The sequence below is a fragment of the Orcinus orca genome, chromosome 12 (assembly GCF_937001465.1).
Source record: "Orcinus orca chromosome 12, mOrcOrc1.1, whole genome shotgun sequence".
Taxonomy (NCBI): domain Eukaryota; kingdom Metazoa; phylum Chordata; class Mammalia; order Artiodactyla; family Delphinidae; genus Orcinus; species Orcinus orca.
Window position 1 is genome coordinate 7,500,001 of NC_064570.1, and position 55,263 is coordinate 7,555,263.

The 55,263-nt window shown below is 47.7% G+C and overlaps 2 protein-coding genes across 5 annotated transcripts; one reads left to right on the forward strand and one right to left on the reverse strand.

Moving 5' to 3' along the window:
• Positions 1-16,212: 16,212 nt before the first annotated feature.
• LOC101278500 (solute carrier family 22 member 1) lies at positions 16,213-51,531 on the reverse strand. 4 transcript variants are annotated; one of them, XM_004278878.3, is made up of 11 exons: positions 50,640-51,531; positions 45,699-45,802; positions 40,044-40,198; positions 37,522-37,690; positions 36,231-36,345; positions 35,887-35,993; positions 32,111-32,325; positions 28,677-28,785; positions 20,227-20,339; positions 18,943-19,042; positions 16,213-16,410 (listed from the first exon to the last, which is right to left on the reverse strand). In XM_004278878.3, the coding sequence occupies exons 1-11, from the start codon at positions 51,048-51,050 to the stop codon at positions 16,302-16,304; spliced, it is 1,707 nt and encodes a 568-aa protein (XP_004278926.1). In that variant the 5' UTR covers positions 51,051-51,531; the 3' UTR covers positions 16,213-16,301. The 4 variants fall into 4 exon arrangements, with proteins under 4 accessions (XP_004278926.1, XP_033259898.1, XP_033259900.1 ...); XM_033404007.2 differs by lacking the exon at positions 18,943-19,042; XM_033404008.2 differs by lacking the exons at positions 16,213-16,410; positions 18,943-19,042 and adding an exon at positions 19,066-19,172.
• On the forward strand, positions 26,144-26,647 carry LOC101278748 (60S ribosomal protein L36a-like). Its single transcript, XM_012536399.3, has one exon. It carries the CDS (start codon positions 26,272-26,274, stop codon positions 26,590-26,592), a length of 321 nt encoding a protein of 106 aa, XP_012391853.3. The 5' UTR covers positions 26,144-26,271; the 3' UTR covers positions 26,593-26,647.
• Positions 51,532-55,263: the final 3,732 nt, after the last annotated feature.

The window sequence follows — 55,263 nt, forward strand, 5'->3', positions numbered from 1 at the left end:
GCAAATGACCAAAATGCCCCTCATACCAAGGAATACTCCTCAACAAGAAAAGCAACAAAGCAACAGTACACGGACAACTTGAATGGATATCAAGGGCATTATGCTGAGTGATAAAAGCCAATCTCAAAGAAAAACTATTGAGATGGAGAACAGATTAGTGGTTAATTACAGTAGTGGTTCCCTAAACCTACATGAGTGATAAAATGATGTAGATCCATATTCACATACTGCATCAATGTCAGTTTCCTGGTTTTGATATTATACTTTAATTATGTAAGATGTAACCATTGGGGCAAATTAGGTGAAGGGGACCCAGGACCTCTCTGTACTATCTTTGCAACTTCCTGTAAATCTATAGTTATTTCAAAATAAAATTTTTGAAAATAAATGATTAAAAGTACAATATTTTTAAAAATTAAATCCTATGGGGACCCAGAAGAGGCCATTTCTCTATAGCAATGTTTCTTAACGTTAGTGATCAAAATGTCTTTGAAATCCAAAGAAAACTACAGTTCCTCTGTCCAGAAAAATACATACCCCAAATCTGCATACACTTTCACAGGTTTTACCAATCCCTCACTCAGTTAAGAACTCTTACTGTAGACACAGGGTTCAGTCCATAAGCCAAATCCAAACCACTGCCTGTTTTTTAAATAAAGTTTTATTGGCACACAGCCACACCCATTCACTTCTATACCCTCTATGGCGGCTTTGCAGTGACAGCAGCAGAGTGAGTTGTTGCTACAAAGATTCTTTGACCCACAAACCTTAAAAGATTTACTATCTGGCCCTTTATGGAGAAAGTCTGCTGACCCCTAGGTAGAATTCCACCTCTTGTAAACTGAAAGAAACATTGGAATAAAAACATAATAAGAGCACAGAGAGGACAATACAATTAACGTTCTAAAATCTGCATTCCCTTTTCTGTGTGCCTGGAATGCAACAGCATGTTTTTGTAGGCAGGCAAACAGGCAAGAAGTCAGATGAAAAGTGGCAGTTTGGAAAGAAGAAGAGCTGACATTATGTCAGTGTGCTCGTGGACATGGCCCCCTGTGGATCCCTCCCTATGCCCTGAGGTGGGCTGGGCTGCAACCTCCAGGCTGGACCCAGCAGCCGCGGGGTGTGTTCTGGGGGTGGTGATCCCAAAAAGCCCCAACACCCTTGAGGAAAAGAAATGGGTTGGCTGTGTAAACTGGGAGAGGCAGCTTGTGAATGGAAGGGCAGGGGGCCACTCTATCTGTGTTGTAAGATGTGCTCAGCAGAATCCCCATTACCTAACATCCCAGTCATCAAACACTATTATTTTAATTTAACCTAAAACAAAAAGAACATATTTCTATTTCTTCAACGACAGATGAAGATCTTTTCTTTAAGTGTAGGCCTGCTGATAGGAGTTCTACGTGCTCTTTCTTGCATAAGCCTAATGCATTGTTTATGATTTGCAATTTGGGTCTCTTTAAACTAGAGCCAGAACTCAAAACACTTTGAAACAACCTGAATCCAAAATCCCAGATTCTTACTACACTTTTTCTAACATTTGACTTGCCCACATTTAGATGACATTTTTAGGCACTCATTTCCCTGAATATCAAGAAGACATTTAATTTACTTCAATCGAATTATAATAAAAATGCATTTTCACCTTCCTATTTCATCAGGTTACATGATGTTATCAAATTGGGTAATTACAATACCCAGTTCAATGAGAAAAAACAGATTTAGGAACAAATCTAACTGATCCTTCATCAGCCTGTAACTCAACTAGGAGATGCAGCTGGGTGGGCACATTAGAATGTGGCCACCTAGCCGGGCTGAGGAGTCATCGGCTGGTTTTGCTACCCAACACCAGTCGGCGTGCCCAACGCACAGTGAGGCCAAACAAACCGGAACGTCAGAGTTTGGAGCAGAGAAAGGTTTTATTGCAGGGCCAAGTAAGGAGAATGGGTGGCCCATGCCCCCCAACCCCCCCACCCAGCTCCCTGAAGGATTTCAGCAAAGCATTTTTAAAGACAAGATTGGGGGGGGGGGCAGTGGCAGGTTTGGTGATCAGCTCTTGCACAGTTCTCTGACTGGTTGATGTTGAGGGAACAGGGCAGTGTCACAGGGGTTAGCATTGACAGTCCTCAGGTGCCAGTAGGTCTGGGGGCTACGTGATCATCAAGTAGTTAATTTCTTCCATTTGGTGGTGGTTTTTAGCATCTGAAAAACTCAGGAAATACGCATGAGATACTATTATCTGGGTACTTCAGAGAAGAGCTACAGCAGAGGATATGGGGGAGGGTGTCTGTCCCAGAAAGGCCCCACAGGGTCCTGCTCAGTTACAGTTGCACAGAGAGGTGGTGTGCCGGTCAGGGTTCCCCAGAGAAAACAGAACCAGTGGAAGATATACACATACACGAAAGGAAACTTTGGCTTACACGATGGTGGAGTTTGAGAAATCCCACGATCTACTGTCAGCAAGCCAGACACCCAGGAAAGCCAGTGGTGCCACTGAGTCCCAGTCTGAAGGCCTGAGAACCAGGGGAGCCGATGCTGTAACTCCCAGGCCCAGTGCAGAAGACAGATGTCCCAGCTCAACAGCAGGCAGGAAGGGCGGATGGCAGGCAGGGGACAACCCTCCCTTCCCCTGCTTCTTTTTCTGCTCAGTCCCTCCATGGATTGGATGCTACCCACCCACACTGGGGAGAGCCGTCCACTTTACTGAGTCCACCGCTTCCAACACTAATCTCATCTGGAAACACCCTCACAGACTCACCCAGGTATCATGTTTAATCTGGTCACAAAATCATCACAGAGGGCTCATCCTGTAAACCGGTTTAGTAGAGGCTGGTTTCAAGAGCTTCTCCTAAGCCCAATGCTGGGAGTTTAAACAAAACATAGAATCTTCTTTGTTTCTCTCACGCAAGACTCGACGAATAGGACAATGTGTATAAAACACTACCACCTGAACTGCACCCAAAGAATAAAACTCTCTTCCCTCTTCCCTTTTGGCCACTTTTAGTACAAGATCCATAATTAACAAAGACTTTGAAGCTGTGAGCTGGACTGACCCCCGTTAAGTTCTGGAATCAAAGGTGACTTGGCAAAGACTTCTTTTCCAAACGAGTCTGACTCTACATTATGTCACCAGACAAATGGGTCTTGGGCTCAAGTTCACCTTCAGATATCTTTGGCAACAATTTGTTTAAGGCGGGAAGATGTGGAGTGAGAGGTGTACACATCCATCGCTCTCCAGCTGCTGTAATTTTCAGGTTTGTGTGATATCAATGCACCTTCGTTCTGTGTCTTCCCTGCCTGGAGTCCAGCACATCTTGCACCAGGAGTGCTTTTCTCCAAGCATAAATCTCACAAACATACCACCTCTATCACGACTGGTCCTGGCAAAGTTGAGGCATCCACGTTCCGGGTGCCCTTGTCCCTGGGCCGCCTCTCTTCCCTCCCCACACCCACTCTTCCTGGCCAATCCAGGGCCCTTTGACACCAAGCAATCTCCCCTCTGGTGCCTCATCGAAAGAGAGGCACTCTGTGACCCAGAATCTTAGGGCTCTCCTGGGGAGCGACCCGTGGGGGCAGAGGGCATTAATCCTGGAAACCAGCCTGGCTGTGCTGTAGAAACTAGTGGTCTCCATCCCAGTGCCATTGGTCCTTCAATCACTTCAGTGCTCTTGTGCCCAGAAACTCCTAAAAAGCAATGACCCCGAACACCAGGTGCTGGCTGGGATTTCCAAGTCATTGGCCCCAGCCCAGAACTCCCTTCCCAGCTCCAGATGTCCTGAGGGTTCCTTGTAGCCAGCATTTCTTTTTGAGATTTTGCTGCCAATGACAAAAATGTTTATCATCTTTAGATTTTGATAAGAAGAAGAATTCTGAAAAGGTCCATATTCATCTTTTGCTTGCACAATATATTGGCTTAGAAAATATTCATATTTTCTAAGCCAACTCTCATCCCCAGGAAAACTTGTGGAATGTTACAGGTATTTACCCCCAAACAGATGTTCAGTGATAATTTTCATGTCAGGCAGAGCTACAAGGGTCAGAAACCGTAGGAGGAGTGAGCCTACCCAGACGCTGAGCCCCGGAGGTCATAGCCCAGCAGGGGCCCAGTTCAAACACAACAAACAGGTACTGTAAGTAGGACCGTGCCTGGAATGTCCCTCATCACTAGAGGGCTAACCACGGACTACTAACCACAGTGCAGTCCGAGTGTGCAAGTCTTCTCTACTTGGGAGTTACGGGCTACTGAATAATAGCGACAGCCTGACGCCAGGCGTCGGGATGAGATGAACAAAATGGATGTGGGCTTTGACTTCATGGGCGATGGAGGAAGTGACCCGGTAATGACAGCACAGTGTGGAGAGTGTGCCTGGGGACAAACAGGAAGGAAATGCCTGCGCTCCCAAAGTCAGAGCTGGGCCTGCTTCCTGAGTGGGGACAGGTCTCCCTGGGGAGCTGACACTTAGCTACAGTTCCAGGAATCTGCAGACAAAGGAGAAAGTGTGTTCCATGTGGAGATGGCCGCAGGTTTGGGGAAAATACCCTGGGCGGTTGAGGTTCAGTGTGTGCAGGAAGTGGACAGGCAGGCAGAGTGGCCAGGGGTGTTGACCTTGACCTTGTGGGCAGACAGTCGGGCAGGGAGAGTTGGGCTGGGCAGCAGGAGGCATGTGGAGCCGCCAAGTGCTGGCCCGAGCAGGGGCTGAGAGAGGGAGGCCAATGAGAGAGAGATTTAGGGAGGAAAGCAAAAGGATGGCTATTAGATGTGGGGGCAGAGGCTAAAGAGGCATTTCAGAAGAGTCTAGCAGTGTGACTTATCCCGTAACAATCTAAGAAAACAGACACACTAGAAACTAACTGCACATGCTCGGCAGCCTGGGGACACTTCACAAAGGGGCAAATGTCCAGGAGCCGGTCTAGATGTCCTGAGACTGTCGGTAGCTTAGAGCACCACACAGTAATTTTTGTCCACAAAACAACCAGAAATCGTAAAAACAGTTTCAAGTATTTTCAAGTACTCTTTCAGAAAGCAAGAAAAAACAGAAAACATTTTAGAAACGCTTCGATCCAAAAATGGTTCAAAGAGAAATAGCGTTAAGATTGAGAGTAGGGGGCTTCCCTGGTGACGGAGTGGTTGAGAGTCCCCCTGCCGATGCAGGGGACACGGGTTCGTGTCCCGGTCCGGGAAGATCCCACATGCCGTGGAGTGGCTGGGCCCGTGAGCCATGGCCACTGAGCCTGCGCGTCTGGAGCCTGTGCTCCGCAACGGGAGAGGCCACAACAGTGAGAGGCCCGCGTACCGCAAAAACAAAAGAAAAAAAAAGATTGAGAGTAGGGATAATAATAAATTTTCTTCTTCATAATTTTGGCATTTCCTCGATTTTCTGTAATGCATGTGTTTTTTTAAAATATTTGTTAGGGACTTCCCTGGTGGCGCAGTGGTTAAGAATCCACCTGCCAATGCAGGGGACACAGGTTCAAGCCCTGCTCTGGGAAGATCCCACATGCCACGGAGCAACTAGGCCCATGTGCCACAACTACTGAGACTATGCTCTAGAGCCCACAAGCCACAGCTACTGAGCCCACGAGCCACAACTACTGAAGCCTGTGCCCCTAGAGTCCGTGCTCTGCAACAAGAGAAGCCACCGCAATGAGAAGCCTGCACACCGCAACGAAGAGTAGCCCCCACTCGCCGCAACTAGAAAAAGCACACACGCAGCAACAAAGACCCAACACAGCCTAAATAAATAAATAAATAAAGTTTAAAAATATATATATTTCTTAGTCAGTATTTGCTGCCTACAAAAGTACATATGTGACAGATGGGTCACTGATAAAAGTTTCCTTCCCGAATCCATTCCTGGTCCAGCGCCCATCACACCAAAGGTAACAACTGTTCCAGATTTTGTCTCTCTCATTTCCTTGCTTTTAATGTTTATCACACACACACATGCATACACACACACACACACTCACGTATGTATGCATCCTGTTAGAAAACAAAATTCCCCTGAGTAAATCTTAAAGATCTAATTGGCTTTATTGAACAATTCATACGTGAGGCTGTGTCCCATCCGTCATGTACAGGGTTGCTCCAAAGGGTGACAGGAAGGGAAACTTTCTAAAGGCAGGACAAGGAAGTCATAAACAGAAAATAGGATTATTTCAGATTAGGTCAACTTCCTTTGGTGAAAGAGGGGTCTTACTAGGTGGGCTACCTCACCTTCCTTTGGGGGATGGAGAGGGCCCATGTGACAGATTCCCTCACTGGTACTGACCAGAAAACCCCTGATTGACAGGTTAAGGCTGTATTTCTGGGGGAGTTTGAAGCTTCACTTAAGTTAGGTACTAAGCTCTGGTTTGGTGGCCTGACCTAGCATCAGTGACTCCATTTTGGGTCTGTGGTCTTCTTTTGTCAATCTCTACTTTATTTTTATTTTTATTTTTTTTTGTTTTTTGTTTTTTTGGCGGTACGCGGGCCTCACTACTGTGGCCTCCCCCGTTGTGGAGCACAGGCTCCGGACGTGCAGGCTCAGCGGCCATGGCTCACCGGCCCAGCCGCTCCGCGGCATGTGGGATCTTCCCGGACCGGGGCACGAACCCGTGTCCCCTGCATCGGCAGGCGGACTCTCAACCACTGCGCCACCAGGGAAGCCCTACTTTATTTTTTTTAATATATTTTTAACTGTATTGAAGCATAGTTGATTTCAATCTCTTTCTTTTCATCTCTGTTTTGTATTTCATTACTTTCTGCTTTTATCTTTATCTTCATTTTTCTTACTTTGGGTTTATTCTGTCGTTCTTTTTCTAATTCCCTATTCTGAATAACCATTTAGACTCTGAGCCTCAACCATCATGAATAACTAGGATATTGGCTGACTCTTGTCTGGGAGGCTGCTCCCACCTGGGAAGCGTTCGCCACATCCCCACATCCTGTGCCCCTGTCCCATGTTCCCTGGCTGGGACCCTCACACTCAGAACGTAACTGGGAGACAGTCCCAAAGCTCCATCCCCTCTCACAGGCTCTGTTAGGCCCCTTATCAACATGGGTTGGTACAAAATACACAAAAATATTTTCCCACAGCCAACAATGTGGGTTGCTTTTTTCTTTGAGCCGTGCTGAGTTGGGAGGCCAGGAAAACATCTGTTCCTGGGTCTTCAAAGGAGAGCAGCCACTGGTGCTTTCTGGGGACTCCTCCAAAGCCAAGCCCTGCTGTCTCTAATTTTCCTACGTGGGAATAGACTGCCCCGGGTGAGACACTGACACATCATCATCTCAGCTCAAACACGTAACGGTTTTCTCTCTTCTAGGGCCAAGAGAACGCTATTCAATGTGAAGTGCAGCGGGGATAGTAATTAATTTAATGAGAGGACAAAGGGAAACTCTAAAAAAGAGATTCCCCCTCCCTCCTTTTAAATTTGGCTCCAGAGAACGTGGCCAAGTTCAACTAGTGAGTGATTCTTTCTAAAGCATCCCAGAGAAGGGGGGATTGGTCAAGTGTCCCTAAGGAAAGGAAGTCCCATTCAACCGATTAAACAGGGTTCTCCAACAGATCAAACTAGGTAAGTCATTGCGATGGGGTGAAGAGACAGTAGAAGATAAAGAGGAAGACAGTGTCAGAGAGAAGTGAAGAAGGGCAGAGAGAGAGAGAGGCTTGACTTGTCTTTACTGCTGTTACTTTGTGTCTGCAACTGCAGTAAAGCTGAGGCAGTAGACAGGAGTGCTTAAGAGCTGGGATAGTGTAGAGATGAGAGTTTTCCATTTACTAGCTATGTGATGTACATTTAAAGACTTTTGCTGCATGTATCAAATTGTCCTTCAGAATGTGTTACAAAGTTAATTCCACCAACACTACCCGGGAGAGTGTGCTTTTCCGTGTCTGCATCCCCACACACGGTTTCTCTCTCGCTCACTCACTCTTTCTCTCTCACCCCCCCCCCACACACACACACACGCACACGCACACACACGCACCACTGACACACACAGTTTTGCCAAGTTGATCAGCAAAAGGTCACACCTCATGGCTGTTTACCCTGTGTTTCCTTGAGCAGTGAGGTTGAGCATGTTTTCATATTTCTTGGCAATTTTCTTTTTACTGTAACGTGACTATTTTTGTCCTTTGCCCATTTTCCCTTTGGGATCTTCCACTTTTCCTTATTAATAGGCAAGAGCCTCTTATATATTAAGAATATTAACACTTTGATTGGCATGGAATCCTCAATTTGTGTCTTGGAGTTGATCGTTGGCCTTTTAGTTTCTTATTTGGGATTTTTCACATATAGAAATGTTTTTAAAATTTCAGTGGACAAATCTATGTGTGGTTTCCTTTATGGTTTCTTGATTGGTATTATATGTAGAAGGTCTTGCCTAAACCAAAATTATATAAATGTTGGCCTATATCATCTTCTAGTATTTTAAATGGTTTTATTTTCCACTTTTAGATAATTCAACCGGAATGTACTTGATGTAAATTGGAGGGCATTGTTGGAATTTCCCACCTTCTAGGGGTGTTCAGGATTGTCTCTGTGCTTGTGGGGTAACTTTGGTGTGATTAGATTGGAAGGTCTTTTGTCTCGATCCAGTAATTCTGGATATCGCCATATCTCTGCCATCTGGAAGGGGCTCCCTGCCCCACTTCCTCTTCCCACACTGCCAGCTTCGCCCAGATTCCATTCCCCAGCAAAGCACTCCTCTGCTTTCTGTGGAACTCAGACGAAGCCCCAGGCTTAGGGGTAAAACAAAAGGAGACGTCATATCGAATATTCTACATCTGTGCATTGCATCGAGGGTTTCTGCTTTCCTTGACTTTTTTTTTTTAACATCTTTATTGGAGTATAATTGCTTTACAATGGTGTGTCAGTTTCTGCTTTATAACAAAGTGAAGCAGTTATACATATATATATGTCCCCATTTCTCTTCCCTCTTGCGTATCCCTCCCTCCCACCCTCCCTATCCCCCCCCCCCCCCCCGCTCTAGGTGGTCACAAAGCAACGAGCTGATCTCCCTGTGCTATGCGGCTGCTTCCCACTAGCTATCTATTTTACGTTTGGTAGTGTATATATGTCCACCCCACTCTCTCACTTCATCCCAGCTTACCCTTCCCCCTCCCCATATCCTCAAGTCCATTCTCTAGTAGGTCTGCATCTTTACTCCTGTCTTGCCCCTAGGTTCTTCTGACCATTTTCTTTTTATTTTTTTTTTTAGATTCCATATATATGTGTTAGCATGCGGTATTTGTTTTTCTCTTTCTGACTTACTTCACTCTATATGACAGACTCTAGGTCCATCCACCTCACTACAAGTAACTCAATTTCATTTCTTTTTATGGCTGAGTAATATTCCATTGTATGTATGTGCCACATCTTCTTTATCCATTCACCTGTTGATGGACACTTAGGTTGCTTCCATGTCCTGGCTATTGTAAATAGATCTGCAATGGACATTGTGGTACATGACTCTTTTTGAATTATGGTTTTCTCAAGGTATATGCCCAGTAGTGGGATTGCTGGGTCGTAGGGTAGTTCTATTTTTAGTTTTTTGAGGAACCTCCATACTGTTCTCCATAGTGGCTGTGTCAGTTTACATTCCCACCAACAGTGCAAAAGGGCTCCCTTGTCTCCACACCCTCTCCAGCATTTATTGTTTGTAGATTTTTTGATGATGGCCATTGTGACTGGTGTGAGATGATATCTCATTGTAGTTTTGATTTGCATTTCTCTAATGATTAGTGATGTTGAGCATTCTTTCATGTGTTTGTTGGCAATCTGTATATCTTCTATGGAGAAATGTCTATTTAGGTCTTCTGCCCATTTTTGGATTGGGTTGTTTGCTTTTTGATATTGAGCTGCATGAGTTGCTTGCTCACCATTGCCACACTTCTCCTCGTTCTAGCAGAATTTCTCAAGCTCATCTCCTAATTCACTAATTTGGTTTCCTGTAGTATTCAGTGTGCTCTTTGTTACCTCTGTTGGTGTTCCAGATTTTTTTCTTCTAAAAGTAATACAGTAAGTCCCCTACATACAAACAAGTTGGGTTCCGAGAGCGCGTTTGAAGTCCAATTTGTTCCTAAGTCCAACAAAGTTAGCCTAGGTACCCAACTAACACAATCGGCTACATAGTACTGTGCTGTAATGGGTATATAATACTTTTCACAAAAACATACATAAAAACAAACACAAAAAATAAAGAAAACATTTTTAATCTTACAGTACAGTACCTTGAAAGGTACAGTAGTACAGTACAACAGCGGGCATCCAGGGGCTGGCATCGAGTGAACAGCAAGAAGAGTTACTGAATGGAGGAGGGAAAGAAGGTGGGAGATGGTAGAGCTGAAGGATCGTCAGCAACAGGAGATGGAGGGCAAGCTGCAATGTCACGCTCACCTGACTTTGATGGAACCGACGTTCACCTCTTTGAAAGTTCGCAACTTGAAGGTTCATACGTAGAGGACTTACTGTATATCTATTAAAAATTTCTTTTCCCGGGCTTCCCTGGTGGCGCAGTGGTTGAGTCCACCTGCCGATGCAGGGGACACGGGTTCGTGCCCCGGTCCGGGAAGATCCCACATGCCGCGGAGCGGCTGGGCCCGTGAGCCATGGCCGCTGAGTCTGCGCGTCCGGAGCCTGTGCTCCACAACGGGAGAGGCCACAACAGTGAGAGGCCCGCGTACCACCAAAAAAAAAAAAAAAAAATTTCTTTTCCCTCTTCATGACTTCATAATCTTCTAGAAACTGGGAGAGGACATGAATTAGGGATTTTCTTGAATTTTCTCCTTTTTGTGGGGGGAACTCTTTTAAAAGGAAACATTCCCTGATAGCTCACTTTTTGTGTTTGTCACTTTGGCTTGAACTCCTAAATCTTTCTAATATTTGGTTACGTTTTCTCTGCTCATTTCTTTTTTGAATATGAAATCTCCTTTTTTTCCCCCTAGAATTAATAACTAAGGTAGTTTCCTGGATTGTGTTTCTTGTTATTAAATGGAAATGTCACCACCACATTCACACAAGCAGAATGTGTGGGTCACTCTTCAAAGTTTGGGGGTACAGACAAGTGGATATTAGAACAGTTTAAATTCACTGCAAAATGGGTTTGCCCCCCATCTCCAGCCAGACTGCACTTTGATTCTCTGGCTCACAATGAGATGGAAATGTCCTGGCATCAAGAGTCTGATGTTGGGGCTTTCCCTGGTGGCGCAGTGGTTAAGAATCTGCCTGCCAAAGCAGGGGACACGGGTTCGAACCCTGGTCTGGAAAGATCCCACATGTCGCAGAGCAACCAAGCCCATGCGCCACAACTACTGAGCCCCTGGGCCTAGAGCCCGTGCTCCGCAACAAAAGAAGCCACCGCAACGAGAAGCCCGCGCCCCACAACAAAGAGCAGCCCCTGCTCGCCGCAACTGGAGAAAGCCTGTGCGCAGCAATGAAGACCCAACACAGCCAAAAATAAGTAAATAAATAAATTTATTTTTTTTTAAAGTCTGATGTTGGTTAAAGGATTCCACCCACCCATTTTTTCTGATTAAATGTGACACCTAAACAGTATCTCAATATTACTTGAGTTGCTTTCAGCCTTCTGCATGGGAATTGGAAAATTACAAGAGTAGATGGGAGGCCCTGCTCCCAAAATTACAGCAGCAGTGGGAGCTGCTGTTCCCACTAGAAGCAGACAAATAAAATAGTGTGTCCACTGCCTAGAGCTGAAACTTGGGAACTGGGGGCCATCCCACTCCAGCAGTTGAAAGTTAAGAAGGCAGAATTTGTAGCTTCATAAAGAAATTCACTCACAGCCTCCCAGAGTTTTAATGTCAACAAATCTTACTGGACAAGAACAGTAAACTAAGACACAATTCTCTGTCTAAATAGATTTAGGAAGGGGTGTTACAACCAGGGGGCAGAAAAGAACATCAAATAAAACGATTTACATGTATTTTTAATCCTTCCTCAGAAGAGAGAAGGGATATACACTTTTTAGGAACCAAGGTATAAATGTATACATATTCTCTATCTGAGAAAAGAGGAAAACATTTTTTACAGAATTACTTAAACTAAATTAGCTCGGGGGGTGGGGAGGTTACATTCAAGTCTTTCTGCATCCGGTTGTCCTGTGTGACTTCACTTCCTTTGAAAATTACTTAAATCATTTGTTTATTGGTTTAGTTTGTCTCCCCCAACTAGCACTTAAGTTCTATAAGAGCAAGAGATTTTGTTTCTTCTTCTCTAACTGGATTCCCAGTACCTAAACTGTCTGGCACATAATAGATGGTTTGTTAATGACTGCTAAGTGAATTAATGGTTGGATTGATGGATTGATGAATTGATGGAAGCAGTTAAGACACTTCTTGAGGCATAGCATGCCTTGATCTTGGCCTTTATTTATCCAAGACAAAATAAAAGTCTGGGGATATGGGTGAGAGAAGCCCATTTGTGCAGCCTGACAATAATGATTATCGGATAATGACCCAATTCCTAGGTAAGAGCATTTTTACCTAGGGTCATTAATTCATTCACTGTATTTCTTTGGTGTTGATTTTTTTTGTCTTTACCAAGTATGTCATTTTTCTTTAACTTACAATTAATTAGCATCTCTGCATCCTTCTGTGCAGTGGCTCTCACACATGCATTGCCAGAAACTATGCTACTTTGACTGAATTAACCAGGATTCCTGCACCAAATGTTAGAATTACCCAGCCTTTTCCCACAGATAGTGGTGGTCCAACATCGCACAACTGTCCTTTAGAGCAAAGCCAGCACAGAACAAGATTTCAAGGGCCACTTGTATGTCTTCCATGAGCCTTTGGGATGAGATGGAAATCCATCTTTCTTGTTAGAGGACAGCCTTTGGTTTAGGACCTGGAACTCCAGTGGTCAGATGCAGTGGGTTGTGTCTCCAGCTTTTAACAATCACAACCATGTCAGGAGCAGCTGGTCCACAGGGACCGTACTGGAAAAAGAAAAATCTTCAAGAGTCTCCCAATTTCAAATGACAGTGGGTCATCAGTTTTATTTCCCAAATCCCTGGACAATATTTTTCCATGCCCTTGAATTGGGTCATAGGTTTTTCTTTTTTTCTGTGTTTAATTTTTATTGGAGTAGAGTTGATTTACAATGTTGTATTAGTTTCAGGTGTACAGCAGAGCGAATCAGTTATACATGTACATATGTCCACTCTTTTTTAGATTCTCTTCCCGTATAGGTCATTACAGAGTACTGAGTAGAGGTCCCTGTGCTCTACAGCAGGTCCTTATTAGTCATCTATTTTAGTCTTGGGTTTTTCACCTTATTCTGCCCCTCCCCTATTAGCCTTCCGGCTAATTGTTAGTGGATTATCATCAAGTGAGTCCCTCATATTTTCTGGAAAAAAGGAGAAGAATACATATTGTTTTAAGTGCACATGTCTGATTGTTCTCTTCCAATTCAATCATCAAGGCAACAGTTTGGACTTGCTCCTCCATGGGGTGCGACGCAATCCCGTGAAGGTGGGCTTCACCAGGTCTCGCTGGGCCATGGCCCCTTCACTCTCCCTGATCATGTCCACAAGAGCAGGAGGAAGTGGGGAGAGCCCATGTCTGCAAAAATTTCAGAATTTTTCAGGGTGCTGGCCTGGGATTTATAGTGCCACTTGAAGGTTTGACTCTAATTACTATTAGAGTGTGATAGATAAGGTAGGAAGGAACAGTCTCGTAATTTCCATCTTTTCAGGATGAATTAAGAATTTGTATCACTTTGAAATATTATTATTTTTTTAATCTTTGAAGGTGATAATTCCATGACTGTTTCTGCCCAACACACAACTGGCTTGTTGGGCAGCCGGGCCCACATCAGCAGCTACCTGTTGGCATCGTGAGTCATGGTTGGGGTAATGCCCATGGACCTCTGTAGCCCCTCTCCATCTGCCAGCCCTCCATCCTGCTCGGGTCATCTTTTCCCATGTGGACCAAGCAAGTCTACATGCTCTATTCCTAACCTATCGTTCTCAACTTGGAATGAGTCCCTGAAAGATTTGACCTTGGTTTCCAGGTCAGTTTAATTCTGGATGGCCCACATATTTTAATTTAAAATGATAAAACCATAGATGTTATATATTTTTAGCATGTTTTCTTTCCTCCTACATCTGTTTCTGATTGTTAACCTTGGCATTAATCTAACCGCGAGTAGCAAATTCATATTAGTTGTGTTGAACAATTAATACAATGCCTTATAAACTTTATTGGAAACTCATGTGTGCTTTTTCCTTGGCTCAATTCCTATAATTTGCTCCTTTTAAGTATTATCACGGATTGTGACTCTTTTTATAGTCTCAGCTTGTTCCAATAGACTCTAATTACTGTTTTCATGATGTTGAAATTGTCCCTGCTTGGCCATTACGAGCCCTCCATATGTAGGCATCTTTGTCTTTTTAGCGTGACCTTAGTCATCCCTGACAGTCTTTGCTCTTTGGCAAAAACGTTCCCCCCATTTTGAATTTTTCTTGTCCCTATAGGCCTAGCCACAGCAACTCTTTGTTTTGTTTTTTTTTCTCGGTACTTTTTTTTTTTTTTTCGGTACGTGGGCCTCTCACTCACAGCAACTCTTTCTAGATCTTAATTTCTTTCAAGCAAGTGTGTACGGGAGACTAAAATATGGGCGCCTGGAGTGCATATGAGATGGTCCCACTGACTCTGTCAGCAGGCAGGGCAGAGGCAGCCTCAACCACGAGCAAAATTACAAGTATTTCCAAGACACTTGGCCACAAGTTCAAATTTGGACTGAAACTAAGATTAGGCCACAAAAGCTGGCCGTATGCAGGTCAACGACCAAATGTTTAAAGGGTACTTCTTTTAATGAAGAGCTATTCTAGATTTTATTACTAATATTAATGTCTGGGGCGATGATAGCAGAGCAGATTAAAAACCAAACATTCTTTGGACAGTTAGAGACGTATGGACCTTTGGACTGGACGGCAAACTGTAGAGGGTAGATTATGAGCGCCAGTGTTTGGAGTCAGAGAGGATGTCAGCACATGGAGAAGTCAGAGAGCTGGAGGATGAAGGGCCTGACATCTAGGCCTGGAAAGGGGAGGAACTTTTTTTTTTTTTTTTTTGGCGGTACGCGGTCCTCTCACTGTTGTGGCCTCTCCCGTTGCGGAGCACAGGCTCCGGACGCGCAGGCCCAGCGGCCATGGCTCATGGGTCCAGCCGCTCCGTGGCACGTGGGATCCTCCCGGACTGGGGCACGTACCCGCGTCCCCTGCATCGGCAGGCGGACTCTCAACCACCGCGCCACCAGGGAAGCCCGACCACAGGTCTTTGATCATGCCACCAATTCACATTAGAATCTCTTTTCCCCCAATGTACTCCGAAGGGTGCCCAGTATGTTGTCTTTGTGGTTTGTCTCACACTTAAAGAAATTTAAGTAAAGTTTTTGTGTACTCCAGGAATGAAATCACTTCTTGAACCAGACCTTGAACCAGTTACTACTAACTCACAGTAAACTGAACTCCTCTCTTTGCTATATTTATTGTGATATTCCATAGTTGGCATGAGTTCACCTTCTAGTATCTCCAACAAGAACTAAAAGCAAGAGTGAAATAGAATAAAGTATTCTTAGAATGTAAGTGGCAGAAACGTCTTCCCTAAAATAAAGCACACAGTACCTCTGGTCTCTGGAGGAGGAGCATGTTTTATGCGTAAGCGGGACTCGGGGAGAGTTTGCTGGAGGAACCACCATGTTTAAAAACCAAGTGCTGGGCTTCCCTGGTGGCGCAGTGGTTGAGAGTCCGCCTGCCGATGCAGGGGACACGGGTTCGTGTCCCGGTCCGGGAAGATCGCACATGCCGCGGAGTGGCTGGGCCCGTGAGCCATGGCCGCTGAGCCTGCGCGTCCGGAGCCTGTGCTCCGCAACGGGAGGGGCCACAACAGTAAGAGGCCCACGTACCTCAAAAAAAAAAAAAGTGCCCTCCAAGAAATCTACATGTTGAAATACTTTTGCCAACACAGGCACTTACAAATACAAAGACATTTTCTTTCAGAGAGTGAATAAAACAATACTTATTCTAGGAAACCAGTTACGGAGGTCTCTTTTATAACAGTATTTAAATTCTATTGGACCTTCCAAATAATTTAGATAATTAAGTACCTGGTAACCACCAACAGCTTTCACTGGAAAGGATAAGTAGATAAAAGACAGCCAGGGCTTTGAGAGACTTAAAACAAAGAAAATAAAACAAAACAAAGCACAGTGTTCTTTAGAACTGATATTGACTTAGGGGCAGGCAAGTAGGAGGAAAAGCTTAGGGCTTCTGAGCGATTCTTCAGATGATAACTCTGTCCTCATCTCTGCCACCCGGTCCCCAGCGGAGCATCTCTCTCGGGTGCCTGCGAGTTGAATTCTGATGTTTGGACCTGAAGGTAAATCTTGTTTCCTTTGGGCTTTGCTTTCCTGTAGCAATCAAAAATTTAAAATCTAAGTTAAAACACAAAATGGGGGGCTTTCTTGGTGGCGCAGTGGTTAAGAACTCGCCTGCCAGTGCAGGGGACACGGGTTTGAGCCCTGGTCTGGGAAGATTCCACATGCCGCGGAGCAACAAAGCCCGTGCGCCACAGCTACTGAGCCCACGTACCACAACTACTGAGCCCACGTGCCACAACTACTGAAGCCCGTGCGCCTAGAGCCCGTGCTCCACAGCAAGAGAAGCCACCGCAATGAGAAGCCCACGCACCACAACGAAGAGTAGCCCCCGTTCACCGCGACTAGAGAAAGCCTGCGCCCAGCAACAAAGACCTAGTGCAGCCAAAAATAAATAAATAAATTAATTAATTAATCAAAATTAATTAATTCAATAAAATACATAATGGCTTGACTAAGAAACTGTTGCAAAGTTGTACCCAGGAATAAGTCTCAAAAGAAGAGGTGAGAACAAGAACAGCAGGTGACAAAGAAGACAAGGGTCAGCAGAGACCGCCAGTGACCAGTTCTGGTTCTCTGCCTGTTTTGCTATGGCCTGTGTGCTAAGAACAGTTTCTTACATTTTTAAATAGTTTTCGAAAATCAAAAATAAAATATTATTTCTTGACACTTGGAAATTAGATGAAATCTAAATTTCAACATCCATAAATAAAGTGCTGGAACTCACAAACACATTCGTTTGTGTACTGTCTGTGGCTGCTTCTGTGCTGAAAGGGCAGAACTTAGCAACAGAGACAATGTCCCCGAAGCCAGAAATATTTACTCCCTGGCCCTTTAACAGGAAGAGTTTGCCAACCCTTCACATAGAGCACCTGTTGTGTTGCTGCCTCACTCCATCACCTGACAGTCAACATTCCATTTTGAAGCTGGGGACTTTGAGGGTATCTGTCATTATGTCTTTCATCTGTAGAATGGGTATGCTAACGACAGGAGCTGCCTCGCCATGTTTTGGGAGGATGGAGTGAGAAGGCACCTAAAACTCAGTGAAGCTGACGTACCATGAGACCTCTGTTAGCTAGAGCTACCACTACTCCCATTCCCTGGCCTTGTTTCCTGGAAAGTAGGGAAGAAGGTGTCGTTGAAATGATCTCTCCGGCAATAGACTGTGGCCACTATTTATGGAATTAGGATAGCGGAGAAAGCAGATAATGAAATAAGTGATGATTATACTTTGTGAAGGGCATTATCAAGAACACAGGGTGAACAGGGAGGTGTTGGGCTCAGAGCAGAAGCCCCTGGCCTCACCTGGCAGGCCAGGAATGGCTATGAAGATGGAGTGAAGGGATAAACACAACATCTTAAAAGATGACAAAGTGCCTATTAACAAATTATAATGAAACATTTTAAAATCAGAGAGTCAACCTTAGCTATATATGTCTACGACTTGGGACCAACAAGAAGCTTATTACCAGCAATTACAAGATGTGTTTGCAGTTAAAATAGAGTGTCTGTCCCTTATCAGCACTGAGAAATGCAGACTTCCTCAAAGCGAGGAGCACAGAGGGCCTGAACAGGTATTGACTGTCATTAAAAGTTCAGGTTTCCGGGTTCCCCCATTCATTTACCAAGTCAGAAACCTAGAAGGCCCAGGAGTCTGCATTCTTCTGCATACTAAGTTTGAGAGTCACTGAGGAAATCACACCATATGCAAGAAGAATGGAGAGAATCTAAGATTTATTGAATACCTACTATGTGCCAGGCAATGGATTAGTCACTATCACCTACTTTATCTCATTGGACTTTCACAGCAACCCTCTCAAATATTATCGTGGCTATTCTTCAGGTGAGGAAATGAAGGTTATAGGGTTCCATGACATTCCCAAAGTCACTTGGCCAAGTAGGCGACCACCCCTGGACTGAACCCAGGCCTTAATGAATCCACGGAGTCTATTCTCTACTTCCCAGGGACACGTGTGTCCTTACTGTGGGATCCAGAGAACTGAGCCTGTAACGACCACATCATCAAATGCTTTGTCTTTTTTCCTTTCCTTTTTTTTTTTTTTTTTTTTTTTTTTGTGGTATGCGGGCCTCTCACTGTTGTGGCCTCTCCCGTTGCAGAGCACAGGCTCTGGACGCGCAGGCTCAGCGGCCATGGCTCACGGGCTCAGCCGCTCCGCGGCATGTGGGATCTTCCCGGACTGGGGCACGAACCCGTGTCCCCTGCATCGGCAGGCGGACTCTCAACCACTGCACCACCAGGGAAGCCCCTTCCTTTCCTTTTTTATGGCTTTAAGGGTAGGACCTGGGACTCCATTGAGCACTTGTCCCCATCATAGGAATGAAAGTTTTAAGTCATTCTTCTTTGTGAAGAAAGTCACTAAGGAATCTGAACCAACAATCGCTAAAAAGACAGAAGATTGATTTAAAAATAACTTCCAACTCAGAGCTGTTAACTCGGGGGGTGACCTAGGGACCTTGGTGCTCCCTGTGCCCAGTATCACAGACAAATCATTCTATCTCACAGTTTAGACCAGATGACTGTCTGCCCCAGCGCCCAGAGCTCACCTCCGCAGGTTCTCCGCGTCCTTGATGGTCTCTGGCAAAGCGACCCCCTTGGTCTCCGGAAGAAGCAGCGTCATTCCCCCAGCAACTAGCCCCAAAGCCGCTTCAGATGAGACAGATTTCACATGGAGCCATTAGAGCATGGTCAATACCGTTTACATACGATGACAGCTAACTAAAGAGATGCCTAGGTAACACGCGTGTGAGGGTCACTTTTAAAAAGCTGGGAACATCTAGAAAATTAAAGCAATAGAATAACTGGGGAAATGGCAGAGTAAGAAAAGGGAATATTGTCTTTGTTTTACTTCCACATAAGTATATCGTTCCACAGTAACTGATGTTTAAGTATTAAGGGGATTTATTGATTCAGGTACTTCAAAAACAATATGGGACTCAATTTTGACTAGTTACTATATATACAAAATACTATATTAATTTAACATAATATAATATAGTATTTGTATATACTAACTATAATTTATATATTATCATTTATATTCAGTAACTATAATATAATTTATATACAATAATTTGTTGTAATATATAATAATATATAATTATATAATACTTTATAACATACATTATATATAAACTATAACATTATATTACAGTTACTATATATAAATATTATGTTACCATATATACATTTGATATGGAGCCTAGGTGATATGTATGTGGGCAGTGTGGGCCTCTCTTGCTACTCATCACTCCCCGTCGCCCCTCGTGGGTTCGCCTGGGCCCAGGCATGCAAACTCTCTACATGGGCAGCCGTTTTGCCCTCCACCGAGTGGTAGGTTTGGGAAGAGGTGGGAGAATCCCCTCCTCCTTCTCTAACCCAATATAATCAGTAACAAAGCTGATACTAAACTTTGATTCCCATTTGTCCCCCTGTGTCTGCTGTCAATTGTTAAGATCTGGAAGCAGAACAGGGATGATAATCTAGCATCTTCAAACCTCTAGCAATTACATGTTAAATACACAAAAATTGGGAGTCAAATTCGTAAGAAACCAGGAGGCTGTGTCAAATGTTCTCTCCGATTCTATTCCATAGAATGAATTATTGGACTCCAGAGCCGTAGGACATAAACCTCTGGCCCCCACCTTCTAGGAACAGCATCTTATCTTCCCCGTGAGGCAAGACAGAGTGATCCAGGAGCCAATGAAAGAGCAGGGGCCATCCTTCCCTTCTGTACACTCGCTGGGGGGTACCATTTGCTCATCAAATAGTTCTCGAGTGTTCACACTAAGCTGGAAACAAGAAATGATAAATGTTTCACGAAGTCTTACCAAACAAAATGAGCGGTAAGCCTTGCCAAACCTCCATCAGCCTGAAGACCAGGAAGGGGGTGATGACCCCACCCAAGTCACACAGGGAGGAACACACCATCACTCCAAGGTTCCTGATAAAATACAGAGAACAAAAAAGATGACCCAAGTCACACAGGGAGGAACACACCATCACTCCAAGGTTCCTGATAAAATACAGAGAAAAAAAAGATGACATCTCTGTGAATCAATTTTCCAAATGATAAACTCGTTTTAAAGCAAACACACCATTCCCGAACCTCCAGGGAGGGGAGAGGGGCTGGAGATGGAGTTAATCACTGATGATTTAATCAATCACACCTACATAATGTGCCGAGAGGGTGGCACACCCCAACTCCACAGGGATAGAAGCACCTGTGCTCAGGACCCTTCCAGACCTTGCCCTGTGTACCTCTTCATCTGGCTGTTTCTATCCTTTATAATAAACCAGTAAATGTAAGTGCTTCCCTGAGTTCTGTGAGCCATTACAGTAAATTACTGAACTCAAGGAGGGGGTCACGGGAATCTGATTTATAGCCAGTGGTCACAAGTGTAGGTGTACAATGCGGGGCTTGCAACTAGCATCTAAAGTAAGGGCAGTCATGTGGGACGAAGCCTTAACCTGTGAAGTCTGCACTAATTCCAGGTAGTTAATGTCAGAATTGGATTGTAAGAATTGTTTGGAGATTGGAGAATTGGTTGGTGTCATTAGAGTTCTTTCTTTCACATAGAGGGACAGGGAAGGATAAAAAGAGGATATTAAGAAATGGAGGACAAAAAAAGCCAGAGGGGAAATGTAAGGAAACTGTCTACTTGAAATGACCTCCCTCTTCATCCCTGACAATAGTCTTTGCTCTGAAGTCTACTCTGTCTTATAGGAATATAGCCACTCTGGCTTTCTTTTTATGAGTGTTCACATGGAATATCTTTTCCATACTTCTACTTTTAAACTATCTCTGCCCTTAAATTTAAAGTTAGTTTCTTGTAGACGGCATACAGTTGGGTCTTTTTTTTGCCAACCTGATATCATTTTCCTTATCTCTGAAAGACTTTTACATTTCTTGTAGTACAGGTCTGCTTGCGACGAATTTGTTCAGCTTTTATATATCTGAAAAAGGTTTTACTTTCCATCCATTTTTTGAAAGTTTATTTTTTGATGAGTCAAGAATTCTAGGTTGACAGTTTTTCTTTCAGTACATCAAAGATGTTGTTCTACCACCTTCTTGTTTGCATTGTTTCCAATGAGAAATCTACTGTCCTTATTATCTTTGTTCCTTTTTCTGATGTCTTTTTTCTCTGACTGCTTTTTAAGGTTTTTGTGACGTGCCTTTCTTGATGTTGTGTGTGTGTGTTCTGGGTCAGTTTGTTCTGTTACACAGCATATGCCACTCCAAATTATAAATCCAAGCATTCTTTTATTTTCAGACATTTTCTTCAAGTTTTTTTTTTTTCTTGAAGTTCTTTTGTTTCATTATTTCAATTATCTTCTGGGGAACATATGTTTAAACATGATCTCTAAGCCTTTTAAATTCTGTTTATTTCAATCTTATTTTGCAATTCTTAGGCCTGTCTTGCCTTTACTATATCAGTTCTCCTTTGTAATGCTTTCAAAGTAGTTTTCATTTGTCAAATATTTTAATTTTTCTTTTTGTTTTTTTTTAGCCTGAGCTGACTTCATCTATTGTCTTATCACATAGTCTCCCAAGAACTTGCATCTCTGCTTTACACTCTTTTTTTTTTTTTTTTTTTTTTTTGCGGTATGCGGGCCTCTCACTGTTGTGGCCTCTCCCATTGCGGGGGCACAGGCTCCGGATGCGCAGGCTCAGCGGCCATGGCTCACGGGCCCAGCCACTCCGCGGCACGTGCGATCTTCCCGGACCGGGGCACGAACCCGCGTCCCCTGCATCGGCAGGCGGACTCTCAGTCACTGCGCCGCCAGGGAAGCCCTACACTCTTATTTTATAGAGATGATTGATTCATTAATATTTTGCATTTAGCTGTAGTATATTTGGCCACACTTTTTATTTGCTTTCTGACAATATTTTTCCCTGTGCATTTTCTTCATTTGCCACTTGCTTTTCCTCTTCCTTTCCCCCTTTCATCTCATGATATATTTGTATAGCTCCTGGGCAAGTTACTTTTTAATTTATTCTTCTTCTTTCAGTACTATGATTTCTTTCTGTATCAGCTATTTTAGAAGGATTTGTGGGGAGGGGCACATTCTAGGCTACTAGACGTTTTCTTTCTGACCAGGGTTGTCTGTGATTAGTTGCTTTGGCCTCTCTTATCCCTAGTCTACAGGGGCTGACAGTACAGGACTTCTCACCCTGCAGGGTCTCTCTCTTCTACCCCACCTCACAGCACACTGCTCCCTCAAAGGTTCCTGAATGTTCTCCCACAGCCTTGCCCTCCCTGGCTCATCTCCAGCCACACAACACCCAGGGGAGGAAGCACATGCCCCCAGCCCTGCATCCTCCCTGTTATTGCAACAAGGGCTTGTGGGTTAGACCCTTCAATGTACACTTCCTGCTTTGGAAAACCACTGGCCTTGTCTCAAATTTGCTGTCACAGGGAGCTTCCCTGGAGTCTTCCAGACCCTCTTAGACTCACTGCATTAGGCAGCCCTTCTTGTTCACTATTGTCTTTCAGGGTCATCCTAGTTTCAAAAATGGCATTTGCATTTTTTTTTCTTCTGTTTCTCATTCTTCTCATAGCATTAGTGTGATTTCCAAGAGGAGGAAAAAAAGACACCCTTATTTTTTTTTACAATTTTAAGAAAATAAGTCTTAAAAAGAGAGAAAAATTTGATAAGCACACAGACGCTAGACGAAGTGAAGAACTAGGCCCCTTCTTTAAAGTTCATACATCTGTGATACTTCATTCGTTCATTCTACAAGCACCAGGTGACTGGTTAGTATAGCTATAGAACAGTGTCAGGAGGTACAGAGAGGTATGACATGTAGTTCCTGCTTTCAAGGAGCTCATAATATAGTGATGAGGTAAAAGCAGGAGGATGATTTTCAACACAAGGCAGAACAAACTGAAGCCAAAAGAACGTTCTTGACAATATATGTTGCAGACAGAAGGAGGATGCCGTTCAACTCTAAAGCCTCCTATGAATAAGAAGCAGGGTCGACCAGAGGGAAGACAGCAGAAGCAAGAAGAACTACAATCCTGCAGCCTGTGGAACAAAAACCACATTCACAGAAAGATAGAGAAGATGAAAAGGCAAAGGGCTATGTACCAGATGAAGGAACAATATAAAACCCCAGAAAAACAACTAAATGTAATGGAGATAGGCAATCTTCCAGAAAAAGAATTCAGAATAATGATAGTGAAAATGATCCAGGACCTCAGAAAAAGAATGGAGGCAAAGATTGAAAAGATGCAAGAAATGATTGACAAAGATCTGGAAGAATTAAAGAACAAACAAACAGAGATGAACAATACAATAAGTGAAATGAAAAATACACTACAAGGAACCAGTAGCAGAATAACTGAGGCAGAAGAACAGATAGGCGACCTGGAAGACAGAATGGTGGAATTCATTGCTGTGGAACAGAATAAAGAAAAAAGAATTAAAAGAAACGAAGACAGTCTAAGAGACTTCTGGGACAACATTAAACACAACATTCGCATTATAAGGGTCCCAGAAGGAGAAGAGAGAGAGAAAGGACTCGAGAAAATCTTTGAAGAGATTAGAGTCGAAAACTTCCCTAACATGGGAAAGGAAATAGCCACCCAAGTCCAGGAAGTGCAGAGAGTCCCATACAGGATAAACCCAAGGAGAAACATGCCGAGACACACAGTAATCAAATTGGGAAAAACTAAAGACAAAGAAAAATTATTGAAAGCAGCAAGGGAAAAATGACAAATAATATACAAGGGAAATCCCATAAGGTTAACAGCTAATTTCTCAGCAAAAACTCTCCAAGCCAGAAGGGAGTGGCATGATACACTTAAAGTGATGAAAGGGAAAAACCTACAACCAAGATTACTCTACCCAGCAAGGATCTCATTCAGATGCCATGGAGAAATCAAAAGCTTTACAGACAAGCAAAAGCTAAGAGAATTCAGCACCACCAAACCAGCTCTACAACAAATGCTAAAGGAACTTCTCTAAGTGGGAAACACAGAGAAGAAAAGGTCCTACAAAACCAAACTCAAAACAGTTAAGAAAATGATAATAGGAACATACATATTGATAATTACCTTAAACATGAATGGATTAAATGCTCCCACCAAAAGACACAGGCTAGCTGAATGGATACAAAAACAAGACCCATATATATGCTGTCTACAAGAGACCCACTTCAGACCTAGGGACACATACAGACTGAAAGTGAGGGGATGGAAAAAGATATTCCATGCAAATGGAAATCAAAAGAAAGTTGGAGTAGCAATGCTCATATCAGACAAAATAGACTTTAAAATATAGACTATTACAAGAGACAAAGTAGGCCACTACATAATGATCAAGGGATCGATCCAAGAAGAAGATATAACAATTGTAAATATTTATACACCCAACATAGGAGCACCTCAATACATAAGGCAACTGCTAACAGCTCTGAAAGAGGAAATCGACAGTAACACAATAATAGTGGGGGACTTTAACACATCACTTACACCAATGGACAGATCATCCAAACAGAAAATTAATAAGGAAACACAAGCTTTAAATGATACAATAGACCACATAGATGTAATTGATATTTATAGGACATTCCCTCCCAAAACAGCAGATTACACTTTCTTCACGTGCACACGGAACATTCTCCAGGATAGATCACATATTGGGTCACAAATCAAACCTCAGTAAATTTAAGAAAATTGAAATCATATCAAGGATCTTTTCTGACCACAACCTATGAGATTAGAAATAAATTACAGGGAAAAAAGCATAAAAAAAAAAAAATAAGAAGCAGGGTCAAAATGGTTTAACTAGAAACTGTTTGCACTTGAAGTGTTTGTAAAGTAATAATCCCTTTTTTCCAATTTCAATTCGATTCAATTGATTGAAAATATCGAAACTTTCATGACTGCCTTACTTTTGTGTGTGGTGTGTGTGGATCAAGTTTAAGTTATTTCTGAACACCTGGCCTCCCTTCCTAATTACTGAGAATCCTCATCAGACTGACTCTCTGCACAAACAGTCAAGGGCTCCTTGAGGACATGTCACTTGGCCTTCTTCCACCCAGCGCCAGGCACTCAGTACCTGAGGCAGTTTACATTCTGAGTCAGTCCCCTGGGTCCAGTGGCCATGACAATGGAATTGTTTGGCCCGGCTATTTTAGACTCGGCTCAGAACTGCCAGATGTAGGTTTTTCTCCTTCATTTGTCTTCGTCTCTTTGTACTCATTCCAAGCAACCTTTTCCAGATGAGGATATGAGAGAGGACCTTTTAACAAAGGGATGGGCAGGAGAGAGGAAAGAGTGAATCAGAGTCACCCTTGTGTCTTCTGGCATAGGGAGGGGTTCTGAGAGCTGTCCCGCTGTAAGAGGGGGATATGGGGAGCTGGAATATTTCTTAGGCTTCACTGGTCTGATGACATGGGGAGAAGAAACAATTTATACAGAGGAAAAATGAGTTTAAGGAAATCTGCCAAATTCTAACAAAGATCAGAATTAAAGCTTTAAATAAAGTGGTTAATTACTTTTACAATAAAAATGCTCTTCATCTGGGGCTTCCCTGGTGGCGCAGTGGTTGAGAGTCCGCCTGCCGATGCAGGGGACACAGGTTCGTGCCCCGGTCCGGGAAGATCCCACATGCCGCGGAGCGGCTGGGCCCGTGAGCCATGGCCGCTGAGCCTGCGCGTCCGGAGCCTGTGCTCCACAACGGGAGAGGCCACGGCAGTGAGAGGCCCGCGTACACCAAAAAAAAAATGCTCTTCATTTAAACTAAGTCTTCTAAGATACAGATGATAACAAGTCCATGCAAAGACGCTCAACATTATTAGTAATTAGGACAATGTAAATCAAACTCACAATAATAGCTCTTTCCGTGCCGATAGTGCCCTCGCGAACATGGTGGACGTTCCTAAAACCCGCCGGACTTTCTGTAAGAAGTGTGGCAAGCACCAACCCCACAAAGTGACACAGTACAAGAAGGGCAAGGATTCTCTGTGTGCCCAGCGAAAGCGGCGGTATGACCGGAAGCAGAGTGGCTATGGTGGGCCGACTAAGCCGATTTTCCGGAAAAAGGCTAAAACTACAAAGAACATTGTGCTGAGGCTTGAATGCGTTGAGCGGAACTGCAGATCTAAGAGGATGCTGGCTATTAAGAGATGCAGGCATTTTGAGCTGGGAGGAGATAAGAAGAGAAAGGGCCAAGTGATCCAGTTCTGAGCTTCATGTTTTGTTTTGTTATGAAGACAATAAAAATTTGAGATTGTTTACTTCGTTTAGTTTCAATTGTTTATTTACTTATTTATTTTGGAAGGGAAATAAACTAGTCCCATCAATAAAATTCTCCTTGGGGAAAAAAAAAGTCACAGTAATACCACCATTTCCAAGAATTACTTATTTTTTCAAAAGCTGGCGATACCAAGGACTGATGACGATGTAGAACGACCAGCTGTCTCATGTGCAGCTGGTGGCGGCCACTTTGAAAAACATTCGGACGGTTTCTCATGAATTTAAACTCACATCCACCACGTGACCCACAAAGCAACAATGATTGCAATTACCAAACACGAAACACACTCATACTATGTCATAACATTGACATTCAGTCCAGTAATCCCCCACCATAACCGCTCCTTTACTTTGCAGTGAAAATTGATTTGTATATTTTTTGCCTCTGAGTCCTTGTGGGATTTTTTTTTTATTCAAACAGAAAGTCACAAAAATTATAATCATCCTCATCAGTTCACTCAGTCCCACGTAATTAATCACTCCTAAGTTTTTACCTGAGAGAAATGAAGACATATGTCCACTCAAAGACCTGTATGTGCATTCTTATTGGCAGCTGTATCGTAATTACCCCAATCTGGAAAGAGCCCAAACCTCCACGAGCTGGGAAATGGACAGACACATCCTGGCACATCTTCCACACACGGGACACTACTCAGCAATAAGAAGGAGCGAAGCACTGATACACGCCACAGCGTGGACGGGTCCCGTGATGCCAAGTGAAAGAAGCCAAACACAATAGGCTACACGCTATGTTATTTCATTTACGTAATATTCCGGAAAAGGCAAAACCACAGGGAGAGAAATCAGACCAGTGGTTGCCAGGTACTGGAGGTGGGAGCGGAGAAGATGGCCCACAAAGGGATATGAGGAAGCATTTGGAGGTGATGGAAATGTCTCTATATTACATTGACTGTGATGGTGGTGAAACGAGTATAATCAACACCAATCAAACTGTACCTTTTAGGGGGAATTTTGCTCTAAGAAAATTCTACTTCAACAAACCTGGCTTTAAGCAATGAGTCATCTAGGCCTGTTGCTATGTTTACAGAGTCATCATGGGAAAAGCATCAGCTTCAAGGTCAGAAAGAAGTGGGTTCTTGGTTGCCAAGAGGGTGAGGGGGTGGGGGAAGGATAGTCTGGGAGTTTGGGATTAGCAGATGCAAACTATTATATATACAATGGATAAACAGCAAGGTCCTACTGTAGAGCACAGGGAACTATATTCAATATCCTGTGATAAACCATAAAGGAAAAGAATATGAAAAAGTATATACATACATATTATGCATAACTGAATCACTTTGTTGTACAGCAGAAATTAACACAACATTGTAAATCAACTATACTTCAATGAAAGAAAGAGAGAGAGAGAAAGGAAGGAAGAAAGGGGGAAGGAAGGAAGGAAGGAAGGAAGGATGGAAGGAAGGAAGGAAGGATGGAAGGAAGGAAGGAAGGGGGAGGGAGAGAAAGAAAGAAAGAAAGTGGGTTCTTGTCTGGGCCCTGCCACTTTCTAGCTGTGTGACTCTTGGAAGGTCTCTTTCTCTTTGTAAACCTCAGTTTTCTCATATGTAAAATGGGGATCACAATGATATTATAGGATGACCCGCAGCCCATGTCTGGCAATGCTCTGTATGTCACTGTACAAATATGAACTGCTCTTAAGCAACTTATGTCCAGAGGTGTCAGTGGAGCTGCGGAAGTTTAGACAACTGGTCGGCGCTAAGGACAGGGTTGCACCTCAGCCTCCCACGCGCCGCCCAGGGCTCTCTCCTCTGTGCCAGGTGCCTTTCTCTTGCGCTTGCCCTCCGTACAGGGCACAATGCGACCCTTAGTCCACTGAACCTGTGCATTTCACCTTCTCTACCAGGTTAGGCGAGGCCCTGTCTTTGATGCCCAGCCCCCATCTCAGTATCAGACAATCCACCCTTGGGGCATCTTGGCGGATGGTACTCACCGAGCCTGGCTGGCCCACAGCCCTGCCAGCGGCCACCCAGCCCACACCACCGTGCACTCACCTGAGGAACGTAGGGTACAACTCAGCATTCACCAGGCACACCATCTGGAACGCGAGGGTGATTCCCATTCGGCCAACACAAGCTACCACGATATTCAACCAGTGCAGATCTGGAGAAGAAACACACAGAGGGCGTGGAGAGCAAGTGAGGACTGTGTCCGTGGAGTTGCCGGGAAAAGCCGTGATCGGAACCTTGGACTTCAGAGCTGGAAGGGCCGGAAAGATTGTCTTATCTGACCCCTCCATTGTGGATACGTAAACTGAGTCCTGAAAGGTTTCGGGACTTGATGATGACGCATGAGGGGAGGCCCCGCTGGGCAGAGGGACGAATGTGCTTTTCGAATCTCAGCTCGGCCTCCTGTCAGCGGTGGGACCTGGCAAATGCTTTACTTCTTCTTCTTTTTTTTTTTTAATCAATTAATTTATTTATATTTTGGCTGTGTTGGGTAGTTGTAGCTGTGGCTCACGGGCTCTAGAGCGCAGGTTCAGCAGTTGTGGCTCACGGGCTTAGTTGCTCCGTGGCATGTGGGATCTTCCCGGACCAGGGATCGAACCCGTGTCCCCTGCATTGACAGGCAGATTCTTAACCACTGCGCCACCAGGGAAGTCCACGATTTACTTCTTCATGCTTCAGTCTCCTCAGTTGTAAAATGGGAATAATTTTACCCAGCTTATAGGTTGTTGTGAGATTTAGAGATAATACGTGTCAGATGTGCACCGTGACCACTCCATCAGTGTTGGCTTTTTAATTATCGTGGATACTGTGGTTGCTGGCACGGTGCCTGAAATATAATAGGTCCTCAACAGCATGGTTCTCTCGGGCAGAAGTCCTGGGGCTGGTAGACCAGATTTCTCATCCTCAGTCGAGTGTTCATTTCCCAACACATTTTTTAACCCAAACACCTTTCAGAACAGTCTGAGAACATGAGGAAAGCGAACCCTCGCCTCCTCCCAGGAGACTGCTCTCGGTTCTTGATTAGCTGGAGGTACAGGAAGCCCTCTCCTTCCTGGGGCACCATTATCCACTTCACTTGGTTGGTAGGTGTTTACCCGAGCCCTAAACCACCAGTGGCTCCTGAGACAGGCCAGCTCACCAACAAAGCCTCTGGGGTCACAGACGGCGTGTCATCTTGGCCCTTGTCCCCACGAGCCGGCTACCCATGGAAGGCATGCTTCCTTCACTCCGCCAGCAGGAGGCTCCCAGGAGAGCGGACCCGGTGGCCCAGGGCCATCATAGTCTCTCCAGGTCTCAGCTGCCCTCCGCCTGCTGGAGAACCCAAGTCAAGCCTTTAGTGAGGGACCACACCTCCCAGCTCCCAAAAGATAGAAGATAAAGGAATTCACTCAGATATCTAGAGGGGGGCCCTTGTCACAAATTCTGTGGCCTTTGATCGATTTGGCAAGATGCTCTACTGGACATGCACAGCATCCCTGCCCTCAGAGAACTGCCCTGCCTCTGTCAGGGCCCTGGCCCCTCTCCTCAGCAGACAGAGGGCCCAGTTAGAGCCACAGTCCTGCCGCGTGGCCGCCCTGTGCAGAGCCAGGTGGTTTCCTTCCACGATCGGGATAAAACCCACGCTGGCATCTCCTGCTAACCCCTGACCTCACTCTGGCTGTCCTCGCCCCCGCCTGCCCAGCCCCAGTCACAAGGGTCCCGCCGCTCCTCCTCCAGTGCCAGCTCTCCCCATCCACGGGGTCCTCGCTCTTGCTGCTCCCCTGCCTGCAAAGCTCCTTCCCCGGATGCTTACGTGGCTCGTCCCCACTTCATTCAGGTTTCCTAAGGCCACCTGTGACCACCAGACAAAGAATTATCGCCCCGTCCCTCTCCCTCCTTCTCTTTTTCATCTAGAACATAAGCTCCACAAAACAGAAACTTTCTCTGCTTTGCTCACATCTGAGATCCTAGGGCCGAGGTGCCTGCTACATCGGGTGCATAGAAGTGACTGAAATATTTCCTTGCTGCGGGGCGGGGTGGAGGCAGTGAAGGTTTATCATCTAATGTGATGGGGACTAAATGGGGGCAAGCAGAGAGGGTGGGCACTGGGAGGAGGGTCCTGCGGGGGGCGCAGGACAGAGGGGGTGATGCCTGAGTCCCCTCTCAGCTTAGGCATCACCTAAGGTTTATCCCTGAGGTGGTAAACAGTCTCAGACCTCAGGCTCCCTCTCAGCACTCCATGCTGCGACTAAAAAATAAAAATCAAAATCTGCCCATTCTTTCCATTTTACCAGGATTCCAGAAAAAGGGAGATGGGGAGAGAATGGGTAAGATCGATTTCAGATGCACTCTGCCTCTTCTCCTGTCTTCTTTGTTCTCTCTCCACGAAAGGAGGGAGAAAAAAACTTGAGTTACATTTTCCCATCTCTTTAAATTTCCAGCCTGATCTATAGAACCTGGTCCTTGAGAATACAGATTTTATAGGACGCTTCCCGTAATATCCTATCCAAAAGCCTGCCCAAACGACTCAAACCAATGAGCTCAGAGCACAAGCAATAAAAACTGAGAAAATAGCAAATCTGCCTTCGTATTTTTTTAACATTTCCAAAAGTAACAGATGAGAAAGGCAATTTATGTACTTAAATTAAAACCACCCAAATGACTCTCCTTTGGCTTACCTTGGATTGCTAAGAATTATGGAGTAAAGCACACAGGTACCAAAATGGCTGATGTTAGAAAGGCTAGCAATACCAAGCGTTGGTGAGGACGTGCAACCATGGGAGTGCTCACGCATCGTGGTGGGAGCGTGAATTGGTCCAACCGTATGGAAAGCTGTCTGGCTATATCTGCTAAAACTAACATACGTCCCCCTCGTAGCAAGGGAAATGACTGTCCACGAAAAGATGTGCCCGAATGTTCACTGCAGCCTTAATCCCAATAGGCAGACACTGGAGGCCACACGACTGTCAATCAACAGTGGCGTGGATATATAGTGGGGTATTCATACACTGGGATGCCTCACGATAAGGAAGAAGTACAAACTTCACTCTCGTGACAACGTGGACGAACCTCGTGGACGTAAGGATGAGCAAATGAAGTGAGGCCACACAGAGCACGCGTGGTATGGTTCCGTTTGTATGAAGTTCAAGAACAGTCAACATTAATCTGCAATGGCAGAGACCAGGGTAGTGGTGACCCACGCAGGGGTGGTGAATACTGACGGTCAAGGAGGGTGAGGAAACTTCCGAGATGTTGGCAATGTTCTTTACCTTTTCGTAGGTCGTGGTGCCCAGACATACACACGTGTAAAAATTCACTGGCTTGAACACTTATAATGGGCTCATTGTACGTATGTTATACCTCAACGTAAATGTTTTAAAACATGATTCTAGACTCGGGTAATGCCTTGTCTTTGTGTCTGTTCCAGAGGCTTATGAAAGAGTTAACACACTATTCCCACAATTCAATGACCCGGAAGATGATGAAAGTGGACCACTCACCGTGTGAGATAAAGATCATGAGGAAGCAGGCTGCCCCCACCACCAGATTGGACCCAGCCAGCGGGTAGAGGCAGCCGAAGCGCTCGATGGTGACGAGGATGATGAAGGCCGCCGGGAATTCGACCAGAGCCGAGTAGAAGAAATCCAGATAGAGGTTCCCGCCGGTGACGCCCATGTGCATGATGAGGCCCTGGTAGAGTACGGAGCTGGTGAGCCTGAGCAGGGAGGAGAGGCCGGGTCAAAGGCAAGCTCCTCGGAGGAGGGGAGATTTAGGATTCTGGCTGGGAGGATAAAGGACACCGCGAGCTGGGTGTAGAATGTTCTAGAGCGATATGAGAAGAAGGGGATCAAAATCAAGAAAGGGGCCCTTGAGGGGCCCTCGATGAGACCCTCTTTTCACAATTTATGGGAGGATGTGACTTACAGGATAGGTTCCGTTTTCGAGAAATGGCAAACAATGGTAGCTACTGTTTACCACGCACCTGGGTGCTGGCCCTGCCCTGAGCACTGCATGTGCCCTACCTCATCAGATGTTCCAATGGCCTCCAAGGGGAAGGGCAGGAGAAGGCAGTGGTGAGTGAGCAGTTTCAGGAATCAGACTGCTGTATGAGCTGTGTGGTCTTAAGTAAGTTAACTAACCACTCTGTGCCTCAATTACTTCAGCTGTGAATTTGGGTTGTCTTGAGAATTCATTGAGGTAATGGACAAGACGTGCTCAGTATAGTTCCGGGCACAGAGTGGGCACTCAGTGAAGATGAGATTTTACTGCTGTCATTGTTGTCTCTCCAAGGGCAAGGATCCAGAACACACCAGGGTGGAGAAGTCGGCCAAGTCTTTCCAGCTCCACAGTGGTCCTCCCTCCACACATCACACCATCTTTAACAGGCACTATTCCCTTACTCTTTTTACCTCATTTCCCGCTGCACGACCCCTTCATCCATATTGGAGGAAAGAATAGCAGTGTCACAGAAAATGGCACACAGACCGATGGGGACCAGCACAGCCACTCCCACTCAGGGGGGAATTCAGAGAGTCCCATGTGTCACTTTTGGTCAAACTACATAATTTTGGAACGTTGAATGATTCTACCGGTAGAGCTGTTCCTCACTATCCTTTGGGGATTGGTTCCAGGAGCCCCTGGGATACCAAAATCCAAGGATACTCAAGACCCTTGTATAAATTGGCGTAGTATTTGCATGGAACTTATGCACATCCTCCCGTATACTTGAAATCATCTCTAATAACTTACTATACCTAATATAATGTGAATGCTATGTAAATAGTTGCTAGCATGCAGCAAATTCAAGTTTTGCTTTTGGGGACTTTCTGGAATTTTTTTCAGATATTTTTGATCTGCAGTTGGTTAAATGCCCAGAGGCAGAACCTGCAGATGTGGGGGGTCGACTGTATTTACACTGTGAGAAGAGATTTAGGTGGATAAGAAATTATTTTCTTATAGAAATGCCAATTGCCCAACAGCTCCAAAACTGAGATCACAGCGTATGTTTCTCATTACTATACCCCCTGGTTTTATAAAGCTGCACCCAGAGAAGCATGGGATGCTTTTGTTTCTAGTCCTAAATTATTCCCGGTTGAACCAAAGGGTCAAGAATACAAGAGGACTTCCCTGGTGGTCCAGTGGTTAAGAATCCGGCTTCCAATGCAGAGGACGCAGGTTCGATCCCTGATCGGGGAACTGAGATCCCACATGCTGCGGGGCAACTAAGCCCACGCGCCACAGCTACTGAGCCCACTTATCCTGCATGCTGTAACAAAGATCCTGTGTGCCACAACTAAGACCCGATGCAGCCAAATAAATAAATATTTTTTTAAATGTAAATTAAAAAAAAAAAAAGAATACAAGAAGGAAGGCCCTGGCAGCAACTCAGTGAGTTAAGATGAGCCCAGTAGGGTCCTCCATGCTGGTTAGCTTAGCCGGTTAAATGGGAACGGTCACCTTTAACCCACAAAGAGACTGATCCAAGAGAAAGGAATGGAGAACCCCGAATTTTCTGTCCAAAAAGACCCGCAAAAAACAAACAAAAAACTAGCAACAGTTAACAAATGTGCAGGGCTGCCATCTTTTGGCAGGACCCACGAATTGCATGCACACATTAAAACACAAACAGCAATTTGTAGTTGTCAGGCATAAGCCCTTTATACATATTATCTCATTAATTCTTCCAACAGGCCTGTGAGTAGGTCCTATCATTACATCCACTGGCTGATGAGGAAACTGAGTCACAGAGATCACGAAGCTGCCTGACAGTCACACAGCCAGGAAGTGATGGGCACCCCTCCCGAGATGCTGTGATGAATGGAGTGGATGGGGTGTGGGGGGGAGGGGAGGGGACAGCAGGAGAAGGGGTCCAGGGGCCAGGGCGCGTGAGGCCTTGTAGGAAGGAATCTGGTTTTCTTCTCGGTGGACTAAGAAGCCGGTGAGGATGTGGACGAGGGGGTGACCCGGGCCGTGACCTTTGCCTGCTTTGTGAGCAGCTCCTGGGGGGACAGGAGTGGGGGCAGACCACCAGCGAGGAGGCAGCCGCAACAACACGGACGAGAGATCACGACACTCCCAGGGGGACCTGAGAGAGCAGGTGACGGGGAATGGCAGAGTCTCAGTATATTTTCAAGACAGAGCAGAATCTGCCCAAGGATTGCGTGGAGGGGCGTAAGACAGCAGAGGGGACAAAACCGCCACCTTGACAGGAGTGCTTAGGGGATGGGAGTGGGCCGTGGAGTAATATAGGAGGGGAGCAAGCCTTCCTATCTGCAGCGTCCCGGGCCTCCACACCGAAGAGACATTGCTGAGTCGAATACTGAGCATCATGAGAAATGCACCAGGCACCCGGGGTGTTTGCAGAGGCCCATCACGTAGCGGGCACAGGACTCCTGGGCCTGCCCGGAGACACGGTGACCGGGGCTGCCGGGACAGGGTCAGGTTAGTCTGGCATCTAAGGAACCTGGGATGGACTCTGTGGAACAGTGGTCATTCATTCCACCTTCAGCAAATAATTACTGAGGGTGCCAGGGGCTGCCCTCTTAGTTGGAACCCTGATTTCATGGAAGGGCACACAAGGGCAGGGCAGCAGAGCGACTCTAGTGGAAGCGAAGCCCAGGGTGCAGCTACTCAGCCCCGGCACTCGGGGAGTAACTGAGTAACCTCCCTCGTGCTGAGGAGAAAGCCCTGATGTCGGGAGCTGACCTGGCGCCCCTTGAGGAAAGAGCGCGGAGACCCCGTCTCCAGGTAGCTACCTGGGAGGTGGATGAAGCCCTGGGGGTGTGCCGGGGGTACATGGCTGAATCTGGATGTGGATGTGAGTTTCCTAATCGGGGGGTGAAAAAAAGCACTGATACTCTCATCGGGGTCTATAAAGGTCTTAGTTGCGAGGAAGGGCTCTTCCTCCGTGAAAGCACCAAGAGCCACTGACATCTCATCCACCTTCTGACGCTATGTCAAGACTCGGCTACTCCCCAAAGACGAGACGTGTGGGATTTGAGGCAACCTTGAGAACCCTCCGTCCAGCTTACTGTTGACCTCTCCTATGTAAGAATTTCTTCTTACTAAAATGAGGCCCTTCCTCTACTATGCAATCCTCAAGGAAGAAATCAGGTGTCTTTTTAAGGGCTCTCTGACCACTAGAAAACCATCTGGAAATTCCTTTTCATGCTTCTCTTTTTCCACCTGAGTTGTTCCACTGTCTTTAACTTGTACCCGGGTATGCAGGTAAGCCCACCAGTTCCATCTGGGGACAGGCGTCGGAAAGGGCCCTTACCACAGGTACATCAGGATGAAGGTGTGCTTCCTCAGGTGCGGCGTGCGGAACAGGTCTACAAACGAGGGGCTCAGCTTTTCAGTGACATCCTCTTTGAGAGACAGCATCTAGGAAGGAGTCAGGGCGTCAGCTGCACCCAAGCTGCCGTGAGCAGGAAACGCCATCAGGGCCCCCTTTCCCGGCCCCCGCCCCGAGGTCGGTCCTCACATGGCTGCCCGCCACACCCATCACCCCAAATGTCACCAGTGCCCTCTTGCCTCCCAAGGCAGCCCCACAGGCATGCTCTAAGTGATAAATGCAACCCAAAGCTCAATGACGGGAGAAACCCTCTGCTAGGCTGTCACCTTGAGGTCGGCAGGAGGCAATTTCCCATTCTTCTGGGCTATGTGGTCCATTATCTTTACTGCTTGAGTGTTTCTCTTTTGCGATAACAGCCATCGGGGAGACTCGGGCACAAACCTGTGGACACACATCATCACGACGTCTCATTTTCTGCGGAGCTCGTCTGATGTTAAGCCCCGATCAGGGGCTCACGCTGGGACTGTGATTCCTCAAGCGTCTGGTGGACGAGCATCTGGGGCCACTGTGTGCTGGCCCAGAGCCCACACAGGAGCTCTGTGAGTCACTCGTGCTCTTAGTGCCACCTGCTAAGATTGACGGACCAGAAGAGAACCATCGCTTCCTATGTAGCCTTCATCCGGTGGGGCGGGGGTCCCATGCTCTCCTGGAAGCCAGCAGCCCTTCTCCCCACCCCAGGAAATCTCTCACACAGAATAGATGCTCCACATGCCCCACCCCTTGCGATACAGCAGCTGCCTCCTTGTAAGACAGGGGCTGTGGAACATGTCTCAAAATATTTCCAAAACAAAATGAACTATAGTCACTTTTTTTTAGCATCAAGTACACCATGGTGTTTATTTCAAATGGGACAGGGATGTTATAAAATCAAAGATTGGGAATCTCTGGTCATCTGAAAACACACAGGTACAGTCTCACCCAGCCCGGCCATCGGGACTCAGCCAGGGGGTCCCGTCACTGGAGGGACCCTTGTTTCACACTGACAAGGAGGGAGCAGGCTCTTCCTGGACGGGAGTGTACTTAGAGCCGCAGGTTTGAGAAACTGGGTGGACTCGATGCCTCCCACGGAAAAGATCTGCCCTCAGCAAAACGGTGACGAAAGCTGCATGGACGCGATCGTTCTCTCCACAAACCTCTCTGCTACCACGCCCCCCCCCCACTGACCCCCGCTTCCCTCCCCCGCAATAAAAACTCAGCTGTCTAGTTGCCCCTCCCTTCACCCTGCCAAGGGCTGACAGCTAATAAGATTAACAGCTCACTTGAACGGGTTTTGTTCCTAACGGTTTAATGTGCACACTCCCCAAAGATCATTTCATCCCTTCATTCACTCGACAGACAGCAGATGCCTCCTTTGTGACTCAGTGCCCTTCTGTCTGACTCGTAGCATCCCAGCCTCTATCTTGGGGACGCGAGTTGAAAGAAGCTCTATTTGAGGGCAGCGCCCCCGGGGGAATGTGACAGAGCTCCCCAAACGGCACAGATGGCTGTAAGCCCCAGGCCTGCGGGTAGGGCCGCCCCGGCCGCCGGGAAGACGGGGTCCCCGCGAGGACACAGTACCAGTAGCACAGCGGGAGGAGGAAGGTGGGCAGAGACACAGCCAGCTGGAGCCAGCGCCAGTGAGGGACAGCGTAGGCCAGCCCGGAGAGCAGCACGAGCCCCACCGTGAACGCCACCTGGTAGAGGATCGCCACCGTTCTTCTGTAGCCCAAGCCCACGAATTCTGTGACTGAAACAGGAGAAGCGTCACTGGTGGGCTCCACCGAGGAGAGAAGCCAGGGCGGCGCGCCCCCGCCTCCTCCGTGCGCCTCCGGGGCTCCTTCCCCAAACGCCCTTCCGTCTCCTCCCCATGAGGCACAGTCCTTTAGTCCCGGCTCTCCTGCAGCCGCCCCTTTTGGAAACCCCCCATCTGCCGTCTGGAGTTCTCCTTTTCACGCGGCAGGATTCAGTCTGCCGGGCTCTCTTCCCCGGAGCCTTCCTCCCATCGGCTCCAGGCCGAGCTGGACTATTTTCCGCGACCCCCGGGAGCGCTCGTTAATTTCACGACGGTCTTTGAGTGCCCGCCAGGGACCTGGGCGTGTTGTGGGTGTTTGGATGTATCGTGAGCTCAGTCGGCAGAGTCCTGCCCTCCTAAGCCCGCATTCTCGTGAGAGATGGTGGACGACACACACAAGTGAGAAGTCACAGCCGGGTCATAACGCGCTGCGCGCTGTGCGGAGAGAGAAGGTAGATGGCCCGAGGGGATTCAGGAGAGTCCAGGGTGGAGGGGGTGCAGATTTTCAGAGAGCAGTGGGGTGGAGCTCGTGCATGACATTTGAGCCAAGACCTGCAAGAGTTGAGGGAGTTTAGCCGAACACAGAAGGGCGAAGCGAGTTCCAGGCAGAGGAAACAGCAGCGCGGTGGCCCTGTGGACGAGGATCCCCGTCAGTGGGGCAATGCGCCCTCCTGGGGGGCCTCATATGCTTGCCGAGAACATTGGCTTCCACTGCGGGAAACGCAGAGCCGCCGCGGCACAGGGGTGACGCGATCCCACGTCTATTAAAGACTCACTGTGCTGCTGCCTGTAGGTGCCACAGGGAGACCACCGTGGAGGTGAGGTGACGCTGGTGTCTGGGAGCCGTGGAGACAGCAGAGGAGTGAGATGAATGGGGTTCCGGAGGGATTTTGAAAGTAAAGGGGACAGCAGGGCTGGGGAGGGGGGCACAGGTGGGACAGACTGGGGGATGGGGGAGCACAGTCTCCTGGGTCCTGCCACGTTGAGGGGTCGGGGAGCAGAAGAGGAGTCAATACAGGGGACTGCGCAGGAGCCGCGCGCACAGGACCAGGGGGTGTGTGGCCCACAGCAAGCGGGGACAGCCGCGGGAAGAACGAGGCCAGGGGTAGCTCTCGCTCCACCGCGGGTAAATGGGGTTCCCGGTGGGTCTCCCTTTCTCTCTAGCCTTTGAGCTCCTTGAGGGAGGACGGGGGCCTTATCTCTCTTGGCACCCCATCTCGCCCCCTGCCTGCCAAGTGGCAGCAGGTGCGCGCGCTGCAGGGAGGAGTCCCTCTAGGCTACACCTGGGGCACCTCGTCTACCTCACAGCCTTGTCATTCCCATGCGGAGGAGCCTGAGGCACGGAGAGGTTATGGAACTTGTCTGTAAGACCACACAGCCGGTCCGTGTTGGGTGTAGCTTTGACCTCAAAATTAATCCTCTTCACCACGGGCCAAGTAGTGCACGTTCAGCATACAGGTGGCTGGGCTCTCACTAAATATGTGCTGAACTCACTACACTTAAGCGGCGTGTTCATGGTTTCTCAAGGGAGGAAAATGATTTTTCTTGGCTCTAGTGAACTATTTATTTCTCAGGATGCCAAGCCATAGGGCTTCGTCTTCAGAGATGGCACGACATGGCAGAAATGTGGGTTATCCTCACGGCTGTCTGATGTGCCCAAAAACCGGCTGAGGGAAGCACAGATGGTTCTTATACTACCTTCTCCTAAGGAAGTATTTTTCATTTTCTATTCTTACCCTTCAGAGAAAATTTGAAAAAAAAAAATAGTATATAGAATTACATTGCTTTGCACTTCATTTTTAAAAATCATTATGTTTATCTCTTCTTTTATTTCCTCTATGTCTTCTCTCCTAACTGTTTAGTGTCCTTCAAACCAGTTGAGTTTGTTGTATTTACTTTGAAAGATGCTGGTTCTTTCATATTTAAAATGTTAAAATACTCTCCCACCTGCCTCCCCTTCCAGCACACTCCCATCGTTGTAACCACATCACATGTGATCTTCTTTTCCCAAATGGATTAGTTGATAGGAAACACTGATTTATTAAAGTGGTTATATAAGTGTCTCTCAAACAAAAAGAAAGAGAGCGTGCAAGAGAGAGAGAGAAGGAGGCCATCCTGACAGCATGCCCAGCCCTAGTCACGCAGACAACAAATACAGCTGGGATGACCACACTTTCTCTAGACCCTGCAAACATCCTCTTCCCCAAAAAAACCCACCTCCACTTTTGGCTTCATCCCATTCTACCCCACTACCTGACTTCCGTGGCTCCTTAAAGTGTGTGGAAACCTCAGGCCAGCAGATGCTTACTCAAGGTGTAGCCAGCCGTCCAGCTGCCCTTGCTGACCAGCCCCTGCCCCAGGCGGAAGAGCAGCAGGGACGTGTAGTCTGGAGCAACGGCCGTCAGGACGCCCAAGATGGCGCTGATGAGGGTGGTGGCCAAGAGGCATACTTTACGGCCAAACCTTCAGAGGCAAGGAGACAGCGAGGTGAGGTGAGTATTGAGTATTCACAGGGACGATGGGACAGCAAGTGTCTCTCGTGGGAGACAAGACAGTTTTTCTGAGGGACCATGCAGTCCGTTGATCACTGCCCCTCCTCAAAGCCTGACCTTGTCCATCCTCAGTGAACAGCGACCAGCGGCTCTTGCGGGGTTCATTAAGCCACACTGAAGAGGAATCCTGAGCGCTCTCAGCAACATGGCATCTCAGTCAAGGATGAGTGGCCTCCCTCACTGACTCTCCTGCTTCTCAGACTCATCTCCTCTCATTACCTTTGTATTTAACAGACTGTATTATTATTAACAGGGTGCACCAGAAGCCAGGCTTTTCCCCCACATAGTTAGTCTTATCGATGGTCATACTAGTTTTTCTGGGAAAACCTTCAGTTCTAATAGTATAAATATTTTTTAATAAATTTATTTATTTTATTTTATTTATTTTTGGCTGTGTTGGGTCTTTGTTCCTGCGTGTGGGCTTTCTCTAGGTGCTGTGAGCGAGGGCTACTCTTTGTTGCAGTGTGTGGGCCTCACATTGCAGTGGCTTCTCTTGTTGTGGAGCACGGGCTCTAGAGCGCAGGCTCAGTAGTTGTGGCGCACAGGCTTAGTTGCTCCGCGGCATGTGGGATCTTCCCAGACCAGGGCTCAAACCCATGTCCCCTGTATTGGCAGGTGGATTCTTAATCACTGCACCACCAGGAAAGCCCCTAATAGGATAACTATTGAAAAGCGTTTTTCCCTTCCTTTTTCATGAATAAAATGGGCAAATTATTTGCTAAAACTTCATCCCATAATTGTCCTTTATTGATTCGATCTTTTAAATCTTATCCCACATTCTCTGGCAGTAAGGCAAGGAAGGAAGGGACCAACCTCTTATATGGTTACATTGAACTTGCCCACACCCAGGATCTCTCCCCACCAGGCCCAGCAAGCCCTCTGCCTTTCCCTGTCATCCTCCTTCCTGGCTTCCAGCATGTCTACTTCATTTATCTACTCCATGTCTTCTTGCCTCAAACTTCTACATAGAGACACTTCTTGTCTGAAGCCCACATCTTCTTACCCAAGAATGTTCAGACATAATAGTACCAGCATCCATTTTCTCCTGTGTCTCCTCCCAAAGGCAGCCTCACCCACTGCACTTGGGTCCAGCCCTTGACTGAGCCCCTTTGGTTCCTTGCTCTCTCCATGATATTGTTCTCATCTTCCTGGACCCTTCACCTCTCCACTTCCACATTTCCTTCACAGCCATCTTGTTTTAAAGAGTCATCTATGCAATGATCTAAAACCTATGGGATGCAGCAAAAACAGTTTTAAGAGGGAAGTTTATAGTGATACAAGCCTACCTCAGGAAACAAGAAAAATCTCAAATAAACAACCTAACCTTACACCTAAAGGAACTAGAAAAAGAAGAACAGATAAAACCCAAGTTAGTAGAAGGAAAGAAATTATAAAGATCAGAGCAGAAATAAGTGTAATAGAGACTAAGAAAACAATAGAAAAAGTCAATGAAACTAAGAGCAGGTTCTTTGAAAAGATAAACAAAATTGATAAATCTTTAGCCAGACTCATCAAGAAAAAGAGACAGAGGGCTCAAATTAATAAAATCAGAAATGAAAAAGAAGTTACAACTGACACCACAGAAATACAATGGATCATAAGAGATTACTATGAATCATTATACACCAAAAAAATGAACAACCTGGAAGAAATGGATAAACTTCTAGAAATATACAATCTCTCAAGGCTGAATCAGGAAGAAATAGAAAATATGAACAGACCAATTACCAGTAATGAAATGGACTCAGTAATTTTTAAAAAAATTTCCCAACAAACAAAAACCCAGGACCAGACAGCTTCACAGGTGAATTCTACCAAACGTTTAAAGAAGAGTTAACACCTGTCCTGTTCAAACTATTCCAGAAAATTGAAGAGAAAGGAATGCTTCCAAGCTCATTCTAAGAGGCCAGCATCACCCTGATACTGAAATCAGTCAAAGACACCACAAAAAGAGAAAATGACAGGCCGATATCACTGATGAACATAGATGCAAAAGTTTTCAAAAAAATATTAGTAAACCAAATACAACAATACATTAAAAAAAATCATACACCATGATCAAGCAGGATTTATCTCAGGGATACAAGGATGGTTCTATATCTGCAAATCAATCAATGTGATACACCACGTTAACAAATTGAAGAATAAAAACCATACGATCATCTCAATAGTTACAGAAAAGGCTTTTGACAAAATTCAACCTCCATTTATAATGGAGAACTCTCCAGAAAGTAAGCATAGAGGGAACATACCTCAACATAATAAAGGCCATATATGACAAACACACAGCCAACATCATACTCAGTGGTGAAAAGCTGTAAGAAATTCCTCTAAGATCAGGAACAAGACAAGGATATCTACTCTCACCATTTTTACTCAACATGATATTGGAAGTCCTAGCCACAGCAATCAGACAAAAAAAGAAAGAAAGAAAAGAGAAAGAAAGAAAGAAAGAAAGAAAGAAAGAAAGAAAGAAAGAAAGAAAGAAAGAAAGAAAAGAAAGAAGAAAGGAATCCAACAGAAGAAGTAAAACAGTCACTGCAGAAGACATACTATATGTAGAAAATACTAAAGATGCCACCAAAAAAACTATTAGAACTAATCAATGAATTCAGCAGTTACAGGCTACAAAATTAATTTACAGAAATCTGTTGCATTTTTATACAGTAATGACAAACTATCAGAAAGAGAAATTAAGGAAACAATCCCATTTACAATTGCATCAAAAAAAAAATAAAATACCTAGGAATAAATCTAACCAAGGAAGTAAAAGATGTGTACTCAGAAAACTATAAGACATTGATGAAAACATTGAAGACAATACAAAAAAATGGAAAGATATACTATGCTCATGGATTGGAAGAATTAATATTGTTAAAATGACTATACTTCATTCAAGGCAATCTACAGATTCAATACAATGTATTGAATTCAATACAATACAATACCATAGAATACCAATGACATTTTTCATGTAAGTAGAACAAATAATTCTAAAATTTGTATGGAAACACAAAAGACTCCAAATAGCCAAAACCATCTTGAGAAAGAAGAACAAAGCTGGAGGTATCAGGCTCCCTGATTTCAAAATATACTACAAAGCCACTGTAATCAAAACACTATGGTACTGGCACAAAAACAGGCACATAGATCAGTGGAACAGAATAGAGAGCCCAGAAAAAAGCCCACACTTATATGTCAATTAATCTATGAAAAAGGGGACAAGAATATACAATAAGAAAAAGACAGCCTCCTCAATAACTGATGGTGGGAAAACTGGAGAGCTACATGCAAAAGAATCAAACTAGACTACTTTCTCACACTATATACAAAAATAAACTCAAAATGAATTAATGACTTAAATGTAAGACCTGAAACTACAAAACTCCTGGAAGCAAACGTAGGCAGTAGGCTCTTTGACATCAGTCTTAGCAATATTTTTTGGATATGTCTCCTCAGGCAAGGAAAACAAAAGCAAAAACAAACAAATGGTACTCCATCAAACTAAAAAGCTTTTGCACAGCAAAAGAAACTATCAACAAAATGAAAAGGCTGTCTACAGAATGGAAGAAGATATTTGCAAACAATATATCTGATAAGTGGTTAATATCCAAAATATATAAAGAGCTCATACAACTCAATATCAAAAAAACAAACAACCAGATTTTAAAATGGTCAGAGGATCTGAATAGACATTGTTCCAATGAAGACATACAGATGGCCAACAAACACATGAAGAGATGCTCAACATCACTAATCATCAGGGAAATGCAAATCAAAACTACAAGATATCACCTCACACCTATCAGAATGGCTATTATCAAAAAGACAATAAATAACAAGTGTTGACAAGGATGTGGAGAAAAGGGAACCTTAGTACACTGTTGGTGGGAATGTAAATTGATGCAGCCACTATGGAAAACAGTGTGGAGTTTCTTCCAAAAATTTAAAATGGAACTACCATACAATCCAACAGTTCCACATCTGGGTATTTTTCCAAAGAAAATAAAAACACTAATTCAAAAAGATATCTGCACCTCTATGTTTATGGCAGCATTATTTACAATAGCCAATATATGGAAGCAACCTAAATGTCCATCAATGGATGAATGAATAAAGATTTGGGGTGTGTGTGTGTGTATATGTATATACATATATATATATATATATATATATATATATATAAAATAATGCAATATTACTCAACCATAGAAAAGAATAAATTTGTGACAACGTAGATGGACGTAGAGGGTATTATGTTAAGTGAAAGTAGTCAGACAGAGAAAGACATATACCATGTGATCTCACCCATATGTGGAATTTAAGAAACAAAACAAATATATATTTTTTAAACTCATACATGAAAATTATCTACTCCTGAAAATAAATAAATAAATGCTAAAAATATTCTAATCTATTGTGACTGAAAAATTCACTCCAACTTCTTCCCACATGTAAAGATGAAATTAAGGAAACACGGGGTGCTTTAAGGAAATACGGGGTGGGGGGGTGTGTGGGGAAGAGTCGTCCACACACAAAAATCCACTCTCTCATCTCTCACTTACCTTCAACCTTCCACTGACACTGCCATTGCCCACCAACTTCTACATGTGGCTCTTCTCTCCATATGCCCTCTCCTCGCTTATCTCAGACATGGTTTATAGCTTTAAATACCAATTGCCGGTGACAAATCCCAAGTATTTAACTCTAGCCCAAACCTCATAATCCAGCTGCTTACTTGGCAGCTCTTCTCTGTCTCACAGGCTACCCTGAACACATCTCCAATCTTACCACTTCCAAGACAGAGCTCTTTTTTTTTTTTTTTTTTTTTGTGGTACGCGGGCCTCTCACTGCTGTGGCCTCTCCCGTTGCGGAGCACAGGCTCCGGACGCGCAGGCTCAGCGGCCATGGCTCACGGGCCCAGCCGCTCTGCGGCATGTGGGATCCTCCCAGACCGGGGCACGAACCCGTGTCCCCTGCATCGGCAGGCGGACTCTCAACCACTGCGCCACCAGGGAAGCCCCAAGACAGAACTCTTGCTTGCTCCCACCCGCTTCACCCCAAAAAGCAGCAACCGAGGCTGTTCCTAACCTGTTCTGTCCCATCTCAAAAAATGGCCCTGCCCGCCTCCACCCATCTGCTAGAAGCATAAACAGTGGCTTTGTCCCCCTTCCTCTCAGCCCCACACCCCAGCTATACACTCTGCGTGCAGTTTCAACCTCTGAAACCCATCCTAAATCCCCACCTGCCTCCGTCCTGCTGCCCCACAAAGTCCAAAGCACTCGCTGTCATGTCTTGTCTCCCTCAACTTCTGCAAAGATTCCCACTGGCCACGTTATCCCGCCATTGGCCCCTAAAGTCCATTCTCTCCATGGTGTTGGTGCTGTTTAGTCGGATCGGCCTTTACGTACCTGTCTGCAATGTAGCCGGCGCCCAGAGAGCCCAGGAAGAAGCCCACATTCACACAGGACTGAAAGAGGTCCACCTTCCAAGAGTCATCGCACACCAGGTTAAACTGCGGGTCACACCGCGGTCGGAGGGGCCGAAAACACAAGACCGTTTGTAAGTCAAACTACACCTTCCATCCTCCCTCCGGACAATGTAAACGTACAACACAAAATGTGGGATCCCCCAGGTGCTTCACACCTTTTTCTCTTTACCGCATTTTCATAAGACAAATTCAAGGTTTCTGGTGAATCTCAGTCAATGTCATTATATGCCTAATATATTTATCGTGGCTTTACCCTCAATATACACTAAAGAGGCTGTTGTCAAGTGCCGCTGACAGCTATCAAAAGACAGCATGGCCAAAAGGGAAGGTTTCTAAAGGAAATACAGCAAAGTAATTATCCAAAGACATAAATGTGGTAAAATAAATGTTTTCCAGAGTTGGTCAAGGCCCTTAATTAAGTACATATTAATTATATGTTTAATTATGTAAATTCTACCCATAATTATGTAAATTGGTCATGACTGATGGAGCTGTGAGTGTCAACACGAGAATCGCTGAGCAAAGACACACAGGTCTGGCGGTGGGAGCTTCTAGGGAGCAGCCTGTGTGCTGCACAGTGTGCAGGGAGTGGGGTGAGGGGGACCCAGGGGTGGCAGGAGACTCAGAGGGAGGGATTGAGGGGGAAAGACCTAGGCAGAGGCAGGAGCGGGTTCCCTGGGGAAGGACACTGGTGTGTGCGGGGTTCCCTCCATGCCTGGCACACGCGTGGTGATGCCCACACGCCTGGGCAAGCTGGGAGGCCCGAACGCGGGAGCATCACCGCTTAGAGCTCAGCGGTGCAGAAAGCAGGACGGCGCCCCAGGGACGCGAGAGGGGCTGCGGGGTAGCAGCCGGGGCCCTCGCCTCCCCATTCCTGGCACAGCACCAGCTGGGTGGTGTCCAGGGACACTTTGGAGTCATGGTTCCGCCCCACCAGGCGACACTGTGGGGTGTGATGCAGGGAGATCACTTAGCAACTTTGGGCCTTAGTCTCCCAGTTTCCCAGTCTGATAGGTGTGTGGTGCCCGTCCTGTCGCCGTCACAGAGCTAGTGCAGGCACTGCAGGGACAGATCATGTGCACATGGTTTGGTAGATAGTAAACCATTTAACTTTCTCAGTGGAGGCTTTGTACCCACCACTTTTAAAGATCTGAAGTTGCCTACACGAGCCATGCCCTTTTCCTGGTCCCGGGGCTCCGTCATGAGCACTGTTAAAAAAACACAGGTAAAACTCCTTGCTACCACTGGACTTTCAGAAACTAATACTGAGCTCGCGCTACCATCTGTCTCATGCCCAGAGCCCGCTGTCTGCTCGCAAGAGTAGCTCAGATCTGAGAGACAGGATGAGATACCAGTAGCTCCCGTTCTCTGCCGGTCCAGGTGTTTATTCCCTTTAAAATTCAGCTGAAAACGCCCTCGCCAGGAAGCTCCTCCTGCAGATCTTTGGCTTTCCTGCCGCCTGGTCCCTGTCAGCAGAATGCGGGGGAGGCCACTCCTGGGTGTTATCTAGCTGTCCCAGGCCTGCACCTGCAGCTGCCTCTTTGCAGCCTCCACCCACTCCGCCCAAGACGACTTTCGGTGCATTCTAGATTTCACCAAAGCCGCAGGCCACCGGTTTTTTTGCCCTGGGTTTGTTCTACTCTTTGCAGTCAGCATCTTTGTAAGATGTCCCTGCCACCCCTCCTGAAATGCCCTGGGTACCATCCTTCCCCGGGGGCGTGCAGAAGCCAGAGTGTTCACGGAGCTCAAGGAAGGGGCACCCGGCCTTCCCTGCTAACCCCGCCTTCCCTGAGGACTCTGCCCCCAGCTGCGCTGAGGGTCTCGGTCTGGAGGCATCTGCAAGGCTCGTGAGCCTGCCTGGCCCTGTGCTCCCAAACCCTGCCACTGCCCCCAGACACTTCTGTGCCACCAGGAAGACAAGCCTGGTCCCTGGGGAAAGCCTGGGGCTGCACAGGGGGAGTGCAGGATGGGGTGTCCTAGGCCGGGTCACTGTCCCTGCTGGAATTTCACTGGGACCAGGAAGTGTGGTGGGAATACAACCTATAGAGCAGCATGGTATCCACCAAGCTCGCCCGAGCACAGAATTGCCCAGCGTCCTCGTTAGAACACAGGTTCCCGTGGACTCTGTCTCAGCAGATATGGGTCAGAATCCAGGTGATCCCTGGGATCAGGCGAGGTTGGAAACAGCACATTCCTGCCCCAGATGGACCCTGACCTCCGTCCCCAGGACGAGGGGGGTAGCGGAGCCGGGTATTCAAACAGGTCGCCTCATCGTCCTCCCTTAAGCCGGTTCCAATGTCCAAGGCAAGGCCAAGTTAAAGATTATTTCTGCAGAAATGAACAACAAAGGTGAATTCTCCCCAAATTAAGCTTCAGCTTTGGATGAGAAGAGGGGGCAAAAGGGGTTTTGAGGCAGTGGGAAGGGAGAGTTAGAGGGAAGCCCACTCCTTCCAGGAGAAATTGTGCTCCCGCTGCTGACCTCAAGGCCCGCGCTCTCATGGCCCTTCATCGCCTCCAGCCGGGTCCCACCGGCCCTCACACTCCGCGGGTCCCCAGATGAGCTCTACCCTACAGCCCCTCAGCTCGCCCTCCCAGGCCTCCCCAACGCTGGATCACAGGGCAACTGGAAGCCCACGGTTGGCCAATCGTTTCTGTGTCCCCTCCTCTCCAAGTCCACGGCCCCGCTCAGGCCACCACCTGGCCAGCCTCCGACACCTGCACAGACTGCCGCTGCCCTGTGTTCCAGCCTCAGTTTTCAGGAGCTCGGTTCCCCTTCCTTCCCAGCCAGAGCCCTCTGGCAAATTGGCCCCCAGCCCCTGTCGGGCCTGTGTCTCTTAAATCGGTTCTTCTTTTCATTCCTGTGACAACCATGTTGGTTGACAGTCCCGCCGGGACTCATGTCTCGGCCTCCTCAGGCTCTCCCCGCCTGACGAAGCCCCCAGCCCCACGCCCACCAGCGCCTGGACCATCCCCAAGGTCCAGCGAGGACGGTCTTTGCCCTCTGTCTGACCAGCGAGCTCCCTTGTTCGGCACGAAGGCAGGGTGGCCAGATTTAGAGAAAAAAAAAAATACATGCTGCCCTGTTGAATTGGAATTTCAGATAAACACCTCTTGTTTTAGTATAAGGATGCCCCCTGCAGTGTTTGCATTCTCAGCCTCGGTTGTATTCCCAGGTATTGCACAACAATTGTAGCAAATGTTGTACAATACCTGGGACTTAATTATCCTGAAAAAGTGTTCGCTGTTGACCTGAAATTCAAATTTAACGGGCGTCCTGTATTTCATCTGGTGACCTGCGTAAGGACTCAATGCTCTGGCCTGAAGGTGAGCTGGTACCACCATTCTCCCCTGGGACTCCTCTACTGGACCCTGGATTCCAATCAATTTATCAGCTCGTTGCTGTCCGAATGTAGCACCGGCTCCCTCTCCCCTGAGCTTTGGCTCACGCTTCCCCGCCCACTCTGTTCCCCCTCCTTGCTGCTCAAAATACCACCCGAGGCTCCTCCTCAAATGCTACCTCCTAAGGACCTACTGTCTAGCACAGGGAACTATACTCAATATTTTGTAATAACCTTAAAGGAAAAAGAATCTGAAAAAAAAATAGATATGTAGGTATGTATACCTGAATCACTTTGCTGTACACCTGAAACTAACACAACATTGTACATTAACTATACTTCAATTTTTTAAAAAAATGCCACCTCCTCCTGGAAGACCCCCGTGATCAGCTCAGTAGCTAAGATCCCCCTCCTTAGAGCCCACCGGCCCCTCCGCATCTCCCACACATGGTCTGGGATGCCGGTCTTATTCTCACCACTGCCATCTGTCCCTCACTCCCTGGAGACTGCAAACTCCTTAAACCTCATAGGTTTCTTCTCTGTCTCCCTCCTGGCATCACACCCAGTGCCCGAACAGAGGAAAAGCTCGGAATACGTTTACTGAATGAACAGATGGAGGACTGAGTGGATGAATTCTTGCATCTGACCCTTTCCAAGCAGAGTATACGGCAGACACAGAGAACAATACTTCCCCGTCCTGGTCTGTTTCTAGATTCCCAGTGCCCACGCTTGTCACGGTACAACATTTTCCACAGGGTCCGTGAAGGAAAAAAAGCCTGGTGCCTTTTTACTAAAATATTTGCAAAGAAAACACTCAGATAACTCCTTAAACTGTGCAGGCAAAGCCTTTGCCGCCATCTCCCTCCCCCGTGGGCCGTCTGTGGGACACCCAGCGTAGCTCGGCTTGTCTGGTCAACACCTTCATGCTGACCCCTGTGAGGGCAGGGCATTGTCATCGCTGGTTTACTGATGAGGAAACTAAGGCTCAGAGAGGTTGAGTAACCTACTCAGTTTCGCTCAGCCAATCCGGGGCATGGCTGGGATTCTGTCTGGCTCCAGGGCAGCTTCCACCCAGCTCAGAGGCCAGTGTCCAGCTGTCACGTGTCCACGGCTCTTGAATGCAGCGGGGGGCGGGGGGGGGGGCAGGGAGCGGGGGGCTCTTCACAATTCTAATAGTGGGGAAGCTAGACCCCAGGTGAATTCCGCAGGCCTGCCGAGGAGCCAGCGGGGCAGAGAGAAGAGGAGCCCCGGTCTCCCCAGAGACCCGCGTCCAAACAACCCAGCTCGGCCCAACTCTCGATGGTCTCTCCTCAGTTTCTTCCTTTAACACCCAGAGTCTGTGCAGGATTAAACAAGGGAAGAATCCCGAGTGCCCAGCCTGGAGCCTGCTGATGCTACAGTTCAGTGAACACAGCCCCGCTCCCTCTTTCTTGCCGTGAAGCTGAACCCTGTAGTCTTCGTCATCTATTTCCTCCCTGGCCCTGAAACCCACAGGCTCGGCCCAGCGCAGGGCCTGCGCGTACCTCGGTCACGACGGAGGAGCCGGGCGTGTCGTACACCCAGCCGTGCCGACAGGGGCCCAGAGGCAGGAGGCTGCTGTTGGCGGCCAGGCCGGCCAGCGGGTCCACGCAGCCGAGGGCGCTCTGGTTCCAGTCCACCTCATAGCGGCGGCACTGGCGGGGGAAGGCCTGGCCCTCGGGCCCGGGGCCCGGCACCGTGTAGTTGAGCTCCTCGGCCAGGCTCCAGCCACATCGACGGCTCAGCTCGGGCACCCCGGGGCTCCGGCAGCGGTGGTCCGGGGTGAAGGCCAGGAAGACGATGCCCACGTAGATGGGGGCGAAGGCGGCAGAGAGCAGGCATAGCGTCAGGAAGGCTTGCTTCTGGAACCAGCCAAACTCCCCGACCTGCTCCAGAGCGTCGTCCACGGTGAGCATGGCTGAAGCACCACCCTCATAGCTCTGACCAGACCTCTTCGGCCGCAGGGCCCGGGGTCAGCGTCTCATGTGGGTTTCTGTGCAATGGGCTGGTCTGAAATCAACTTGCTGTCTAAGCGTAACAGCCCTGGAAGCCAACCAACTGGAAATAATCTTTCACCCTGCGGTACGGGTTTCAGGCAAGGGCGGGAGGATGACGGGCCAAATTGTTTGCTGGGCCAGGGAGTCCCCTGGGCTGAGGGCCTAATTCTGTCGAGTTGGAGTTCACAGCGCAAGAGCAGTGAGCAAGGGCGCCGCGAGCCTCCCCGCACTCTCTTCCAAAGGGATTACCTACTTTAAAACTCTTTATCACCCAGATAAACCAAAGACAGCAGCTGGCCACCGGGCACAGCTACAGGACCTACTACTTGTGATTGGCGTCTGATGCAGGGTGGAGTGAGGGTCTGGCTGGGGTGATGGGAGAGCCAAGCCCTCCAGACAGACCCGTCTCCCTACCTCCTTGTCCCAGCGTAGGACGACCGTGTTCTCTGGGACCCACGTGGGACTTCACCCAGCTTCACTGCGTCCCCAGGCAGGCTCCCGGCTGCTGGACTGCACCCTGAATCCCCAGGAAAGAGGGCCAACGGGGCCGTCTGGGCACAGACCTCCATGGCCCCGGCCAGAGGTGCCGATAGAAGACCTCAAAGAGCCCCAGGCAGAAAACACCTCCCCCTCCCCCCAGCTCAGCCCGGACCTTCAGCTCAGCCCGGACCTTCAGGCACACAGGAGGGACAGATAACAGATGCAGGGGCTGCCCGTGCACCGTCTCGTTCCTGGGACTCCCGCCTCTTCACTCCGTGGACAATGGGAGCTGGCCACCGGCTGGCCTGGTAACACAGCCCGCCTCAGGGAGCTGCAGCTCTGCAAACCACCCCCCCTCACCTGGACTGAGCGCTCACTGCTGGGGAGGGAAGGAAGAGTGCTGGGGGCAAACCTCCCCAAGGCAGGGCCTCGGCACGCCCAGGCCAGGCGCTGAGTGAGATAATAGAAACTATATCTTGGTCTCCCCCCACCCGCCCTGTTCCTGGCACAGGGCCCCTGAAACCCTTGACATTTCCTAGCCATAGGAGTGTCTTCCGCTCAGCGAGGTGGCCCCAGGTGTGCTCCTGGATGGCTCCTGGCCACAGGAAAGACCAAGCCGTGGTTAGAGACTTGGAACTTCCAGCCCTGCCCCCATTCTCTTGAGCGGGGAGAAGGGCTGAAACTGGGGTTCGTGCTGACGACGTGAGAAGTGTCCATTAGAATCCCAGTAGCCGGGGTTCGGAGTGAACACGCCCACACAGCCCAGCCCCACGGGGACAGCAACTCCTGCACTGGGAGCCTCTCTGGCCTCTCCTGTGTATCTCCTCTTCCGGCTGTCCTCCGATCCTTCCCCACATCCTCTAATAAACTGGTGACCAAATCAGTGTTTCCCTGTCTTCTCTGAGCCGCTCTAGCAAATCACTTGAATCCAAAGGGGGAAGAGGTCATGGGACCCTGATTTATGGCTAAGTCGGACAGACGTGTGGGTAACCTGGGCACCTAACAGTGATTGGCATCTGAGGGGCAGGGGCAGTGTCATGGGTCCGAGCCCTTAACCTGCGGGGTCTGACGCTCTCTCCAGGTAGATGGCGTCAGAATTGGGCTACACTGTGGGACACTCAGCTGGTATTGCAGAGAAGTGCTTGGCGTGGGGCAAACACCCCACATTTGGTGACCAAAAGTGAAGTGTCCTGTGTGAGGAGTGAAGGGGGACTCCCAGGAGAAGGGAGAGCTGGGTTCTCCCTGCACTGGAGGAAGCGACTGGGTTTTTCTAACACAACCAGCCCCAAATGCACGGGCTCCCCTGACACGAGTCCTTGGCTTGGGAAGCAGCCAGGGTGCGATCCTGCCCCCAACACAACCTGGGGAGGAAGCAGGACCCTCCCTGCCCCCGCCTCCCCGGCCAGGCCGACACCACTGCCCACTTTTCTCCGGGGAGAGAGCGCCCTCCGGCTCTCCGTGGCCTGGGAGCTCTGTTTTCCTCTTGGACCGGAGAGCAGGGAGGCCCTCCCCTTGCCCTGCATCACTCCCTCCCCCGGTCTCCCAGCCCCTGGTCCAGGCTCACATCGGGGTGGCCGGGTCCTCCTGGGCTCAGGTCGCAGAGGGCAGAAGCGACAAGGCCCGTGGGTAAGCGCCAGCTGGGAAAGGCCGGCGCCACCGTCCTCACTGGCCCCTCGGGTGATGGCCCGGCTCCTCGCTGATCTTGATATTTACGTGATCTTGCGAGAACCCTCGAGTTACCCACGTGTTAGAGACAAGAAACCAAGGCCCCAGAGGTCAGTCCCTTGTCCACTGTCACGCTGCTGGCTCGAAAGCCCCAGGGCCAGTGACCAGCGACCAAGTTTCCAGGACTCTTACGCTGCCACTCAACTTGCCCAACGGCCAATGAAACACAGATTTCACGCAAACATGCTTCTTTTGTTCCAGGACTGTTCACCCCAGGCCTTGGGACCTCCTGAGGCCTCAGAGGTAAGAAGAGAGGCCGGGCTCCCCTCCGGGAAAACAGAGAAGGAAGAGGCGTTAGGGGCAAGCCCAGATCTGCAGCTGAAAACCCGGCCACCAGGGCTCCCGAGGTTCAGGTGACCCTCACAGTGATTTCACCACGACCGGGCTGACTTTCCAGAAGGGCTGTGGGAGAACGGGCCTGCCTGCCACCCTGCGATCCCGGCCCTGGAGCTCCTGACCCTGCCGCCACTGGGCATCCCCCGCCCCCCGGGCTGTGCTGCAGTGGGGCGGGGCCGGGGTGGGCCGTGGCTGCCCTGGCACCGAACCCCAGGGTCGCTGTTTCCCTCTCCGCGCTGTCAGGAGGGGACCGTCCTGGTGGAGCAGACCTCTCCTCTCAGCCCCTGACCCCGGCACCTTCTTCCAAAGCAGCACCGCTCAGTAAGGCCATTAGGGGACAGGTGTTAACTACACCAAGAAGCACGGAAACGGCCAGAAGCATGGGAGCAGCACGGGAGGCCGCCGTGAGGCTCCAGCCTGGCCATCAAAGGCCCAGCCTTTCTTAGGGGCACGGACTGTCCCTCACACCCCAGGCTCCTCCCCAAAGCCGGCGGCCAGCTCCGACGGTTCTGCTCTGCCTGCACCCAAGCCACTGACACAGAAGGCTGCCAGGCAGGATGTTCCCACCCAGGCCTCAACCAGAGGACAAAGCAGAGGCGTCCTCGGCCTCCGCCTTGTCCTCCAGGGACCAGGGCTGCCCTCCCCATGGCCTGCATCTGCCTCAGCTGCCCATGACAGTCTTCTTGTCCTCACCTGTCCCAGGACACAGGCAGCAGGGCATTATTAAATCCCTACCTACCCTCCCCACCTCCAGAGCTCAGAGGGCCGGGTGCGCACAGATGCCACCACTGAGGCTGGGGTTCCTGGGACGTGGGCTAGCCCACGAGTGCAGGCAGGAGCCGGTTCGGTTCTATTCCTGATGAGGATCCAACATTCCAGGGCGGGCTAGCCTCGAGACACTGTGTGGAAGCCTTGTCCAAGGGAAGCCGCTCAGCCCTCAGCTACCCACCGCCCTGTCCCCGCAAAGGGACCCACTCACTCCCCCACTGCACAAAGTAGAGCGCCTACTGTCTGCCAGGCTCTGCTCTGGGCACTGAGGACGCAGCAGTGAACGAAGAAACAAACATCTCAGAGCAGAGGTCTGTACTCAGCAAGGGACATGCTAGACTGTATCACAGTAGGTGGGAAGAGCGACGGAGATCTTAAGCAGGAAGGTACGGGCTGTGACCGCAGAACCAGCGGTCAGGGATGGCCTCTCGGAGGTGATGTGAGCCTTGAGGGAGGGAGGAGGGCGAGCCCTGTGGATGGAGGAAGAGTGTTCCAGAGAGAGGGGCCGGCAAGAGCAGGGGCCCGGCGGGCTTAGCGAGGAGGCGAGCAGGACTGCCGGAGAGCCAGCGTAGGGAGCAAAATGACGGACGCCGGAGGGGCCATGGGCCAGGGCACAGGGCTCTGCAGGCCCCGCCGGGACTGGGGCTTTACCCTGAGGGCCCCCGGAGACAGTCCGAGCCTGAGCAAGAGGCCGGGATGGAAAGAAGCAAACTCAGGATATGACTGAAGGTAGAGAGGAAAGGATTTGCTGACGGACTGGGTGTGGGTATGAGAGCAAGGGAGGGGTCCAGAGGTACCAGGCGTTTGGCCTGAGCATCTGGAA

Bases quoted from the DNA above. Each gene is read 5' to 3' on its own strand.
- LOC101278748 (XM_012536399.3), top strand. From the start codon at position 26,272: ATGGTGGACGTTCCTAAAACCCGCCGGACTTTCTGTAAGAAGTGTGGC.
- LOC101278500 (XM_004278878.3), bottom strand. From the start codon at position 51,050: ATGCTCACCGTGGACGACGCTCTGGAGCAGGTCGGGGAGTTTGGCTGG. The intron at 45,803-50,639 runs GTACGCGCAGGC...TGTGACCCGCAG, and splicing joins GCTCCTCCGTCGTGACCGAG to TTTAACCTGGTGTGCGATGA. The intron at 32,326-35,886 runs GTAAGGGCCCTT...CTCCCTGCTCAG, and splicing joins TTCATCCTGATGTACCTGTG to GCTCACCAGCTCCGTACTCT.